Source organism: Anabrus simplex, chromosome 4 (genome assembly GCF_040414725.1).
Source record: "Anabrus simplex isolate iqAnaSimp1 chromosome 4, ASM4041472v1, whole genome shotgun sequence".
In the NCBI taxonomy this organism is placed as follows: Eukaryota; Metazoa; Arthropoda; class Insecta; order Orthoptera; family Tettigoniidae; genus Anabrus; species Anabrus simplex.
In genome coordinates, this window is record NC_090268.1 from 199,954,857 (window position 1) to 200,026,945 (window position 72,089).

A 72,089-nucleotide genomic window follows, 5' to 3' on the forward strand; every position below is an offset into this window, starting at 1 on the left:
TCCTGAAGCCGCAGTGAAGTGATGTGTACATCTACAGTGCAGTGATGTACCAAGAACTGCTTCTTACACATTACGCGTGCAGAATACGTCCTGAAGCCGCTGTAGTAAAGTGATGTGTACAGCTGCAGTGCAGTGATGTACCATGAATTGCGTCTTACACATTACGCGTGCAGAATACGTCCTGAAGCCGCAGTGAAGTGATGTGTACAGCTGCAGTGCAGTGATGTACCAAGAACTGCTTCTTACACATTACGCGTGCAGAATACGTCCTGAAGCCGCTGTAGTAAAGTGATGTGTACAGCTGCAGTGCAGTGATGTACCAAGAACTGCTTCTTACACATTACGCGTGCAGAATACGTCCTGAAGCCGCTGTAGTAAAGTGATGTGTACAGCTGCAGTGCAGTGATGTACCAAGAACTGCTTCTTACACATTACGCGTGCAGAATACGTCCTGAAGCCGCAGTGAAGTGATGTGTACAGCTGCAGTGCAGTGATGTACCAAGAACTGCTTCTTACACATTACGCGTGCAGAATACGTCCTGAAGCCGCTGTAGTAAAGTGATGTGTATCGCTGCAGTGCAGTGATGTACCGAGAACTGCGTCTTACACATTACGCGTGCAGAATACGTCCTGAAGCCGCAGTGAAGTGATGTGTACAGCTGCAGTGCAGTGATGTACCATGAACTGCTTCTTACACATTACGCGTGCAGAATACGTCCTGAAGCCGCTGTAGTAAAGTGATGTGTATCGCTGCAGTGCAGTGATGTACCATGAATTGCGTCTTACACATTACGCGTGCAGAATACGTCGTGAAGCCGCAGTAAAGTAATGTGTACTGCTGTAGTGCAGTGATGTACCAAGATACGCGTGCAGATTACGTCCTGAAGCCGCAGTGGAGTGATGTGTACAGCTCTAGTGCAGCAATTATTGCTTCCAACATATTGCGCATGCATATAGGGGGTGGTATAAGCCGAAGAGCAAACGATGCTACTACCTAGCTCACAAACACCGCACTCTACCTCAAGCGCCTCTTTCGGACATACCATTCGCTAAATTTTTTTTTTAAAAAAAAGTATTTTATGAACTGAGGAGATTCATCCCTACATTCCGTACGGTTATTTGGTACTTACCTCCCAAACAGTCTTATAAATTATTGAATATGTTAGCGAGAGTGTCAATTTTAAAGTAGTGGTAAAAAGGGACCTGTTTTCCCACAGTAATGAGAAGACCTTAAGCAATCTAATGGATGGAATCACACTCCTGCCTATAAAAAGGGCGCGATTATTGCCAAAATATATTGGTGAACTAGCATACAGGAATGTGCTTTGATAAGTGCCAGTACGTAAGGGCCTGCGTAAGTTCAGCCTTAATTTTCGGAAAAGAGAAAAATAGAATAGCGTATCTGCCTCCTACACGGAGAATGTGGGTTGGGTTCCCATCCAATGATTTTTATCCTCACCTTAATGCTGGATTGCGAAACTCAGCCCCGTGAGATCAACTGAGGACATCTGTGCTATGAGAGGCAGTGCACTCGGTCATGAAAACCAAACCGTACGGCTGAGGATAACGTCACCCCGATCACGTGGCACCCCGATACCTTCAGGCCATTCGGCTGGCCAGGAAGCGTCTTGGCAATCGAATCACCTTAGTGTTTTATACAAGGTGTACCTAAACAACGTAAAAACAAGTCAGGGAATGATTCCTGAGATCAAAACAAGCACATATGTAATACATTATTATTATTATTATTATTATTATTATTATTATTATTATTATACCGGAGGTAAACCTTCTCCGTGCATTTGAACTGAGCGCCTTCTAGAAGGCCATCGGTCATGTAAACCCTGAACTGTATTGGAGGAAGTTTTGTACTTTAATCTCCAGATGTCTCTGCTGTCTACTTATCTGCCTCCTCTGGTGAGAGGATGGACAATTAGTTTTTAAAGGGGTGTTGTATTTTCGATGTTTGTTAACCTGAATAGTTTGTAATTTTTATGTGTTGAAGTTGGCAGCACTGCATAGCCTCTTTCTTCCTGAAATTATTAGCCAATTAGAAAGTTTGGCATTTATTTTGTTGGCCAATCAAAATATGGGGTGTGTACAGGCCATCGGTCTAGAGTGTTCTGGAACTTTCCCCTCCGCTATAAAAGCTGGCTGGTTTTTTTGCCATGTTATCTTCTTCGTCGCTCCAATCTAGAGTGCATACGTAGTGGAGGCAGGCGTGAGTCTTGCCCGCCGTCGGAAGGTCCACCAGCTCAAGGTAATGGCAGACATCCTTTAAATACGCGATAGCCCCAGATAGCTGACTTGAGGGGAAGGTTTCAAAATTCATTCTTAATGTATATTTCTAAAGTATAATATCTTTTAAATGTAAATTTTCAAGCAAATCTAAGGACTTGATTCATATCCCTGCTGGGAAGATGTGACTTAGAGAATAAAGATTGTTCACCCTCTTTTAATTCCCATTCAACTTGGTATGGGGGTGACTATGATTTTCTAAAACTTTAAATCTTAACTCTATTTTTGGAAACTTAATATTTGTCACTATCCAGTTACTTCTGTAGCATAGGCTTAGCCTCTGTAACTTCGGGCCATAAGCCCATATAGGATCTTAAGTATTTCAAAGTGTATTTCAAAAGGAGTGCAAGGGTTTCGCCTCGTAGCATGTTGTTTATGGCCGATTTCTTAAACCTTTTCTTTTGACGACTAAGGCCACTTAGAACGGGCACTTATTGCCTCAGTTTAATTTCTATTGTGGATCTGACTGACTCATGGGCGCCCGCAGGATCTTTTCCAGGGGGGGGGGGCACATTAACAATTTTCTTGAATATAAAAACCAATATAACGTCAGCAACATTAAATTGTTTGCAGAAACTTCCAATTATAACATATGCTAGATGACTGTCAGTAATTTCAGTTTATGAAATAATCTGGTATGATATTAAACAATTGAACATCAACATCTTTAGAATTCCAGGGGGGGGGGCAAGTGCCCCCCCTTGCCCCCCTTGCCCCCCCCCCTTGCGGGCGCCCATGCGTGACTGTCCAGCTAAAATGACAGTGAACATTGTTGTCAAAGGGTTCCAGTGTAAAATTTGGATTAGAAACTTGTGTTTTTGAGAGACCGAAATGTTGAGCTCAGTTTCCTAGAGTGTAATTGAGTGGAACAAATTGCTTATTGAAATAGTGTAACTTTTCAGCTACAAAACTCATCTCTTCGAAATCTTACTGTCAACAATTTTCTATATAGTAGCTGATTGTTTTAGAATTTCAGATCACTATTGTTACAAGAGCTTACGAGTTCACCATTATTCTATTCAACTGTAATTTGTTTATCAAGTTTAAAGTCAGGAAAAAAAAAAGGGAAAGAAATAAAATTTCAAATTTTAGTGTTTCAAACTATGCTATCATCTTTGCTCTGTCCACTCATCCACCTTGGCAGCTTCTTACACCTCTGCAACCTACGATATCCCCGTAACTATTACTATTATTATTGCTATTCGCTTTACGTCGCACCGACACAGATAGGTCTTATAGCGACGATGGGACAGGGAAGGGCTAGGAGTGGGAAGGAAGCGGCCGTGGCCTTAAATAAGGTACAGCCCCAGCATTTACCTGGTGTGAAAATGGGAAACCACGGAAAACCATCTTCAGGGCTGTCGACAGTGGGGTTCGAACCTACTATCTCCCGAATACTGGATACTGGCCGCACTTAAGCGACTGCAGCTATCGAGCTCGGTATTATTATTATTATTATTATTATTATTATTATTATTATTATTATTATTATTATTATTATTATTATTAAATCGCTGGGGTCACCATTGAGGACCACATTAAGTCTTGTTATATTTGGTAGTGAACTTCGCCTTCTTTTGAACCCAGAATTCCCTCATTCTTTGTGAGCAGGCCTCTTTGCATTCCTCTGTCCAAAGGACACAGCAGTGTCTTCGTTTCTGTTGTTCGTCTCGGTTTATTCCATTCGCCACTTCCGGTTTGATCTGTAGCACTTTAAGGTCTTCTTTAGTGTTCCTAAAGCAAGGCATCGTGATTTTAGTTTTTGAATCAAATAAGTGAAAGATCTGTCTGGTCAACCAGTTTCCATTCATTCGTTTGAGATGAGCGTGAAATCGTATCCGTCTTTTGCGGATCATGTCTGTAATTCTATCTATTTTGTTATAGACCTCCTTGTTGGATCTTTGTATGCCATTCTTGTAGTTGGATCCCATGATTCCCCTAATGATTCTGACCTCCCTTTTATCGCATTAATCGAGAAGTCTTTTATTGTCGTTTAGGGATAGGGTTTTGAGCTGCATGCATAACTACTGGCTTCAGAACCGTTTCATAGTAACGTATCTTAGTGTTTTGTATTATTATTATTATTATTATTATTATTATTATTATTATTATTATTATTATTATTATTATTATTATTATTATTTCTTAATCCGCTTACTTTCCAGGGTTGGTTTTTCCCTCAGACTCAGCGATGGATCCCATCTTTACCGCCTCAAGGGCAGTGTCCTGGAGCGTGAGACTTTGGGTCGGTGGATACAACTGAGGAGAATGACCAGTAATCGCCCAAGCGGCCTCAGCTGCTATGCTGAACAGGAGCCTTGTTGGGGAATGGGAGTACTGGAAGAAGAAGAAGAAGAAAGAAAGAAAGAAAGAAAGAAAGAAAGAAAGAAAGAAAGAAGGAAGCGGCCGTAGCCTTAAGTTAGGTACCATCCCGGCATTTGCCTAGAGGAGAAGTGGAGAACCATCGAAAACCACTTCTAGGATGGCTGAGGTGGGAATCGAACCCCCCTCTACTCAGATGACCTGCTGAGGCTAACTGGACCCCGTTTCAGCCCTCGTACAACTTTTCAAATTTCGTGGCAGAGCCAGGAATCTAACCCGGGCCTCCGGGGGTGGCATTTAATCACACTACCCACTACACCGCAGAGGCGAACATTATTATTATTATTATTATTATTATTATTATTATTATTATTATTATTATTATTATTATTATTATTATTATTATGATTATTATTATTATTATTATTATTATTATTATTATTATTATTATTATTATTATTATTATTATTATTATTATTATTATTATTATTATTATTATTATTATAGCCGGCTACGGGTATTCAGTCAATAACAGTTACAGAGCATTGGAACAACCCTATTGGAAATGTGAGCTTTAATACAGTTTGATAAAGTAACACTTTTTTGGTTTATTCTTCTCCTGTACCAGTGCTCTATTTTCGTTTCGGCTCGTAAGGTGGCAGTCTTGCTCCATTAATCATCACATTTCTTGTGACATGTGACATGCGACTTCCTTCTGGCCGTAGCTCGACTTCTCAGTAAAGATGCCGTCAACCTAATTACCGCGCTACTCAAACGTGATTCGCGATTCCTCAAGAGAGCGAAAAGGTCTACGCCCTCTTATACAACAGCAAGAGGACGAAAACAGTCGGCCTACTGTTCAGAGGATAACTACTTCATTGGTAAAGGCAAACTACACATTCCTTTTATTTATTTATTTATTTATTTATTTATTTATTTATTTATTTATTTATTTATTTATTTATTTATTTATTTATTTATTTATTTATTTATTTATTTATTTATTTATTTATTTATTTATTTATTTATTTATTTTCTTAGTGGTTTAAGGTCGCACTAACACATCGAAGATTTTCGGTGACGGAAGGATAGGAAAGAGCTAGGATTGGGAATGTAGCGGTCATTGCTTTAAGCTACAGACCCAGCATTTGCCTGGTGTAAAAATCGGAAACCACGGAAAATAACCTTCAAGCTCCCACATCTCAGAGTGATACAAATACAGATTTAGATTTCGTTCGTAATTTTAATGTCGACTTTTCCGTATGTATGTTACTTCCCATATCAAAGAAACACTGCATATCGACTTTGCCTGTATGTGTACATTTGTTTAGATGTGCGAAATATAATATACGTACATCTTCCCTATATACTGTTATGTCTTTCAGCATTCAGTCTCCAAGACTCTGAGAATTTTCTAAATGCCAGCAAAATACCCTATTTGCAACTAGTTCTGTGGCCTTGTTTACACCTCTTATCTTTATATCGTTAGAAACTGTGTCTAACCATCATCGTCTTGGTTTCCCTCTACTTCTCTTACTCTCGATAACAGAGTCCCTTATTGTCTCAGGTAACCTATCCTCCTCCATTCGCCTCACATGGTCCCATCACCGAAGCCGTTTTATGCGTACAGCTTCATCCATCAAGTTCATTCCTAACTTATCCTTTATCTCCTCATTCCTCATTCCTCCTATTGTTCCCATCTGTTAATACCACCGACCATTCTCGCTGCTTTCATGTCTGTTACTTCTAACTTATGAATAAGAGATCGTGAGTCCACCCAACTTTCACTCCCGTGAAGCAAAGTCGGTGTGAAAACACCGATGTGAAGATTGTTTCGTCCGAGTGCTGACTTCCTTCTTACAGAATATTGTTGATCGCAACTGCGAACTCACTGCATTAGCTTTGTTGCTCGTTGATTCAATCTCACTTACTATGCTACCATCCTGGGAGTCAACCATTTTAGTCAAAACAAGTTCAAAATGTGCAGACAAAAGCGATTTTTAAATGTCTGGTCCTTGGCTGAAAGGTCAGGTTGCTGGCATTCAATTCAGGCTGACCTGTCTTTGATTCCCTGCTGAGTCCAGAAGTTCCATATAGTTAATTTTTCTGGGTCGGAAACTGGCTGTATGTGATCGCCCTAATACACCTCCACACTACCAGGGCATTCGGGCAGATCAGGGGCCGCTTGGTAGGCCAAGGTCCTTCAGGGCTGTTGCGCCATGGGGTTTGGTTTGGTTTAGTAGTCTTCATCAACATAAACAATATTTTAATCGATAGAGTCTCTCACGTTCGCCTCCGTGGTGTAGTGGTTAGTGTGATTAACTGCCACCCCTGGAGGCCCGGGTTCGATTCCCGCTAAATTTGAAACTTGGTACGAGAATTGCAACGGGGTCCGCTCAGCCTCGGAAGGTCAACTGAGTAGAGGAAGTTCGATTCCCACCTCACCCATCCTCGAAGTTGTTTTCCATTGTTTCCCACTTTTTCTCTTAAGGCTACGGCCGCTTCCTTCCCTCTTCCTTGCCTATCCCTTCCAATCTTCCCATCAACCCACAAGGCCCCTTTTCAGCATGGCAGGTAAGGCCACCTAGACGAGGTACTGGTCCTCTTCGATAGTTGTATCCGCCAAGTCTCACGTTCCAGGTCACTGCACTTGAGGCTGCAGAGGTGGGATTCCTCACTGCGTCCGAGGGAAAAACCAATCCTGAAGGGTAAATGGATTTAAAAAGGAGAAGAAGAGTGTCTCACGTTTAGCCATGAATACGTATAAGAATCAGTATTTCTGACGTCAACATATAATCCATCAGAATCCCACCGAATATTTAGTGCCACCTCAGATGATTGGGAAAAGCCAGAACACATCAAATATATATATTTTTTTTGCTAGGGGCTTTACGTCGCACCGACACAGATAGGTCTTATGGCGACGATGGGATAGGAAAGGCCTAGGAGTTGGAAGGAAGCGGCCGTGGCCTTAATTAATTAAGGTACAGCCCCAGCATTTGCCTGGTGTGAAAATGGGAAACCACGGAAAACCATCTTCAGGGCTGCCGATAGTGGGATTCGAACCTACTATCTCCCGGATGCAAGCTCACAGCCACGCGCCTCTACGCGCACGGCCAACTCGCCCGGTACATCAAATATGGGAACATTACATGTTCGAAAATGATTGTGAATTTCTGGCCAGGATTTAATTTTATTTGAGGGAATACAATGAATTACAACGTTTGTTTAAATCGAAAAGCATACAAATTACATAACGCCCAGGTGAAGTGCAATATATTGTGCACTAGAGATTCCATAAATTTATTTTATGAATGTTACGTGTTACTGGATGCGTATCTACGGCTATATATAATGTTTTATTTCAACAAGAGAGAGATATTTTAAAAACTGTTGGTGAAAACAGAATGACCTCATTGCAATACAAATGATGCTCCATCAGTGCCCATAGAGCACATTATGTATAGTAGCGACTGTAGTAAAAGAGATACCCATTGACATTCATAATTTTACCCATAATAGTTTTAGGTTTCAACGAGCATCAATTATATCCTTTGTATTGCAATGAATGGCTACATGAATACAGCAAAGTGTAATTTACATAGCGGAACATCAAGTATGTTGAAACACAGTTTTCGGAATGTTAAATCAACTCTTGAGTGTATGAAGTGGCTTAGAGAGAAGCGGGTTTGTATTCAAGTGAAGTACGTTCGGGGTAGCTCAGCAATTAGATATCAGCCACACCCATATTTAACCTCGTTTATAACTACGAGAAGTACTTAGAGGAGGCATGTATTTGCCTTCCATTGTATCCGCATTTATTGTGTTCTAATTTTGTGGATTCCTTTTGACGTCGTTTATTATTATTATTATTATTATTATTATTATTATTATTATTATTATTATTATTATTATTATTATTATTATTATTATTATTATTATATTCTTGATTACTGCGTTCCTCTGACCAAGTATAGTAAAAGAACTTATCCAATATGGTATAATAAGGAAATACTACAAATAATTCGAAATAAGGGGCATCATACGAAAAGAAGACATCGTAGTTAATATAGTATGACAGAGTTCAAGACAGAGAGAGAGCAATCCTAAAAAGGAAAATTAGAATAGCGAATTAAGAATACATTCAAGGTATAGAAAGTAGTATAGCTAGTATTAGCAAACACTTTAGGTACTTTTTAAAAGCAAAAGTTAAGATAAGGTAAGGTAAGGTAAGGGTGTGTTCTGCCCGATGGCAGGTCCGAACCTCCGCAGAGATGTGCCTGAGCCGGAGTTTTAAAGCAAAAGAGGACCAATAATCAAGATTGTCACAGTTATGTACTGAATGATAGCACCTTAACTTCTAAGACAGAAATAGCCGATGGACTTGCCTCGTACTTCAAAAGTACATACACAAAAAGTAACGCCGAAAACAATGAGCAATATATTCTAGACGAACTGTAATATAAGGAACTTGACATGTTAAGCAATTCAGAAGTATCTGTTGATGATGCTAAACGTGCCATAAAAAGATTAGTCTAAAAGGAGTGCTGGTCCAGATAATACACCCCAGTAGGTAGTGAAACGATGTGGAGACACTCTTGCATATCCGCTGTGTATAATTATTAACAAATCTCTGCAACAAAAAATATTTCCTGATTTGTGGAGGATAGCAAGAAGATGTCCATTTCACAAAGATGGCAATATTGAAAACATACATAATTATAGATCGTTATAGACCAATATCAATACATCAGTCTCTTGTTTTTTTTTTTTCTTTTTTGCTAGTGGCTTTACGTCGCACCCACACAGATAGGCCGACGATGGGATAGGAAAAGCCTAGTGGCCTTAATTAAGGTACAGCGCCAGCATTCGCCTGGTGTTAAAATGGGGAAATCACGGAAGACCATCTTCAGGGCTGCCGACAGTGGGATTCGAACCCACTATCTCCCGGATGCAAGCTCACAGCCGCGCACTGTCAGTCTTATGCGAAGTGTTTGAGGATATACTTTACTATAAAATCGTCCGACTCCATGGCTAAATGGTTAGCGTGCTGGCCTTTGGTCACAGGGGTCCGGGGTTCGATTCCCGGTAAGGTCGGGAATTTTATACATAATTGTTTAATTTCGCTGGCACGGAGAGTGGGTGTATGTGTCGTCTTCTTCATCATTTCATCCTCATGACGACGCGCGGGTCGTCTACGGGAGTCAAATGGAAAGACCTGCATCTGGCGAGCCGAACTTGTCCTCGGACACTCCGGCACTAAAAGCCATACGCCATTTCATTTCATTACTCTAATATCTAACCACATATTCATAAAGTCATCATAGAGCAACAGCAAGACTTTATGCAAGGGAGATCAACAAGTTCAAATTGAGTGAACTTTACAAATTATGTAGAGCAAGCAGGACAAGTGGATGTCATATACACGAACATGACAAAAGCATTCGATAGGATTGATCATCATAAACTTCTAAACAAGCTTCACAGTTTTGGTTTTAGCTCTGATCTAGTCGAATTCTGTAACTCCTACTTCAGGAATAGATTTCAATTTGTTAGTTTCAAAGGGTAACTTCAGGCAAAAACCAAGGTTCAAAATTAGGTCCATTGTTGTTCATTCTGTTTGTTAATGCTGTTGGTTCTGTATTGAAGAATTCTAAATTTCAGTTATATGCCGATGGCATGAAAATTTACACGCAGATTTCTTCAAACTAGGATAACGAAAAATTACAAGAAGACCTCACAGCAGTTGTTGAATGGAGAAAACACAATTCCTTTCAATTCAATGTTTAAAAATATTAATCAATGATTTTTACTAGGAAAAGACAGACAAAACCCATTTTTATGAACTAAGCAGCATAAGTGCAGATCTTTATTTGGAGAGTTACTGCTTTGAAACTGTACAACACATGGACACATGGATTTCACCATCAGACGCCTATTTTAGTGTTCTACATGGCTGGTTCTATGACATTTAGTCTTATCTCCATCTCCTTGATATAACCTCCAAAGGCAGGCATTTATACAAGTGGAGGCACATGCTTCCCCTAGTGTACCGTCACTGCAGTGTTCTACATAGGAGGCTTGCAGTGGTGTCTAAACGGCGCACTAGTCGGCAGCGTCTTGGAAAGGTGTAGCATTCCAACTAATGAGTCCACTGCTACATTGGGGCGAAATGCTGGTAATTTCACAACTGAAGTAGTATAATTGGACAGTTCTGCCGCCGCCACCGCCACCGGGCTCCCAGAGGCCACCTCCACCACCACCACAGCCAGAGGCCTCCCAGATGCCTCCTCCACCACCACCACAGCCAGAGGCCTCCCAGAGGCCTCCTCCACCACCCGCGGGAAATTTGAATTTGTAAACAAAGCCACGTGCTTTTTGACAGCTGTCATCGACAACAACGCATCGCTAACCTCAGTACTGCCATCTTGACGGGCCTAAACCTCAGTAGTGCCAACTTAACCTAACTAGCGCGAGATAAACAAAGCCACGTGCTTTTTGACAACCAAGTGCTTTTTGACAACCAAGTGCTTTTTGACAGACAACAACGCATCGCTAACCTCAGTACTGCCATCTTGACGGGCCTAAACCTCAGTAGTACCAACTTAACCTAACTAGCGTGTGGTAAACAAAGCCACGTGCTTTTTGACAGCCACGTGCTTTTTTGACAGCTGTCATCCGCCATCTTTAAACCACAGAGCACTGTGCTGCCCTCTTTATCGTAGTAGATGTAAATTCGTCACCTGTCATCGGCAGTGCTGCCATCTTGGCGGGCCTAAACCTTAGTGCTACCAACTTAACCTCACTAGCGTGAGATAAACAAATCCACGTGCAGCTGTCATCCGCCATCTTTAATCCATAGAGCACAGTGCTGCCCTCTTTAGCTACTTACCTTCGACGTGCAACTGTCATCCGCCATCTTTAATCTATAGAGCACAGTGCTGCCCTCTTTAGCTACTTACCTTTGAAATGTGGTGGCGGATAATTTGAAAAATGCTTTTTGACAGCAGCCATCTTTGAGCACCGTGCTGCCCTCTTTAGCTAGATACCTGTGGTAGTAGACAATTCTACGTGACAGCAGTCATCTTTGAGCACCGTGCTGCCCTCTATGTGGTGGCGGCAAATTCTACATGCTCTTGTTTGGAAACAAACTCACGCGCTTTTTTGACAGCCGTCATCCGCCATCTTTAATCAACAGAGCACAGTGCTGCCCTCTTTAGCTACATACCTTTGAAATGTGGTGGCGGCAAATTCCACGTGCTCTTGTTTGGAAACAAAGCCATGTGCTTTTTTGACAGCTGTCATCCGCCATCTTTAATCAACAGAGCACCGTGCTGCTATCATGCGGGTAATTTCATCAGCTGTCATCCGCCATCTTTAATCTACAGAACACCGTGCTGCCCTCTTTATGGCTACTACCTTAAGCACGTAGTAGCGGGCAATTTGAAAAGTTCTGTTAGCTATCATCCGCCATCTTTAATCAAGAGAGCACAGTGCTGCCCTCTTTAGCTAGATACCTTTGAAATGTGGCGGCGGCAAATTCTACATTCTCTTGTTTGGAAACAAACCTATGCGCTGTCATCCACCATCTTTAAACCACACAACACCGTGCTGCCCTCTTGGGTCAGCTGTCATCCGCCATCTTTAAACTATAGAGCACCGTGCCGCACTCTCGCGTCAGCTGTCATCCGCCCTGTAATTCTCTTTCTATATAATAATTTCGTGTGGCTATTTCTAGCTAAGTGCAGTCTAAAAATATAAATCCTAGAGTTGTTGTATCAGGAAGGGTAACTAGCTAAATCCTGGTCTTTCAGCGTCAGGAAGGGTAATCGGCCGTAAAACGGATTCTTGCGATTTAAACTCTTGCGTCAGGAGGGGGGCACTCGGCTGTAAAACATATTTTTAATCCCAAAGAGAATCGAACCCGAGACTGCCGGGTGAGAGGCATGCACACTAAACCAAACTGTAGGCTATAGGTTACATTTTTTGTTCCACAGTCTTTGAAGCTGTATCGGCGCAGTCATTCAGAGCGAGGTACGGAATGCATGTGTTGACTGAAATTGTACACGCATCTTCCGGCTGTAGTAACCTTGAACGAAGACACTGCGTGGTGATAAGCTACTTGTAACTCGCAGAACGTCTTCTTAGCTGAGTAGCATTCAACCCGTGTAAGCTCCTAACATAAAATATCATGATTGTACGGAGGGGTTAAAACACAGTGCCAGCATATAGCCCACTCCTATCGAAAGAGCCTGCACGGCGCCAGCATGTAGGCTACTCCTGTCGAAGGAGCCTGTACAAGGTTTAACACCCCTCTATCAACAGCCCTTACTTAATGCTGGCTTTTTTGCACGCCCTCGAAACTACATAAGAATATAATATACAATAGTAGGGAGAGGGTAAAACCCGGTACCGGCACATAGCCTACTCCTACCGAAGAAGCCTGCACACAGCTTAACGCCTCCATCCGACAAATGAATCACCCTCAGCACTCTTGTACTCACAATCATTTTCGAAGGAGTCTGCATAAGGTTTAACGTCCCCATCAACAGCCCTTACTTAATGCTAGCTTTTTTGCACACCCCGCCTCTTAGATCATACACCATAGATTTACGACCGGTTACCCTTCCTGACTAGGATTTTAAATCGCAGTATACGCGATAAAGTTGTTATAGCGGGTTTTATAACTAGATACCCGGTACCGACACATAGCCTACTCCTACCGAAGAAGCCTGCACAAGGCTTATTGCCTCCATCCGACAGATGAATCACCATCAACGTCTTGTACTCACAATCATTTTCGAAGGAGCCTGCACAAGGTTTAACGCCCCCTATCAACAGCCCTTACTTAATGCTGGCTTTTTTGCACACCCCGCCTCATAGATCATACACCATAGTTTTACGACCGGTTACCCTTCCTGACTAGGATTTTAAAACGCAGTATACACGATAAATTTGTTGTTAGCGGGTTTTATAACTAGATATCCCAGTGCCGGCACATAGCCTACTCCTACCGAAGAAGCCTGCACACAGCTTAACACCTCCATCCGACAAATGAATCACCCTCAACACTCTTGTACAGCAATCATTCCCGCTACTTCGGGAGATAGCAGGTTCGAACTCCTACTGCTGGAAGCCGTAAAAAATAGCAAATGCTAGGCGAGGGACCTGCGCGATCGTCATAACGTGTAATTACATGATCTAGCTAAATGTAGTTATAGCTCAATACCTTTAAGTGCCTACAGGTAAGGAATACCTCGGATGTAGCTTAGTACCCTCCCGTTTAAGTCCAGAAGTCGAGGATCGCGTGCTAACTTTCCAAGCCTCGATCCGCGGCAGAACTCTTAAATTCTGACACCTCGACATCAACAGCAGGTTCGATCCCGGCTTAAATATGTCAGCCTGCGGGACTCAGTGTAAGACCTTCAGAAGAGCTCTTGTTGCATAAACATTTAGTTCCGACTGTACTGCAGTTGTCAGCGATTTCACATCCGCTTGGTAACAAGCAGCATATTGACTCGCTGCAGTCTGCGTGAAGCGCTCACAGTTCTCTGTATGCTTTTATTACGTACACATCTCCCGTCTAAGTACTGTCTGCTGTGAATATTATTCTTCAGCCTTTATCTTAAGGTAAGCTAGAGCTGTTAGTTACTGTTTGCAAAGCAACTTCTACGCTAGGTAATAGACATCTACATTCATATATGTTTGTTCTTTTCTTTTTTTAGGTACCGTTCGAGTTTCAGGCTTGAAAGTACGCATTTATTCATCCGAGTAACAGTCTGCAGCACGTGCATTTTTAAGGTATGTTTTCGAACTTTGAGTTGTAAAGATAGCTAGGCTAGCTGATGCATCCTACACTACATTCATATATATTTGTTCTTTTCTTTTTAGATTCGACCAGAATATTATCATTCGAGTTTCAGGCTTGAATGTACGCATTTTATTTATCCGATTAACAGTCTGCAGCACATGCATTTTTAAGGTATGTTTTCGAACTTTGAGTTGTAAAGATAGCCAGGCTAACTGATGTACCCTTACTACATTCATATATGTTTGTTCTTTTCTTTTAGGTACGACCAGAATATTATCATTCGAGTTTCAGGCTTGAACGCACGCATTTTATTCATCCGAGTAACAGTTTGCAGCGCGAAGATTTTAAGGTATGTCTGAACTCTATTCGTTGAAATTTGGTTTCTTCCGAACATCTTAACTTTAAGCTAATCATAAATAGTTGTTCTCTTCAATCCTCATGCTATAGACGAGGTTAAATTTATAATTTCAAACACGCACATAGCTATGTCTGTCCTCAACAGGCTAAAACTTGGTTTCTTCTAAAACATCGTAACTTTAGTCTATTGATAAATAGTCGTTCTCTTCAATCCTCATGCTATAGACGAGATTAATTTTATAATTTCAAACACACACATAGCTATGTCTGACCTCAACAGGCTGAAACTTGGTTTCTTCTAAAACATCGTAACTTTAGTCTATTGATAAATAGTCGTTCTCTTCAATCCTCATGCTATAGACGAGGTTAATTTTATAATTTCAAACACACACATAGCTATGTCTGACCTCAACAGGCTGAAACTTGGTTTCTTCTAAAACATCGTAACTTTAGTCTATAGATAAATAGTTATTTTCTTTAATCTGCATGTCATAGACGAGGTTAATCTTATAATTTCAAACTCACAGCAATGTCCGACCTCTGTACGTTGAAACTTGGTTTCTTCCGAACATCTTAACTTTAAGCTAATCATAAATAGTTGTTCTCTTCAATCCTCATGCTATAGACGATGTTAATCTTATAATTTCAAACTCACAGCAATGTCCGACCTCTATACGTTGAAACTTGGTTTCTTCTAAAACATCGTAACTTGAGTCTATTGATAAATAGTCGTTCTCTTCAATCCTCATGCTATAGACGAGCTTAATTTTATAATTTCAAAACACACACATAGCTATGTCTGACCTCAACAGGCTGAAACTTGGTTTCTTCTAAAACATCGTAACTTTAGTCTATAAATAGTTATTTTCTTTAATCTGCATGTCATAGACGAGGTTAATCTTATAATTTCAAACTCACAGCAATGTCCGACCTCTATACGCTGAAACTTGGTTTCTTCTAAAACATCGTAACTTGAGTCTATTGATAAATAGTCGTTCTCTTCAATCCTCATGCTATAGACGAGGTTAATTTTATAATTTCAAACACACACATAGCTATGTCTGACCTCAACAGGCTGAAACTTGGTTTCTTCTAAAACATCGTAACTTTAGTCTATTGATAAATAGTTATTTTCTTTAATCTGCATGTCATAGAAGAGGATAATCTTATAATTTCAAACTCACAGCAATGTCCGAACTCTATACGTTGAAACTTGGTTTCTTCCGAACATCTTAACTTTAAGCTAATCATAAATAGTTGTTCTCTTCAATCCTCATGCTATAGACGAGGTTAATCTTATAATTTCAAACTCACAGCAATGTCCGACCTCTATACGTTGAAACTTGATTTCTTCCGAACATCGTAACTTTAGTCTATTGATAAATAGTTGTTCTCTTCAATCCTCATGCTATAGACGAGGTTAATCTTATAATTTCAAACTCACAGCTATGTCCGACCTCTATACGTTGAAACTTGGTTTCTTCCGAACATCGTAACTTTCACCTAATCTCTATTGGTTGTTCTCTTTTCAGATGTTCCCCTGTTCGCAGTGCGATGTAACTTTTACAAGACGAGATACCCTTACGCGTCATAAAAAATCGAAACATCGTGAGGCGTCTGATACGTTCACCTGCGAGCAGTGTGAGGCATCGTTTACGAGGGTAGATGCCCTTACGCGACATAAAAAAGTAAAACACCCTAGCATAACATCCGCTTTATGTGAAGTTTGTGGGGTGTATTTCGCTAATGTAGAGCAATACCAGGCTCACTTAGTAGAGGTACATCAAATATCTACTTGCCCTCAGGTAGTAGTAGGGAAAAAGCGTGCAGCTACCGATGTAGCTGTAGAAAGTACTAGTAGTAAAAAACCTAGGAAAAATGAACTTCAAACTATTCACTGCGAGCACTGTAACACCGATGTACCATCTTCGCATTTTCAGGGACACTTACGGAGTAATGCGCATAAAAATAATGCGTGTAGAAGTGGTAGTAACGCAAACATCGAGGAAATTAATACAGCATTTAAAAGTAGGATTGCTAGTTACCGAATTCGCACCAGTCAAAAGTTTCAGAGCACTTCAAACTTTTTAAATTGCGTTCAACCGGATGTACAACAGCTTCTTGCTAAATCTTTGTCCAATCATAGTTTATTTAAAGTTAATTTTGAACTTTTCGCCTTGTACATTAAAAGCACGGATGAATCCGAAATAACGGACATTAAATCATTTAATACGAAGAATTTTGTCATAAGTGAGTCGACTAATTTTGGTGATGTACTTAGGGATGTCTCTAACATTATTTCAACTAAGAGCGAGGAATTTCAGGAAAAGGAATCAGGGTGGGCTTTAGTTGAAATAATGTATCTAGAAGTTAACATCAATAAGTACAATCCTATGCGTGGATCTTCGCACATCGAGCTGCCGACATGGATTCAGCAAAGAAAAGCTGTTGTAAACATCCAAAACAATGACGAAGCACGTTTTGCATGGGCGGTGATGTCGGCTTTAAATCCTGCTAAATCGAATGTAGCGAATAGAACATCATCGTATCCACACTATTCAACGCAACTAAATTTCGATAGTATAGAATTTCCTGTGCAGATAAAGGATATTAAGCGCTTTGAGGAACTAAATAACATTAGCATTAATGTGTATGGTGTAGAGAAAAAGTCTGTAGTAGGTCCTCTGTATTATACATGTCATAAGAAGAGTACTCATGTTAACTTACTCTATATTGAAAACAGTGAGAATAGCCACTTTTGCTGGATTAAAAATCTGAGTAGACTTGTTGGTAGTCAGTTGTCAAAACATGATGGTAAAAAGTGGCTATGTGATGGATGCTTGCAGTATTTTAGAACTGAAGATCAGTTAACGAAGCATTCCAAGAATGACTGCAATCATGTACGTACAGAGATACCTACTACAGGCAATAATGTTTTAAAATTTACAAATTTTCACAAGCAGATGTGGGTACCGTTCGTGATTTATGCAGACTTTGAAGCCATCCTCACGCCATGCAACACATGTTCACCTAATCCTGACAACTCTTTCACTAATACTACGCACATGCATGTCCCGTATAGCTTCGCGTATTACATCAAGTGTAGTTATGATAGTACGCTTAACAAGTTAGAGCTGTATCGAGGACATGATGCTGCTAAAGTATTTTTAGAAAGACTTGAAAGTGATGCAGTTCGTCTTGGTCGTATTCTAAATAGTAATATTCCTATGAAGCCACTCACCGAAATTCAGTTAAATGATCATGAACGTGCTACAAAGTGTAGCATTTCTGATGGGGAATTTTCCGAAAATGACCCTAAAGTTTTTGATCATGATCATTTAACTGGTTTCTACAGATGTGCCGCTCATTATAGCTGTAATCTTAAGTATAGAGTTCCTAAATTTATCCCTGTAATTTTTCATAACTTATCTGGTTACGACTCTCATTTCATCATTTCACAATTTGGAGCTTCGGATGAAAAAGTAGATATAATCCCTCAGAATAAAGAGCGGTACATTGCGTTTGCAAAGTCTGTAAAAGTAGATGCTGAGCATTCTATAAAACTGAGATTCCTTGACTCGTTTCGCTTTATGGCGAGTAGCCTCGATAAACTTTCTAGTCATTTACAGCCTGAACAATTTACGGAAATTCGACGCGTTTTTCCTGAAGAAGCGCAGTTTAATTTACTTCGGCGTAAGGGTGTTTTTGTTATGAATATCTTGACTGCTTAGAACGCCTCGAAGAACGTGCCTTACCATCGAAACAATCCTTTTACAGCTCGCTGAATTCAGCAGATATTAGTGATGATGACTATTTACATGCACAACATATCTGGGAGCAGTTCCACATTCAACCGCTGGGTGAATACTCCGATTTATATTTAAAGACGGATGTACTTTTGTTAGCTGATGTTTTTGAAACTTTTCGCTGTGTTTGCAAGAAAACCTACAGCCTTGACCCATGTCAGTATTTTACTGCGCCTGGGTTAAGTTGGGACGCGATGTTAAAATACACGCAGGTGAATTTGGAACTGCTAACTGATATTGATATGGTGCACTTTATAAAATCATCTATTCGAGGCGGTCTAAGTCAGTGCAGCGGGCGGTATTCCAAGGCAAATAATAAGTACATGCCGAGTTTCGATTCTAGTCAGGAATCTCAGTATATCGTTTATCTCGATGCTAATAATCAGTATGGGTGGGCGATGAGTCAGCATCTACCGGTGAGTGGTTTCCGCTGGCTAACGCAGTGCGAAATTGATGCTTTAGAGCTGCACGCCCTAGGCGATGAAGCTGATAAAGGCTATTTCCTCGAAGTTGACTTACAGTATCCTAAAGAGTTACACACTTCTCATAATGACCTACCGTTCTGCCCTGAAAATATGAAGCCCCCGTACATCGCATCAACGACGAAAATGCTAATTGCTAATTTGTGTGATAAATCTAAGTATATCATTCATTACCGAAATTTAAAACAGTGTTTGCAGCATGGTTTGAAGTTATCCAAAATTCATCGCGTACTAGAATTTAATCAGTCACCTTGGCTAAAGCCATATATCGATCTGAACAATAATTTAAGAACGAATGCGGTTAACGAGTTTCAAAAAGATTTCTACAAGCTCATGAATAACAGTGTGTTTGGTAAGACTATGGAAAATGTTGACAAACGCGTTGATGTAAAATTGATTACAAACTGGGAGAATATTAAGAAAAGGTATGGTGCTAACTATTTAATAAGTAAACCAAATTTCCACAGCTGCACCATCATACATGAGAATTTAGTTATTATACAGATGAATCGTGTTAAGGTTAAGTATGACAAACCTACCTACGTCGGCTTCGCAGTACTTGAATTGGCTAAAACACTCATGTATGAATTCCATTACGATTATATGATGAAGAAGTACGCGCATAATGCGCAATTGCTCTACACAGATACCGATTCGTTTATTTATCAAATCAAAACTGATGACTATTACAATGATATAAAGCCAGACTTGGGTAGGTTTGATACAAGTAACTATCCTGTAAATAATCAATATCATCTACCGCTAGTGAACAAAAAGGTTCTAGGTAAAATGAAAGATGAATGTGCTGGAATATTATCGATTCATTTGTAGGTACTAAATCCAAGTCATATTTCATAAAACTCTTAAATGAGTTACAAATAAAGAGATTGAAGGGGATTAAAAAGAATGTCGTTCAGAATCAGCTAAGTTTTGAAAACTATAACAATTGCATTAAAAGTAATCCACCTATTTTGAATAAGCAAATGTCTGTCATTAGAAGCAAGAAGCACCAGTTGTACACTCATTTAATTAGTAAGGTAGCCCTTAATAATGTTGATTGCAAACGGTTTGTCATTCCAAATTCTACCAACACTCTAGCCTGGGGGCATAGTAGTATTGATCGGTACTACTTTACATAAAGCAGATGTGTGTGTGTGTAAACATTATGTTAGAGGTGTGTACTTACGTTACGCTGTCTTACATCACAATTCACTGTACATATTGTAGGGAGAGGTACGCTGAGAGCGTAGTACGGCAAGTTTAAACTTGTACATTCAATAATTGCATCGAGAAGTACGCAAACATCACTACGGTAAAACGATTCGAGATAAAACTTGTACATACAAGATGTAAATAAATAATGTAGAATTGGCATATTCTTTTATTTTAGATTAGGTATTACCTTCTCCTCCTACTCCTTCCTCTCGAAGAAGAATAAGAGCAAGAAAGAAGATGTTGATTAAATTCGTAAGTATGTTATCGTCTAGTTCGGTAAGTATGTCGAGAACAGAATTTTTTTCCTCAAAAGTGTTTGATTCTAGTCTTGCAATGCAGTGTTCTACAATATCGAACTATGAACAGCAGTATGTGTTCAAGTATAAACATGCCGGTACGCGATATGTGCAAGATTGCGTTCGATAAAGCTATGCCTTAGCAAAGTAAAGGAAGTTATAAGAGTTGCTATCTTACATAAGCTGTTCAAAATTTTTGTCTTACTTTTTCTCTTAGAACAAAGGTATACGCTAGATATGTTGTAAACACATCAACCGATGTTCTAATCATATGTTGTATCGAGTACCGTGTTCGATTATATTCTTAATCACTTCTGTTGTAATATCTTCTTAGAACAAAGGTATTCCTTGAATGACAGCTGACGCGAGAGTGCGGCACGGTGCTCTATAGTTTAAAGATGGCGGATGACAGCTGACGCAAGAGGGCAGCACGGTGTTCTGTGGTTTAAAGATGGTGGATGACAGCGCATAGGTTTGTTTCCAAACAAGAGAATGTAGAATTTGCCGCCGCCACATTTCAAAGGTATCTAGCTAAAGAGGGCAGCACTGTGCTCTCTTGATTAAAGATGGCGGATGATAGCTAACAGAACTTTTCAAATTGCCCGCTACTACGTGCTTAAGGTAGTAGCCATAAAGAGGGCAGCACGGTGTTCTGTAGATTAAAGATGGCGGATGACAACTGATGAAATTGCCCGCATGATAGCAGCACGGTGCTCTGTTGATTAAAGATGGCGGATGACAGCTGTCAAAAAAGCACATGGCTTTGTTTCCAAACAAGAGCACGTGGAATTTGCCGCCACCACATTTCAAAGGTATGTAGCTAAAGAGGGCAGCACTGTGCTCTGTTGATTAAAGATGGCGGATGATGGCTGTCAAAAAAGCGCGTGAGTTTGTTTCCAAACAAGAGCATGTAGAATTTGCCGCCACCACATAGAGGGCAGCACGGTGCTCAAAGATGACTGCTGTCACGTAGAATTGTCTACTACCACAGGTATCTAGCTAAAGAGGGCAGCACGGTGCTCAAAGATGGCTGCTGTCAAAAAGCATTTTTCAAATTATCCGCCACCACATTTCAAAGGTAAGTAGCTAAAGAGGGCAGCACTGTGCTCTATAGATTAAAGATGGCGGATGACAGCTGCACGTCGAAGGTAAGTAGCTAAAGAGGGCAGCACTGTGCTCTATGGATTAAAGATGGCGGATGACAGCTGCACGTGGATTTGTTTATCTCACGCTAGTGAGGTTAAGTTGGTAGCACTAAGGTTTAGGCCCGCCAAGATGGCAGCACTGCCGATGACAGGTGACGAATTTACATCTACTACGATAAAGAGGGCAGCACAGTGCTCTGTGGTTTAAAGATGGCGGATGACAGCTGTCAAAAAGCACGTGGCTGTCAAAAAGCACGTGGCTTTGTTTACCACACGCTAGTTAGGTTAAGTTGGTACTACTGAGGTTTAGGCCCGTCAAGATGGCAGTACTGAGGTTAGCGATGAGTTGTTGTCTGTCAAAAAGCACGTGGCTTTGTTTATCTCGCGCTAGTTAGGTTAAGTTGGCACTACTGAGGTTTAGGCCCGTCAAGATGGCAGTACTGAGGTTAGCGATGCGTTGTTGTCGATGACAGCTGTCAAAAAGCACGTGGCTTTGTTTACAAATTCAAATTTCCCGCGGGTGGTGGAGGAGGCCTTTGGGAGGCCTCTGGCTGTGGTGGTGGTGGTGGAGGAGGCATCTGGGAGGCCTCTGGCTGTGGTGGTGGTGGAGGTGGCCTCTGGGAGCCCGGTGGCGGTGGCGGCGGCAGAACTGTCCAATTATACTACTAACTGAAAAAAAAATTAAGAGCTTAAATGTTTTTAACATTTGCATTCGATGAAATTAAATTATGGTTGTTTTTTGGAACCTTATTTTTTATAACAGAAGTTGTTTATAATGAAGGGACGTTTCACATATTGTCCACGGAGTTTACAGAAAATGAACAGTATATGAGAAAATGGATGAAAACTGTTCTTGTTTTCCTACAAGAACCCCGTCGATTTAGAGACGTTTAAATCATATGCATATCAAAATCCTTCCCCGGAATGACTATACGCTAAATATGAAGTTTGGTCTAGATCTATCCAGGCGTTTCGCCGTGATGGTGGAACAAACAGACAAACAGACACGAAAAATAAAAACGACTGATACGGTCATGAGTTGACCTAAAACGGATAAATATCTGAAAACTTGGCAAAACAAACGAAATTACAGACAGCGGACCCCCTACAGCTTTATTTATATAGATATTATTATTATTATTATTATTATTATTATTATTATTATTATTATTATTATTATTATTATTATTATTATTATTATTATTATTATTATTATTATCATTATTATTATTAACTGAACGAGTGGCTACGCAGTTTGAATCATGTGCGGGCCAGCTTACATCCGGGAGATGATGGGTACGAACCCCACTGTAGGCAGCCCTTAAGGTGGTTTTCCGTGATTATTCATTTTCACACCTTAATTAAGGCCACGGTCGCTCTTCCTTCCCACTCCTAGGCCTTTCCTATCCCATAGTCGCCATAAGACCTACATGTGTCGGTGCGAAGTAAAACTATTTATAAATGTGTATTATTATTATTATTATTATTATTATTATTATTATTATTATTATTATTATTATTATTTGCACATCGTTGTGCCCAACTAAGGAGCGCGATTGAACTTATTTAGCAGATCAATTTGCTTTCTTCTCTTCTTAGAAGCTTTTCTTCATCTCGCTGTGTTTTTTCTTCCGTTCTTCCGTCCAGGCAGTGGTGATTCTCATCTTGGGTTCTCCAGCAAAATTATCTTTGTTCACCAACGTTCTAAAACTAGGCCTGTCCCATATAATTTCACCTGTTATGCTGATTATTTGAAGGTATTTTTCAATTTCGATTATCCAATTATTTTTAACTTTTAATGAGGAGGCATAATTAAATATTTTTGTAAGACTTTCATTATCCATTCTTTGAATATGGCTATAAAATGCCGTTCATCTTTCTCTAATAGTGTCTGATATTTTCTTAGAATGCTGATATAATTCAGGAGGCGTCTTTTCATCCACACTCCTTCCATCCATACTGGAGCAAAGAATTTCCTAAGGATTTTCCTTTTTTTTCCTTAATATTTAATTAGTGAACTGCCTCCAATCCTCCAATGATCAAGGTTTCTGATGCGTATAACGCTCCAGGCTTAACTACAGTGTTATAGTGTTTTAATTTAGCGTTCCGAGGTAGTGATTATTTATTGTGCCTATTCCATGCGATTCTATAGGATTTCTGTAATTAAGAAATTATCTCTCTGCTTCAGGTTTAATCCGGATGGTTGGATGATTTCCGCTAAGTATTTGTAATGATTTACGGAGGTATTTTGCCCAACTGAGTTACCAAACGTTGTTTGTATAAGTATCGAAGAAATCCTTCCATGCATCGGGTTTCCTTATATGAGATTTGGAGTCCAGTTTTATATGATTAATTTCCAGCAAACGAAAGTTGTTTATAACGAAGGGACTTTTCACACATTGTCCACGGATTTTAAGGAAAATCAATAGTATATAAGAAAATGGATGAAAACTTTCTTGCTTTCCTACAAAACCCCCGTCGATTCAGAGATTTTTGAATAATGCTAGAGTGCATACGATCTGTCTCAAACCCACGACAGAGACGATCGTCGAAGTACGAACAGACAAAGAAGAGGCAGAAGGTGTGATTGATAAACAAGAAATTCTGCCAGGGGTGTACATATCAAGCTGTATAACGAAGGCTTGTAATCATAAGGCTTTAGTGAGTATGTTAAATATGAGAGAGACTGAAGTTAAATTTGAGAGCCCGTTGTTTAGTATTCAAGAATTGGAGCCCGTTGAATCCTCTGAAAGGGTACAGTCGATCGAAACCTTCCCCGGGATGAGTATACTCTAAATATCAAGTTTGGTCGAGATCTATCCAGCCGTTTCGCCGTGATGGTGGAACAAACAGATAGACAGACACGAAAAATAAAAACCACTTACACGGTCATGAGTCGCCTCCTCCGACAGACAGGGGATACCGTGGGTGTATTATTTGTCTTCGTCCCCCACCCACAGGGGGTAACATATCATTTGACTAGCCTGAACGGTCGCCCAGGTGAACATCTCTGACCTACACAAATGTTATCGTAACAGATATGTTTAAAAAACATATCACTTGATGATGATGTTTGCTGTTTAAAGGGGCCTAGCAGCTAGGTCATCGGCCCCCAAATATACGAGGTGAACGAAATGAAAATGAAAACTTGAAAATCTATCCACTGACCAGAATCTAAAATAAATGGTGATGAGAAAACGATCGTGAAACAAAACCAATTCAGTGGATCCAATTCACAATGCCTTAAATTACTGGAATGGTACTTATCTAAAAGGGTCCAAACTCCAGGTTACCGGTACTAATCACTGGTAAAATAAATGAAATGGCGTATGGCTTTTAGTGCCAGATGCAGGTCTTTTGATTTGACACCCGTAGGTGACCTGCGCATCGTGATGAGGATGAAATGATGATGAAGACGACACATACACCCAGCCCCCGTGCCAGGGAAATTAACCAATTAAGGTTAAAATTCCCGACCCCGCCGGGAATCGAACCCGGGACCCCTGTGGCGAAAGGCCAGCACGCTAACCATTTAGCCATGGGGCCGGACTAATCACTGGTAAGGAAAGACCATGGGGTTTCTCCTGTAGTGACATTTATCACAGGTAACGCAGACCCATTCTGAACACAGTGAAACCGACCGGTGGAATGTACACGATGGTACTCATCACAAGCAATGCCCAGACCCGTATTGTTCCTCACTGCTCCTATATAACGTAGACGCATGTTTTCCCTCGCAAGGTGGTACTAGTCGCAAGTAACGTCGACCCATGGTGTTCCGCACATAATGGTACTAATCACAAATAATCTCATGGTTCTAACGTCATCATCCCTTGGCCGCTCTTAGTCGCCTCTTACGACAGGCAGGAGGTACCGCGGGTGTATTCTTTGTCTGCATCCCCCACCCACAAGGGGTAACATATCATTTTTCACAGCTGTGAGTCCAGTCTTACCTTTGCAGGATGGATGCACATGAGATTTACAAAGGTTTGCGATGCGAAAGAATGATGGATGAATGAACACAGATCTCCCGCGGTGCCATCTCTTGTAGTTGCTCAAAGGTCAAGAACTACTTGTATTCCGTGAACCAGTAAATGGCCGTACATGAACCTAGTGGCTGATGTGGTCTCCTGGTCTGATGTCAATTCACAGCCTGTTTCCATTCATTCGACCGGGTCAGGAATGGAATGAATGAAGCCACCATCTAGCGGCGAGGATAGGAATTGTGCCGGCTGCCGAAGCCTGTCGCACTCCTCTGGGGCAATGATTAATGACTGACAGATGAAATGAAATGACATAGGAGAGTGTTGCTGGAATGAAAGATGATAGGGAAAACCGGAGTACCCGGAGAAAAACCTGTCTCACGTTCGCTTTGTCGAGCACAAATCTCACATGGAGTGACCAGGATTTGAACCACGGAACCCAGCGGTGAGAGGCCAGCGCGCTGCCACCTGAGCTACGCAAACCGGCGGCAATATACTGTACAAAGTACTTAGTTTTGCAAGAAGATCGACCTTTTCGTTGCGCTGCATTTCTGCATGGCTTTTAATCCATATCATGGATGTAACGATAGGTTCCATTCTGTAAATAACTGGTACACCACGCACTTTGCTGACTTAGACCTATATACCTATCCTGTTCATCGTAACTCTGAGCTTACATTCGGGAGATAGAGGTTTCGATTCCCACCGTCGGCAGCCCTGAAGACTACTTTCCGTGGTTTTCCATTTTCACACCAGACAAATGTTATGGCAGTATCTTAATTAAAACCACGGCTGCTACCGTTTCCCATTCCTCCATTGCCGAAAAACTTCAATGTGTTAGTGCGACGATCAACAGTTAGCAAAAAAATTAAGTCATTTAATTATTTTATTTCTAGGTCATTTTTTCGCTTTTTATATCTTTTATAATTTTGTGAGTTTTTTATTGCCGATTGCTAAGTATTTGCTATCACTTATGTCATCATCCAATCAGTTTCTCTGTCTACGTACAGGCAACTAAACATGAATGTTAATCTTGAAAACTTTGGAGTACTATTTCAGATCAGACCTCTTTTCTGACTACATGGTGTCAAAACAATTACGATTTCCAAATCTTATAATAACAACACTGAGAAATCCGTGGCAATGTGTCCACCTTGTCAAAACTATAAAAAACTATTTAATCCTTACTAATTATTAAGGATTAAATAGTTGTTTATAATATTGACAATGCGGGCACATTATGAGAAATTTCTCAGTGTTGTTATCTGATAAAAGTCAATACGGACCAAAATAAATCATAATGGTTAAAATAATAAACCTAACAATCTTCCCACATTTTGTTGTTCCTGATGAAAACAGAGATTTAAAAAACTGAATCACTGTAATGCAAAAATTACAAAAAGTATCAATTAAGTATGTTTTTGCATAACTAGAAATGAATCCACAGCCTGTTTCCAGTCATTCGACTAGGTCAGGATTGGAATGAATGAAGCCCACTCTAGCGGCGAGGATAGGAATTGCGCCGGCTGCCGAAGCCTGTTCCACTCCCCTGGGGAAATGGTTAATGATTGACAGATGAAATGAAATGTATTGGAGAGTGTTGCTGGATTGAAAGATGACAGGGAAAACCGGAGTACCCTGAGAAAAACCTCTCCCTCCTCCGCTTTGTCCAGCACAAATCTCACATGGATTGAATCACGGAACCCAGCGGTGAGAGGCCGACGCGCTGCCGCCTGAGCCACGGAGGCTTACTGCATACATGTAAATGTATAGAGATTGGTCGTACACAACGTGAACCTGTGTGTATGAGCGTTAGAGGGTTGGCCATACTGATAAATAATTGGGAAAAAGTAATTAGATATCTGGCGCCGCTGCTGAAGTTAGCCAATCAGATCACTTCGCGAGCGAATTCAAATGGACTTTGCGAGGCGGTGTTGCTTGACCGGCTTGAGAGCGCCAATAGAAGAAATAAAATTCTCCAGGGGAGGAACTTGAACAAGGACGACCCTGCTGACAGGCTCGGCCCACAACAAACACGCTGCGGTGACATTGGCTGAAACCTTAGTGTCTGATGCTCATTTCTGGGCATGGCTCTCAAGCCCAACCAAGCCACGTATATATATATATATATATATATATTTCTATAAGCAGTTCGTGCTTTCAGGTCATTTTCTGTTAGGTCCGGCTCCATGGCTAAATGGTTAGCGTGCTGGCCTTTGGTCACAGGGGTCCCGGGTTCGATTCCCGGCAGGGTCGGGAATTTTAACAATCATTGGTTAATTTCGCTGGCACGGGGGCTGGGTGTATGTGTTGTCTTCATCATCATTTCATCCTCATCACGACGCGCAGGTCGCCTACGGGTGTCAAATCGAAAGACCTGCACCTGGTGAGCTGAACTTGTCCTCGAATACTCCCGGCACTAAAAGCCATACGCCATTTCATTTTTTTCTGTTAGTTCTTATGACATTATGTGAGAATTTTAAGGTCGTTTTATACTCCACTTTTAATCATGTTTAGGTCAACAAAACCTGGGACCTGGTAATGACAAACAGATTTCTCAACGAAGGAGCGAGGGTTTTTTTCTTTGGAAATGTTAAATAAAGGAACTTTTTCTCTAAAAAGAATGATTTCCGGATAGCATTTCAATTTTACTGCAGGAGCGCTGTATCTCTTCGCTCGATGTAATATAACGGGCTACGGACAAGGGAACAAACGGAACTGTTTGTACTGTGTGTGCGCGCGAGCTTGTCTCCATAGCAACCTCCTGTTGACTCGTCACAATGAACTGAGCCTCATTCCGGGACGTGTGTGTGTCTTCCAGCTACCAACATAACGTATTGCTTATCTTGCCTTGAGTGCCATTAAAATGACGCTCAGGAATTGTCTGCAGAACCAACCAGTGTCAAGCATTGCAAATGTGTAGAACTTCTGAGTTGATTGGGAGCATCATGACAAATAGCCCAGAGTAATTAGCGAGTGTGAAGTCAATGTGAGGGCGTTGTCAGGGTGAGTTTCGCGAAATGTATCGTTTTCCTACTCCCTATCCTTTAACCTGTGGGTCGACGGTATCTCCTGCCTGTCGTAAGAGGCGACTAAAAGGGGACCCACGGGCTCTTAACTTAGGAGAGTGGTTGGCGACCACGGGACCCTTACCTGAGTCCTGGCATTGCTTCCACCTCAGGCTCCTTACTTTTATTTATCATATAAGAACTCTCTTGGTCCACTCTTGTTTTCCGACTCCGACAGTATTACGTATGGAGGCCTAGGGAGTATCATTTTCACGCTCTTCGTGGTCCTTGTCTTTCTTTGGACGATACCTTCATTTTGGAAGTGTCGGATCCCTTTCATGTTTTCCTTCTGATAAGTGATAATAAAAGATGGTTGCGCAATTGTACTTCTTCTTAAAACAATATGATCGCTGACATCGTAAAGAGTGTTGCTATTTATTTGGGAGTTCTTTCATTCCTCGACGCGTTCAAGGAACGTTTTTGTTCGTTATCCTGGCAGGCTCTGTGGTGTAGTGGTTAGTGTGATTAGCAACCACCCCTGGAGGCTCGGGTTCGATTCCCAGTTCTTCCATAAAAAATGGAACAAAGAATGGAACGGGGTTTCCTCAGCATCGGGAAATCAACTGAGTAGGGGGCGGAGGGTTTCGATTCCCACCTCAGCCATATCCTCCAAGTTGTTCTCCGTGGTTTTCCACTTCTCCAAGCAAATGCTGGGATGGAACCTAACTTAAGTGCACCTCCGCTTCTTTAGCTTTTCCTTGCCTATCCCTTCCAATCTTCCCACCCTCTACAAGGCAACTGTTCAGTATAGCAGGTGAGGCCGCCTGGGCGAGATTCTGATCCTCCTCCCCAGTTTCATCCCCGACCAAATGTCTCGCGCTCCAGGACATTGCCCTTGAGGTGGTAGTTTGAGGTCTCTCACTGAGTCCGGGGGAAAAACCTACCCTGGAGAGTAAACAGATTAAATAAGACATAAAATATCCTAGCAGTAAACACCGCTTGAAATGTTTATTTAATGTGGAAACATCCTGTAGAACACAGTGATATACTAAACCATGAAGATTTTCATCACCCACAGAATTTGACGCACCAGTCGGGGCTTTACATTTATTCATTCATAATATGCTAACTATGGCTAGTTTAACAGTCAGTTCTCATTCAGACTTAATCCTGGATTAGGCCGGTCCAATGCAATGTAGCGTAAGCGATCATTGCTATTACAGTTATGTGAAACCCAGCTGCTGTGTTCACACGCTTCTCAACCCATACTCGTGGCGTGGACTAATATAAAACGCTTTAGTAATGACCCCCTTGTGGTATATTCGCAGTTCCATGTTCCACAACAAACGGTCATAACTACATTATCATCACCCTTACTAGGCTGAAGATTCTGTATAATTGCCTATTTTATCTGCCAGCCGAAGTATACGATCTTCTAGTTCTTCTATACCATTAGGCATTGATTTCCACTAATTTTAACTTTCGAGAAAATCGCTGAAAACTTTCAAATGTTGATGTCATAAAATACTTCAGACTAAATTTATGACCAATATTAGATATTCGCCCACAGCGCTAAAAACAGAGTACGGGAAAATCAACAAGGTCAATAAATTTAAATGCCTGAAGCAAACTATACTACCAACTCAGCAAAGAAGAAGAATCCCTCTAGGAAAATCAAACACTACAACACAGTAATCAAACCAGATAGTCTGTATGCAATGGAATTCATGTTCTCTATGAAAACTGGTGAAATACAAGAGATGATGCTGATGATGATGATGCTCGTTGTTTAGAGGGGTTTAACATCTAGGTCATCGGCCCCTATGGTACGAAATGAGACGAAATGCGAGTACAATTTAAAAGTACAAAATTCATCCACTGACCCGAATTCAAAACGTGATGATGAGGAATGAATTGATGAATATGAATTTAAAACAAGCAGTGGATAAGACGCGCAATGCCTCACATTCCCAGAAAAAAAATGTTACTGGCCAACGGACTGCTTCCAAAGCCCAATCCTGAATCGATGATGCTTGTCTGAATGGGTCAATATCTATGTCTACGATCCCGCATAATGGCACGTATCGGTAGTAAAGGAGAACCATGATATTTCTCAAGCTGCGGTACTAATCAAAGGTAGCGTAAACTCACGGTGTTCCAAACATTAAGGTACTACTCACAAGTATTGTACGTCGTAAAGGTAACGCGGACCTATGGTGTTTTTCACACAATGGCGTCATTCATAGCCAACGTAAACCGATGAGGTTCCTCACCTAGGTGTACTAATCACGGGCGCCGGCATTCCCGTGGTGTTCCTCACATAGTGGGTACTAATCACTAGCAACGCAGACCCACGGTGTCACTCATATAGTGGTACAACTCACAGGCAACGCCCAGACCCGTTGTGTTGCTCACATGGGTACGACTCACGGGTACTGGAAACCCACACTGAACCCGCTTGAGTGCTACGAATCACAAAACTATTCAGTACCTAACAGAGTGGTACTACTCGCAAGTAAAAGCGACCCATGGTGTTCCGCGCGTGATGGTACTAATCAAAAGTAGTTTCATAGTTCTAATACAATCATCCCTTGGTCGCCCCTTTTAGTCGCCTCTCACGACAGGCAGGGGATACCGTGGGTGTATTATTCCTCTGCCTCCCCCAACCACAGGGGGTGTGTGTTTGGTCCGCGAAAGGTATTTTATTTCCCTCAAGTCCGCCGGCAAGCCGGTTAGGACCCCCCTATCCGCCACCTGGGACGCGCCACGTGGGAGTATCACCTCTCCCTCTGCTACGCCTGCGTAGCAGGTTCGTAGAAAATACAAGAGAGAGAGAGAGAGAAAGGAAAGGAAAATATTGAAAAAGGAGGAAGGAGAGTTTAGACATAGGAGGAACAATGATCTATTCTGTAACCGTATAGATATAATTAATCGGCAACTGACTGAGGGAAATGAGGCATCTTTCTAGCCTTCTTTGTCCGTATGGAAGTTAGCTTGCGTTGGATTGCGCAACAGCTCCGACTTGGTGGCGGCTACTCAAGTAATTCATAGTTTGAAATATCCCCGGCGAGACAACGATAGCTAAGGCAAGAACAAGGAGGGAAGACACATTTTAATAACCCCGCCCACTAAATATGGCCGAAATACGGTAATGCCAACTTGCTAACTTGGTTTGGGACTGGATATTTCAAGATAATTGCATTACTTGTTAAGAGAGACATCGGCATGGCATATGTGACCATATTAGACCTCTGCCAAAATTATAAAGGGTTGTAAAAGTGCAGCATTAGTCACTGTGCGTCGCAAGAAGATGAGGTAAGCGTTAGAAGCGTACCCACACCATCTGTGAACCCAGACTCCGGACGGGAAATCCCCGAAGAAGCGTTTTATTTGATTGAAGATATCTGCTAAATTACCGATCGAATTGCTGTCCGCATATAATCAGAAGTCATAGAATTATGAGCCACACGTTTTGACTGCATCACCGATGTCGGAAGGCCCGTAGAACACGAGATATGGAAATTGTAGTGGGGACAGTCTGCTATCCATTGTACGAGCTGGGGTGAGTTTATTTAAGAGACCGCCCTGTGGAGGACAGGAAGGACTTGCCGTGAAGTGTTAAGAGGAGATAGACGGTCCGGTCGTGTCGCGGCTCAGCAAATCTATTTTATTCGTACGGGAGTGAATAATCGAATCCTATCGTTACGCTGTCGTAGAGACAATTTCGAGTCAAATATATATGTAATTTTCACGCTGAGTACGAACACGTATGTAAAAATCCCGGTGAGGTGGAAATAATGTGAATATTCGAGCGGGCAAAAGACGATTATATCGCCGTAAGACCACGGAGACTGTATTGGTTCTGAATAAACAGTATTGGTGACAATTGAAATTAGATTCCATCATAAGTCACTTTGATAAACAGTGTCGGTGAAAATTTAAGGAGATTCCACTATAACTTGATTTCATAAACAGTGTCGAACGAAGACGTAGTTAATTGAACGTCCTTTGTATTAGCCAGTCCCAGTGGATCCGATCTCGAGACCATGAAGGTGCTGACGGTGATCGCAAGAGTAGACTTCGAACCAGTGATCCGTGCCAGCATCATGCAGGCGTAAACATTCACCGGGGGCCTCTTCGAGGCTCGAGCCATGGGCATCCCAACATGACGACACTGATTTTAAATATTATGTCGTATGGTAAATACGGGCTTTAATTTCTTGTAAATATGTAAATTACGTAGAATAGGACTGTAAAAATAACATGGATTTGTTTTGAAACTAGGAAGCAGCTCTTGAGTTGGTCTTAGTATTTTATTCTTAAGATAATTTAGATGGGGATGGAAACTTTGGAATAGGATATATATACAGTAAATGATAATTATGTCGGCTAGCTGAACACGAGACTCGACACAGGGGTGTCCGGTCTCTATCTGATTTGTTACAGAGGAGAGGGGAGTAAAATAATTATAATGGAATGTTTTAATTTTGCTCAAGAGTTTATTAGTAAAATAAAATCAGAATTCAACATCGCCTCAGCACAGTAGTTACAACGAGTATTTCTCCTGGGAATGAGCTGGTCCTGGTACACTGCGGGATCGCAATGTTCGTTCATAGTGGCAACATCTTCCGAGAAGGTCTCGAATACCTCGAATTTCTAGAAGGTCTTGAATATGTAGAAGATCTAGATGATCTAGGAGCACTCGTAGTATTGGGTGTAACACTGCACTAGGATTCGAAATGGACTCGTAAAGTACTGGATCTGCACAAACAACGTTATTGTTAATGGCGATTTTAAACAAATCACAAGTGACGATAAACTGTCCTCGCAGTTTGATTGCACTGGATAATTGCGATGTGATACCACTGAACTTGACGTACACAGTCATTACTACTGGATTGAGTTAAGTAATAAATTAAATTGAACTCATAACTGAATCTGTGATGTATCAGCCACAGAAAATAAATAAGTCACTTTATCAAAGTTAAATATGAGAACTTCGGCTGAATAATAAGATATTCCACTTTCAAATTTACACAGTTCAAGTTCGAATTAAGTCTTGAAATAAGATGAAACTAAAGAATTTATTTCGTGAATTTAGTCCCGTTCACGATTAAATAATGGCGAAAAAGAAAACACTGTCCTTTCTAGAACCGTCCTGGGTTCAACACAAGTCCTATCTGGATAATTAAGAAATGTTAACTGCACCAGTTTATTTAACCACAGTTCTAACACTATGTTCTATCAAGAATCTGGTCACTTGGAAAATAAATCCTAAGTTGATAGCACTGTTAAATTCAACTAATCGTGTCAGTAACTTGTAACATAAACGTATAATTTGACGAAATGTTCTAACACCTCGGTAGAGTAACACTGTCACAAAATTCAATCACCTGTACAGTTTGAAATACTGAATTACGTTTCGCTATTAGCACAGTTTTATCACTTGTTAAGGTTAAATACAAAATTATGTACAATTTTGACGTTTCAATAACGACAAAGTTTTATCACTTTTAGCATTCAATGTTAAATCACTTTGTAAAGTTTAAACACTGTCATTCAAATCCTATCATCTCTTGTAATTCAAACATCAAATTACGTTTAAGTATTTGGTAGCGTAATATCGTACTTGTGAGGAAATATAAGTTCGGGTCACACGGTTCCTGTAAATAGTTAAATACCTTAACTGTTCACGTCTCAACTCATACGCAATTGCAATTACCACACGCAAATGATACTGTAATTCTTCTAAGTCTTGTAGATGCGTTGTAGAATCAGAGTTCAATAGTGCGCGGACTTGAACTTTAATCGGAGAGTCGAACTGACGACTTACATCACGGCGGCAGAATGACCAACAGCCGATCGACCAGCCTCGACTGTGTCACAAAGTAGACTGGCTTTACAGTCGAAATTCCTGCCTTTTTACAAAGGATCCCCGAGAAATTGTGACTGTTTTATTTCTTCTAATATCCCCCTTAATTCTTAACATATATCTTTCAAACTTGGGAGTCATAATCATTAAACAAATTGGGCTACACGACGACGTAATTCATTTCCAAACACTTTAAAAGTTTTGAGATATAGATGCACTCATTTTAAAAATCACCCCCCCTTTTCACCCTCCCATTAATTGGATTTTCCAAAAACAAAAAATTACGTGTTTATTTTTAAAGAGATCAAAAGTACCAATTTTCAGGTCTGTAATGTCTTCAGTTTCTGAGATATACGTACCGGTATCCTGATTAAAGGTATTCAACCCCTTTTTCACCCTTTTTTATTCCTCCTATTGGAATTTTCTTAAAACAAAAAATATGTGTTTCCTTATTTTTAAAGAAGAATCTAAATACCAATTTTTACATCTGTAAACTTTTAAAGTTTTGAGACATAGATACACTCATTTTAAAATTTCACCCCCACTCCCCCGTTTCACCCCCTTATCGACGGAATATCCAAAAATCCTCTCTTAGCGAGCATTTCTTTTCTTTATGTCCAGTAGTTTTGGCTCGGCGATGATGAATCTGTCAGTCAGTCAGTCAGTCAGTCAGGACAAGTTATTTTATATATATATAGATATATAACGTACATCGAGAGAACCGCATGCGCATGAATTAAAGATTGGGTATCCAGAAGGTTTAAAGTGCTTTAGATAAGAAGGGTAAACAAAATCTTTAATGATTTCAAACAGTATTTCTTCTTTCTTGATATTGGGATATTCATTTTATATCCGTAATGCATGACGGTAGGATCATCTATATGCCTTTGCTGATGTGTTATTCGTTGGAATAGCAATGCACTCCGGTTTCAAAGTAATTTTGCATGATCGCAATATAGAGAAAAGGCTGTATAAATTTGTGTGATGTGCGACATGTCTGGGGCTCGACTAGATGTCCTCCCAATTTAGACAGGATTTTTCTTTCGTTATGAAGATTATATTTTTATAGACTGAAAATAGGGCCACGTTAATACCCATTTGAATGTTTGTTAGAGTGTAAGTTAGAAGAAAACAGTGTGTTTACTTTTGTGCAATACAAGTACTAAGAATTCATGATTAAATTCTGTGGAAGTGCTAGGATGAATAACGGTTTGACGTGACATAAGAGAAGCATAGGTGCATAGTACGTATAAATGAATGGAACTTTGGAATGTGATGTGTTTCATTGTGGTTGAAATGTGATTTACCACGAGATTTCCCGGGCCGACAGAATGCCTCGGTTTTAAGAGGATTTAAATAGAAGGTCACTACCCTGGCAAGATGAGGCAGGACCATGTGGTGAGAGATTTATGCTCGAAGGAAGGAGCGCCCCGACCGTGTTTTGCTTAAGGGAGAACTCTGCAAAGTAAATATGTCAAGCCTGGCTACAGATAGTAAAAATGCCAGTAGCTCACGAAATAATTTCGCATATGTATAAGCCCAATTGTTTTATGTTCATTTCGGTACGAGGATATGAGTTACTGGAACACCAGTTTAGAATGTTTGTTCTTTTTTATCATCATCACAGATAGGGATTTTCATTGACCCAACCTCGGTGGCGAGCAGGAGTTCTTCGGTTCGACTACCAAGGCAAACACAGGATTTTTCGCTACACAAAATTATTCCCATAAAATACAGCTATTCACATTATTTTTTATTTTTGTGGTTTTCCATTGTTCTGTATTGTGTGTAGATATTTTATTGAACGTTGCTTGATATGGTTATTTTATGTCGTGTATGCGTGTGCCAGATTTCGAGAGCGGGTTCTGCCCCGTTGTTTGGTCCTCTTGTTCAATACGATGTGAGTTCGAGTCCGGACCCAACATCTGTGTATTTTGTTTTGTTTATTGTGTCGTGTCCATAAGTATTAATTTTATTTTGGTGTCAATTAGGATTTAATTTAGTTCATTAGGCGACCACTCACAGTTGTCTCCGAAATTCGGGAGTGTTGTATTTTCTTCCGAGAGAAGAAATAGATTAATGGAAAAGACCGTCGCATTTACAAACAAGTACATGTATTAGAGTATATTTCAAATTAGTGTTCAAAGAATCGGTGTGCTTATCGGATGGCCCAAAAATATAAAGAATGATCAAATCGACGATTAAATTTTAAATGTTGAACGGAGTAATATCTCCTTATATTGTTTGTTCAGTTCATCCGACATGATAGTTGTCTTTGGAATATTCAGGGTTACATTTGATAAACTATGTTTTAAGAAGAGGAATTAAATGTGTTAAAAAGATTCTCTGCTATTATCATTTGCCGTAGTTAATGCATCCTAGTTTCCTCCGTTCGATTATGCCTGTAAGTTAGTTTTAGAATTTTTTTGGTGTTATAATGCCGCGAACGCTCTGCAGCCCTGGGATCCCAGTTCATGTGTTAGAGGAACGGAGGAATGTGCGGTCGATCCTCGTACGGTCTGAAGGGCATTTTTTCACCCATCAGTTTGGATTCATTTATGTTTCGGTTTTTCCAGATGAGGTGGCATGTGACTCTTGACCAAAAAGGTCCCATATGGCTGTAGCGCAATGTGTGTCATTTGTCGGCGCGGTGGTGTGGTTCCAATACAAGTACTAAGAAAATGAATGGATGTCAGACACGACCAGAAAGAGGAAAATTAAAATCTTTGGCCACATAATGAGATAATACTAACAGCAGATTGACAAAACGAGTGTTTAACCATGTTACTGTTTATGATTCACATGTTCACAATAGTCGGTATTGACGACGTACAATATACAAAAATTCCCTTGAAAAAGGAAATAAAAACTCCCTTTTGTGCAGGCTGCTTTACGTCGCATCGACACAGATAGGTCTTATGGCGACGATGGGATAGGAAAAGGCTAGGAGTGGGAAGGAAGCGTCCGTGGCTTTAATTAAGGCACAGCCCCAGCATTTGCCTGGTGTGAAAATGGGAAACCACGCAAAACCATCTGTAGGGCTGCCGACAGTGAGATTCGAACCCACTATCTCCCGAATACTGGATACTGGCCGCCCTTAAGCGACTGCAGCTATCGAGCTCGGAAAAAAAATCCTCTTAGTCAATACACTTCAATATAGACTATACTGAAATACATTTAAAAGGTCATGATTTAAAAAAACTTTGGTACATGTTACGGCCAAATATTTAGGCCTTCTTCAGCCACATATAAAAGAATGGGTAGAAAAACGTACGACGTAAAGTTAAAAATAATTAAAATTGACAAAAGTATCATATAAATTGTCCATCTTGATGAAAATGGATATCAGGCATTTTCAAAGAACATATGTCTAGGTTCTTCACGATTCAATTCTTGAATGTTGGAAACAATTTTCTTGTTACGTAAATCTAACAATGTTAAAACTAAGGACAACCACTGAGGATTAATACCTGTTTCTTTTTTATGTCAACATTTCCGGCCAATTTTCCGTGTTGACTTCAAAAAGGAAACCCTGTTTGTACACAATTATTCTTCCACCAAGTGTGTTGCTTTACTTATTAATCTACCCCACCCCTCTGTAGACTGCTCTAATAATAATAATAATAATAATAATAATAATAATAATAATAATAATAATAATAATAGAAGTTAGATACCCAGCCAATAATAATAATAATAATAATAATAATAATAATAATAATAGTAATGGAAGGTAGATACCCAGCCTAAAATACTTCAAGTCAGTCCCAATTAAGGGTTGTAGGTTTCCGGCGAGGCCTTGTTGCTGCCGAGAAGAGGGAACAGATGTCTGCGACCTACAACCCACGTTTCTCGTCAAGTGAAGACCTAAACGAGATGCAGATGTGAACAACGTTATGCACTCCGTTCCGTTAGCCTCTGGGGTCACGGGAACTGGCGGCCAGATTAGCGCATTCATTCTTTATGCTGACATGCTCTTTGTGCAGGTCACCTACGGTGTATTAGTAAAGAAACATCTCAGCTGCCTGTGCTGAATTCGATTTGTCGCCCTAACACGCTTCGTTACCGTTAATGGCTAATATTTTATGTAGTTCTGCGAAAGTATGCATGAAGTAGTTCTATAAACGTAAGCTAATGGGAATTTTAGACACAGATGTTGTGCTGAATGTGAATTAGTGCTACTTAAAGCCTCTTCAAGATTGTAATTATATATATATATATATATATAAACTCAAAAGTAAGTTTGTTGGTTTGTTCGTTACACAAATCCACACGCCTTCACTGATCAGTACCAAAATTTGCACCAAGGCTCATGAGTAGGGCCCGCATTTTTTATGTCATATCAAAGTAAGTAATATGTCATAAAATGTAGCAGAGTTCAGTGAAATATGTAATTAAAAATGTAATATTCAGAAAATATGCCATAGTATTAATGCACTAAATTTACAAAATATGTTCGTATATTCATTTTATTATGAGACAATAAGATTGTTTTAAATACCTCCATATTTTATGACAAAGTCATCGTTGTTGCTTTAGATTATGTATATCTACTGCTTTCTAAGCCTGACAGTATTAAATAATCAAATTAAAGCCATAATCAAAATACGGTACCTACTTCAAATATTTAAAAATAATGTTATGCACAGTAAATCGCGGAGCTTAAACAATGTATTATAGTAGCCAATTTCCTGTTGCGCTCATGCCGTGAAAAGGAAACAAATGTTACTAAATAAAGTTGATATAGAATATATATTAAATCACTATTAAGTAACACTTGCCTGCTGCCATTTCCTGATGGATACAGTACTTTTGTATCCATCTCTTGGCACAGGCCAGAGTAAAGTGTAGCTTTCACCGAAGTCCCAGTCTCATCCATGGCTGTGACAATATGGAAGCTGCTGGGGTATGGGTGGTGCTGAGTATTGACATTCAGAGCACGACTAGTGCATCTGAGTGTTATGAAAGGTGTTGCTCATAGCGTCAGTCGTGCTGCAATAGCACTTTCTGACCCAGTGAGGAAAGCAATGGCAAACAACCTCATTCCTCGTCTTGCCTAGTACGCCTCACTTTGGTGCTGCCATTGGTTTTTGCGGTTTCCTTATAACCGCATAACTTTTGGTGGTGCTATTTGAGGATCCAACCAGCCTCTGGGCTGATGACCTAACAGACAGACAGACATTAAGTAACACAAATAGTACGGCAATTTTTATCGTGTTGCGCAGTGTGTCCCCACGTACTTTTCCTTGTTTTCCATTGTGATGTTTGGCGCAGATCCGATAAACTTCTCTTGTAGACTGAGAAAGACCATTCAACATCGCAGGAAGTCACCAGTGTATATTTTAAAACATAAAACTACCTAGATGAAATATCTTCCGGGGGCTCTCCTTATTCGTCTATAATGATCCTGCAAACAGCTAGAAAGCTTCAATAACCTACATTTCCTTTATTTTTCTAGTTGCTTTACGTCGCACCGACACAGCTAGGTCTTATGGCGACGATGGGACAGGAAAGGGCTAGGAGTGGGAAGGAAGGGGCCGTGGCCTTAATTAAGGTACAGCCACAAGATTTGCCTGGTGTGAAAATGGGGAAACCATGGAAAACCATCTTCAGGGCTGCCGACAGTGGGGTTCGAACCTACTAATCCCCGAATACTGGATACTGGCCGCACTTAAGTGACCTAGATTTCCTTTCAAGACTGCATGGAGTTTGATAGAAAGTGACCAAAAAAAGGCACCTAGCCATCCCAGATTCTGAGAAAGGATTACTTCTGATATATGCAGTTGGGGCACTCAAACTTACTGTACTGTATTTCACGAAGGGTTAGAAATCCTAATTTTAAAGGACTTTTAAAGCCAACTTTACCAATTGAAATATATTCTGTATGAGATTATATTCGCCAATTACTTTACTATAGTTTGAAAATTAAACGAACAGACACATTTTAAAAAAATAATAACTTATATACTGTATATATACCGTAGTTCAAAAATACATTTTTCACATATGTAAAACTATGTAACGTAACCATGAATATGAAAAAATATGCTAAATGCAATTTTTTTTTTTTTTTTTGCTAGTTGCTTTACGTCGCACCGACACAGATAGGTCTTATGGCGACGATGGGACAGGAAAGGGCTAGGAATGGGAAGGAAGCGGCCGTGGCCTTAATTAAGGTACAGCCCCAGCATTTGCCTGGTGTGAAAATGGGAAACCAAAGAAAACCATCTTCAGGGCTGCCAACAGTGGGGTTCGAAGCCACTATCTCCTGAATGCAAGCTCGCAGCTGCGCGATTTTAACCGCAGGGCCACTTGCTCGGTACGCACTCGGAAGGGTCGTAGAGATCTCCAAAGATTAGTACAATAAAATTGGTCATAAGTGTTACCATGTTTTCGTGGACCAGAGAGGTGAAAGAAGGTGCTGGTTTGAATGAGTCTATCTACGACAGTCAAAAGATTCATTTAAAAGTTTTAATAATTAAGGTTTTATCTTCAGATATTCAGTTTTAACAAACAAAAAGATTTCAGGTACAGAGCAAGTTCGTACAAAATAGAAAAAAAAGAAAAACCTAGAAAAGGTCAGTTACAATTTGAGCTCCCTATTTACAGAGTCCCTACATCACTAATGTTGTGTTTAGACAGACAGTCAAGGAGACGAATATCCCAATTTACTTTGCAGGATATTTAAAACACAATTTTCAAGAGCACTTTGCTCCAACGGTTAAAGGTTACGGCCTTCCAAAGCCACAACTCAATGTTTACAGAAATATCCTTTACCTTACAAGAAAAGAGCCTCTATGCTCGATAATTATACCAAGGAGACTACCCTCCCAAACTCTTACTGCCTACACAAAGGCAATGCCGTATCAGTTTTCTTTTACATGGAAGAAATAATACAGGAGTATCGAGTACCCATTCTACTGGGCCTTTAAGGAAAGCAACAGTTCAATTACTGGCCCCAAAATCAAAATATATGGAGACGGACACCTGCGCTCCTTGAAATCAAAGATTAAAACCCTACTTGGACTCGTGGCCCGACGATGCAGAGGCTAATCCCACACTACTGAGGTGACTAGATGGACAAGTTGAGTAACAATTTACAATAGCGAAAACAGTTACAGAATCGTTGGCACCTCAATGTTAATTGAAGGGGAATTCGAGAGGGTAATACACTCTCTATCCCCAGTTTTCAGTTAAGTACTCTTGACTTGCTTGAACTTTTACATGAGAAAGAAGAAAAGTTTACATTTCGGGAAAGTGACTGTTACATTGTTAAAGATTGGAAACCTTCCCCTCGAGTCAGCTTGCGGAGATAACTACTGAGATAGAAAAATGGCCTCCGCCTCCTCTCTTATCACACACACTCAGTAACATGATGATCAATAGGATAAGTTAACTCGAAAAGGCGTCAGCTTTTATACCCGAGAGGAAGGTTCGAGAAAGCTCTGGACTAAAACCAGACACACCCTCTCATTTTATTGGTAGATAAAATAGGTACAAGATAAATATAATTGGCTGAAAAATAAATACACAATTTTCTGATTGGCCAGAATCCAACGTTGGCGGGATGAGTGAGAAGTGTTGAAAACCTTGAAGTATCAAAAACAAAGAAAGTCAATTCAGTTCAGAAAAACTTATAAGTACAAAATTTCTTTAAATTTCTAGTTGTTCCACTTTGCACCAGAGTGCATGACATCAGTTTTTTTAACAGACATCTACGGAGAAAAGTCCCAACTTCTTGAAATAGCTGTTGCAACTATGTGTTAGATAGCGTTCTTCGAGGTGCTTCATTTAAATTCACGTGGTTGAGGTGTACCTGCCGGTACAATAAGGTTGGGTGGAAGGTTTTATGTGTTGACATTTTTAATTCCAAACCTCTCAAGGAATAGACTGAACACGCAGATAGCATGGAACTTAGATTCTAAGGAATAATAGACCTGACATACGTAAAGCATTGAACTTAGAATAACAAGGAATATGGTAAAACCTCATACAGAGGTACAGGATTAAACTCTTCGTTGGTACTCTCCTACACTTTTCTCTATGTTACAATCTAGCAATTTATTTTCTGGAAAATTAACCTCACTTCCATAAATGAGTATCAAAAGATTACTCATGGATGCGTGGCGGATTTTGCTCTGTCATACAACATAGCAATTTACTGTCTGGAATGAGTATTGAGAGATTGCTTTCAGACGTATTTTCTTGACTGTTTATTCCAACCAACACAGACTTCGTATTAGTCGTAGATTGTATTATTGTACTTGCTTCAATCGTATGTACCGTAGTTTTCCATTCCTACACGTGATATAATATTAAGTTCTATTATCACGATAGTTCATTGTATTATTTCTTCTTCTTCTTCTTCTTCTTTATCTGTTTACCCTCTAGGGTTGGTTTTTCGCTCGGACTCAGCGAGGGATCCCACCTCTACCGCCTCAAGGGCAGTGTCCTGGAGCTTCAGACTCTGGGTCGGGATACAACTGGGGAGGATGACCAGTTCCTCGCCCAGGCGACCTCACCTCCTATGCTGAACAAGGGCCTAATCGAGGATGGGAAGATTGGAGGGGATAGACAAGGAAAAGGGAAGGAAGCGATCGTGGCCTGAAGGTAAGTACCATCCCGGCATTTGCCCGGAGGAGAAGTGGGAAACCACGGAAAACCACTTCCAGCATGGCTGAGAGGGAAATCGAACGCACCTCTACTCAGTTGACCTCCAGAGACTGAGTGGACCCCCCTCGTACCACTTTTCAAATTTCGTGGCAGAGCCGGGAATCGAACCCGGACCTCCGGGGGTGGCAGCTAATCACACTAACCACTACACCACAGAAGCAGACGAGTATTATTTCATTACCTCGAAACGCTGCAAGTACCTCCCTGGTGGTATTAACCTCTAGCAACCTTATGTATCATATACCATATGTTACGTCACGCATTTTTTTTCTTTTTCTGGTTCAGACAATAAGAGTAACTTGTGGTGAACTTAAGTGTAACTTGTGGTGAACTTTTGTATCATACATGATACATTCTTCATTTAATGTTTGTAATCATTGTGTCTTATATTGCAAGGTATACGTGGCTGCACGGTGTAAATGACAAAACTTGGTATAGACCCAGACGTATCATGTATGATACAATCAAAAATAATCGTACACCTCTTCTCCAAAATATTCCCAAAACACTGTTTTTACAGGAATGCCGTATTTTGGCCCTTATGATCAAACTGAACAGAAAAGAAATGAAGTTAATGCCAAAATCGCCCCCCCAACAGAATTACCAACACCTCATGACCAAACGTTTGCCCCCGCCTAAAATATTATTTTAGCAGATTTGTCACAAAAACGTTTTTAAAATGTCTAAACTTGGCCTTCGGTTTTTAGAGGTTAAGGAACAGCATGACATGTTGCGGTGAATTTTCATATTTGCATACTATCTCTCTATCTACAATTCCAATATTCTCGTCATTGGTGGAGTTCCGCTCCTCTCCAGGGTCAACTGTTGAGGTCAATTAACTCCAACATCAAGCAGTCGCAGAGTACATGCCCACATGTATTAAAAATCACAACCAGCTTATAAATTATTCACACCATTACCCGAGTACAAATGAGATGCGGCTACATTTTAGCCCTCGCACAAGTGAGGTGGTTAAAATTCATCTCCTTCCTCATTACGGTACCACACACATGAATACTGCGCTAATAGGACCCTTCCTGTCGTATTTACGAAACTTGAAACGGCCGCACAAATTATTATAATTGTAGCTGGTCATTAAATGAATGGAACTCTGACAGTGCATTATACACCACGATGTGTTAAAAATTCCGACGAAGATTCGGGAATGTTTGGAATGTGACATTTACGAACGAACTGTTGTGTTGTTAAAAATAGGGATATTTCCCTATGCGAAGGGACTTTGTCTCTCTTCCGCACAATATTTATTTATTTATTTATTTATTTATTTATTTATTTATTTATTTCCGTTTGGGCCTGCTATGGACCACGTGGTTCTTATCTCTAGCAGCTTTCTTCTTTGACCAGTACTCCTTCATTCTTGCACTGTGAATGTCTTTTCGCTCCTGAGTCCATTTCACACCTCCTCCCGGACGTACTGTTTTTTCTGTTAGTGACTGGAGAGAGTTTGATGTTCTGATCAACGTTCTGTACCTATTCCTGTCATAAATTTCACTGGGAGCAATGTCCAATTCTTGAAGGTCTTTTGATGATGATGATGATGCTTGTTGTTTAAAGGGGCCTAACATCGAGGTCATCTGCCCCTAATGGTACGAAATGAAACTACAAGGTAAAAGTTCAAAATCATCCACTGACAAAAATATAAAATGTCATGAAGAATGAATGAATGAACATGAATTTAAAACAATCAGTGGATCCTTCTCAAAAAACTATCATAGTTAATAGTATTACTGACCAAGAGACCACTTCCCTAGCACAATCCTGAATCGAGGATGCTTGGTGTCTAAATGGGTCCAAAATACAGGTCAAAGACCCCTCAGAATGATACTTATCGCTCGTAATGTAGAACCATGGTATCTGTCCTGTTGCGGTACTAATCAAAAGTAGCAGAGACTTGCGGTATTCCACACATTATTGTACTACTCAGAGGTTATGAAATTCGACGTATTATACAGACCTATGTTTTTCTCACTTCGCGGCGCCATTTACAGGCAACGCAAACCTATGGTGTTCATCACATAAGAGTACTAACCACAGGGACCTTCCCCTATCCCGTGGTTTTCCTCATATAGTGGGTACTAATCACAGGCAAGGCAGAACCATGGTAGCTATCATCCCATGGTCCTGCTCATATGGTGGTACTAATCACAGGTACTGCAAAAGCCGACCGCACGGTGCTCCTGTGTGCTACCAATCATAAACCTATTTCGTACCTAATATAGTGGTACTATGCACAAGTAAAAGCGACCCTTGGTGTTCTCCGCGTGGTGGTACTAATCACATGTAGTTTCATGGTTCTAATGCAATCATCCCTTGGTCGCCCCTTTTAGTCGCATCTCACGACAGGCAGGGGATACCGTGGGTGTATTATTCGTCTGCCTCCCCCACCCACAGGGTGTGTGTGTTTGGTCCGCGAGAGGTATTTTATTTCCCTCAAGTCCGCCGGCAAGCCGGTTAGGACCCCCCTATCCGCCACCTGGGACGCGCCACGTGGAAGTATCACCTCTCCCCCTGCTACGCCTGCGTAGCAGGTTCGTGGTGAAGGTCTTTTCTGACGAGTCTTGCCCACTTGGCATTAGTCGCTTTCCCTCTAGAGATGGTGTGGAAGATTCTGGAGGTGAGCCTCTGATTGTCCTTTCTCATGACATGACCGTAGAAGTTCAATCTCCTCTTCCTCATAGATGTTGTAATGCTCTCCAATTGTTGGTACAGTTCATTGTTGTGCCTGATTCTGTACTTGCCTTCTTCCTTAATAGGGCCCATGATTTTTCTCAGGATCTTCCTTTCCTTCAGCTCCAATTTTCTAAGTTGCCCTTTTCTTACCATGTTTAGGCATTCGGTCTAACTACAGTAGTGTAATGCCTGATTTTGAGATTAAGGAAGAGGGATTTGGATTTGTACATGCTCTTACATAGGTGGTAGGCATTTTCCAATTTGATGCATCAGCTGTTCATGGCCTGATCTTCATTCACGTTTGGGGTTATCCCTTCTCCTAGGTATTTGAAGGAGTTAGTCCTTTTTACTGTTTTGTCCCCCAGTGGGATTGATTTGGGTGCATCTTTGATGTTTTATTTATTTATTTGTTTGAACATTCATCATCATCATCATCTGTTTACCCTCCAGGGTCGGCTTTTCCCTCAGACACAGCGAGGGATCCCACCTCTACCGCCTCAAGGGCAGTGTCCTGGAGCTTCAGACTCTTGGTCGGGGATACAACTGGGGAGAATGACCAGTACCTCGCCCAGGCGGCCTCACCTGCTATGCTGAACAGGGGCCTTGTGGAGGGATGGGAAGATTGGAAGGATAGGCAAGGAAGAGGGAAGGAAGCGGCCGTGGCCTTATGTTAGGTACCATCCCGGCATTCGCCTGGAGGAGAAGTGGGAAACCACGGAAAACCACTTCCAGGATGGCTGAGGTGGGAATCGAACCCACCTCTACTCAATTGACCTCCCGAGGCTGAGTGGACCCCGTTCCAGCCCTCATACCACTTTTCAAATTTCGTGGCAGAGCCGGGAATCGAACCCGGGCCTCCGGGGGTGGCAGCTAATCACGCTAACCACTACACCACAGAGGCGGACTTGTTTGAACATTACAGGATTTTACATGCCAGTTACAGTAGTGTAAATTTTACACAGAATTATATTTGTGTAACTAATTCTAAATTAAGATCTAGATAACTGCTATGAGAAATATGAAAGTGAAACATGGATGCCAACTATCTCAGAAAGAAGGAGACCAGAAGCTTTTGCAATGAGGTGTTACAGAAGAATATTAAAGTGAGATGGGTAGATCGAATCACGAATGAAGAGATACTAAATTGAATTGGTGAGAGAAGAACGATTTGGCGAAATTTGACGAGAAGAAAAGATAGAAGTCACCCTCTGTGGTGTAGTGGTTAGTGTGATTAGCTGCCACCCCCGGAGGCCCAGGTTCGATTCCCGGCTCTGCCACGAAATTTGAAAAGTGGTAGGAGGGCTGGAACTCGGTCAACTCAGTCTCGCGAGGTCAAATGAGTAGAGGTGGGTTTGATTCCCACCTCAGTCATCCTGGAAGTGGTTTTCCGTGGTTTCCCACATCTCCTCCAGGCAAATGCCAGGATGGTACCTAACTTAAGGCCACGGCTGCTTCCTTCCCTCTTCCTTGTCTATCCCTTCCAATCTTCCCATACCCCCACAAGGCCCCTGTTCAGCATAGCAAGTGAGACCGCCTGGGAGAGGTACTGGTCATTCTTCCCAGTTGTATCCCCCTTGACACGGTAGAGGTGGGATCCCTCGCTGAGTCCGAGGGAAAAACCAACCCTGAAGGGTAAACAGATTAAGAAGAAGAAAAGATAGAATGATAGGAGACATCTTAAGACAACCAGGACTTGTTCAGTTAGGTTTGAGGGAAGTGTAGGTGGTAAAAATGGCAGGGATAGACCGAGACATGAAAATGACACAAAAATTAGAGTAGATGTAGGATGTAGTAGTTATGTAGAACCGGGCGAGTCGGCCGTGCGGTTAGGGACGCGCAACTCTGATCTCGCATCCGGGAGATAGTGGGTTCGAATTCGAATCCCACTGTCGGCAGCCCTGAAGATGGTTTTCCGTGTTTTCCAGTTTTCACACCAGGCAAATGCTCGGGTTGTACCTCAATTAAGGCCACGGGAGCTTCCTTCCCATTCCTAGGCCTTTCCTGTCCCATCGACGCCGTAAGACCTGTCTGTCTCAGTGCGACGTAAAGCAACTTGTAAAAAAAAATTCTTTCTTCTGTCCATTTACTGACTGACTTCTTGGCTTTCTTTGGAAATATAGCATCAGATAACGCTTTCCTAAATTCTTTTCAATGTGCTGTTTGTTCTTTTTTAATGTTGAGTAGTTCAAAATCTTCTGCGGCTTCTTTGAAAATCGCTGTCTTTTTGTGTTGAGTAGTTCAAAATCTTCTGCGGCTTCTTTGAAAATCGCTGTCTTTTTGTGTTGAGTAGTTCAAAATCTTCTGCGGCTTCTTTGAAAATCGCTGTTTTTTTGTGTTGAGTAGTTCAAAATCTTCTGCGGCTTCTTTGAAAATCGCTGTCTTTTTGTGTTGAGTAGTTCAAAATCTTCTGCGGCTTCTTTGAAAATCGCTGTTTTTTTATGTTGAGTAGTTCAAGATCTTCTGCGGCTTCTCTGTTTTTTAATGTTGAGTAGTTCAAAATCTTCTGCGGCTTCTTTGAAAATCGCTGTTTTTTTAATGTTGAGTAGTTCAAAATCTTCTGCGGCTTCTTTGAAAATCGCTGTCTTTTAATGTTGAGTAGTTCAAAATCTTCTGCGGCTTCTTTGAAAATAGCGGTTTTTAAATCTTGAGTAGTTCAAAATCTTCTGCGGCTTCTTTGAAAATCGTTGTCTTTTTGTGTTGAGTAGTTCAAAATCTTCTGCGGCTTCTTTGAAAATCGCTGTTTTTTTGTGTTGAGTAGTTCAAAACCTTCTGCAGCTTCTTTGAAAATCGATATTTTTTAATGTTGAGTAGTTCAAAATCTTCTGCGGCTTCTTTGAAAATCGCCGTCTTTTAATGTTGAGTAGTTCGAAATCTTCTGCGGCTTCTTTGAAAATCGGTGTTTCTTAATGTTGAGTAGTTCAAAATCTTCTGCGGCTTCTTTGAAAATAGCGGTTTTTTAATCTTGAGTAGTTCAAAATCTTCTGCGGCTTCTTTGAAAATCGTTGTCTTTTTGTGTTGAGTAGTTCAAAATATTCTGCGGCTTCTTTGAAAATCGCTGTTTTTTTTTGTGTTGAGTAGTTCAAAATCTTTTGCGGCTTCTTTGAAAATCGATATTTTTTAATGTTGAGTAGTTCAAAATCTTCTGCGGCTTCTTTGAAAATCGGTGTTTCTTAATGTTGAGTAGTTCAAAATCTTCTGCGGCTTCTTTGAAAATCGGTATTTTTTAATGTTGAGTAGTTAGAAATCTCCTGCGGCTTCTTTGAAAATCGGTGTTTCTTAATGTTGAGTAGTTCAAAATCTTCTGCGGCTTCTTTGAAAATCGATATTTTTTAATGTTGAGTAGTTAGAAATCTCCTGCGGCTTCTTTGAAAATCGCTGTTTTTTGTGTTGAGTAGTTCAAAATCTTCTGCGGCTTCTTTGAAAAACATTTTTTTTAAACATTGAAAACATCACTTAGTAGCAATGTAGGAGTTCCCATCCTACGAAGAACGTGAAAATTAAGTAATTTCCTCAATTGTGCCGAATGTTGTGGGATTAAAGGGACGGAAAGGTTTCAGATTGTGGGTCAAAGGTAGCTCTAACAAACAAGAAATACAAATTTGGGAAATCGCTTCTGGCCTAAATGCAGTTTCGGAAAACAGCCTAAAATCGCTTGTTTCTTTACTCGTTTTTTGTTTATTCAAATAATAGCCAAGTTAACTTATTTACATGGTTCTTTCTGTAAGGTGTTCCCCGGTTGAATACCCTCGGTTTTTTTTTTTTTTTTGATATTTTGAAAAATGTACGCACTGAATGTAATTATATGGGCTTAGGTTCAACTCTGCATTAACTCAGGTTAGCGCTTGTAGTAGTAGAAAAGGGCAAAGTGCTGATCTAATGGACCGGATAACGATGATTAAGAAAAGGATTGTGTATTTTAGGAATGAATAAACAATATATTCTCATACTTTATTATATTTTATTTACCTAAAATTCGTAGCTCATATCTCTAGGATGTTTTCAACATTGAGTTACTTGGCTGAAGGGATAGAAGTGTGGATTTTTATTTGCATAGTGTTCAAAAATGTGTTTTGTTCATCTGTCTTAGTCCATTCTGTGCAAGTGTCCAAAATAATTTTAATCTTCTCTTTCTGAAAGCATGACCTATTTCTTTTGATGTTTTGTATAAATCTTCTTCTAGTATCAATATTTATATGCCATCCTTTCAAACAGGTCCCATAATTTTCCTTAGTATTCCCTTTCTTGTTTTCCTTATAGGCCTACATGTATCTGAGAAGGTATTCCAACACTCTGTTGCACATAACGCTGCTGTAAGAATTACAGTTTTGTAGTGTTTAAGTTTAGCATCCTTTTATTTATTATTATTATTATTATTATTATTATTATTATTATTATTATTATTATTATTCGTTCGTAATCTGTTTTCCCTCGGACTCAGCGAGGGATCCGACCTCTACCGCCTCAAGGACAGTGTCCTGGAGCTTCAGACTCTGGGTCGGGGATACAACTGGGGGGATGGCCAGTACCTCACCCAGGCGGCCTCACCTGCTATGCTGAACATGGGCCTTGTCGAGGGATGGGAAGTTTGGAAAGGATAGACAAGGAAGAGGGAAGGAAGCGGCCGTGGCCTTAAGTTAGGTACCATCCCGGCATTTTCCTGGAGGAGAAGTGGGAAACCACGGAAAACCACTTCCAGGATGGGTGAGGAGGGAATCGAATCCCCCTCTACTTAGTTGGCCTCTCGAGGCTGAGTGGACCCCGTTCCAGCCCTCGTACCACTTTTCAAATTTCGTGGCAGAGCCGGGAATCGAACCCGGACCTCTGGGGGTGGCAGCTAATCACACTAACCACTACACCACAGAGGCGGACATTATTATTTATTACACCTGCAATATCGATCTCTAGCAACTATGACTTCATTCAGATTATATATATAGTCTTCAGTTCTTTAAAATGAAGCATGTGGTTGAGAGTCATTTCCTCGGGCTGTTATGTGAAGATTGATTGTGCGCAGGGTGACGCGTGCCAGGCGCAGGAAGGGAGGAACAGTAGGGAGGCTGCCAAAACACACGCCGCTATGCGATGGCGTTATGCGATTGAATAGTGACGGGAGGTAGAATTCGCAGTCTTGCTTATTTATTTGTTTTACCCCACACCGACATAGATAGGTCTTACGGCGACGATGAGATAGGAAAGGGACATGAGTGAGAAGGGTGTGACCGTGACTTTAATTGTGGTTGTCCCGTATTAATACATAGATTTTATCTCACGCAATCACGCTGAAAGGAAATACAAGTACTAAGAGACTGTTTTGACTTTTAGTATCAGATGGCGGCTCAGAACCGTCGACCGTGACTTGATGCAATGTCTACATGCTGTATTCAGGATGATTAATAAGTGTCTGCACCGAGTGTTAGGTAACAATAGCTCGCATCAGAAGAAACCGCAATAAATCTCTCCCTGTTTGGCTCTACAGGATGGAAGGTTCAACAACACCAATATCTCATCCAGCAACCTCCAATTCAAATGAAGTCTCAGGGACCAAAAAGACCTAACATTCGTTTCTTTCTTCAATGTGAAGCTCCATTGCAGAAATCTTAACTGCACAAGGTTGGCCTCAACAACAACCAAATCAATAATAATAATAATAATAATAATAATAATAATAATAATAATAATAATAATAATAATAATAATAATAATAATAATAATAATAATAATAATGGCAAATATCTTTCATTATCGCAGGTATCTTGATTTTTTTAATCCTTTAAGTGTCACTCGATGTTGCGGATTCCCCTACCTAAAGTACGAGGTCATTTTACTTCAAAGCGCCTCCTCTTTATGTTTTCTAATCTTTAGAAATATTTGATATTTCTACATGTTCATTTTTATTTTGAATTTAATGTTCATTTCATAAATAAATGAAAACTTTTCAATATTTTTAAAATTATCAAAGCTTTCTTTCTCTTTCTTAATCCATTTACCATCCAGGGTTGATTTTCCCGAGGACTCAGCGAGGGATCCCACCTCTACCGCATCAAGCGCAGTGTCCTGGAGCGCGAGACACTGGGTCGGTGATACAACTGGTGAGGAGGACCAGTACCTTGCCCAGGCGGCCTCGCCTGCTATGCTGAGCAGAAGCCTTGTGGGGAATAAGAAGACTGGAAGGGATGGAGAAGGAAGAGGGAAGGAAGCGGCCGTGGCCTTATGTTAGGTACCATCCCGGCATTTTTCAGGAGGAGAAGTGGGAAACCACGGACACCACTTCAAGGATGACTGAGTGAACGCCGTTCGAGTCCTCGTACCACATTTCAAATTTTCGCGGCAATGCCGGGAACGGGACACGGGCCTCCAAGGATGGTAGCTGATCACACTAACCACTACATCACAGAAGTGGAATTCAAACCTTTCTAAAAAAAAACACATATGTTCTAAATTTGAAGGTCGTTTTATTTTTATATCGCTTCTTTATGAATTAATAATAATAATAATAATAATAATAATAATAATAATAATAATAATAATAATAATAATAATAATAATAATAATAATAATATGTTAGTTGTTTTACGTCCCACTAACTACTTTTTATAGTATTCATAGATGCCGAGGTGCCGTAATTTTGTCCATCAGGGCCTCTTTTAAGTGCCAGTAAATCTACCGACTCGAGGCTGCTGTATTTGAGCACCTCCAAATACCATTGGACTGAGCCAGGATCGAACCTGCCAAGTTGCGTTCAGAAGGCCAGCGCTCTTCCGCAAGAGCTAGCCAGCCCGTCTTTTCTTTAAGTATATTTTCATCAGAGTCTCTCAAATAACTGAGTTTTCCAGCCTACATTGTTCACTAGTGGACACCATTGCTTGTATACGTTCGTCATGGAGAAGAAAATAACCCATATGGTCAAAGAAGGTAGCCTGAACCTGCCAGTTAGTCATGAAACAGTTACAATAATCTCTGTTGTAGAGAGCAGTATTAAGGAAATTAATGATACGAATAGGTCTACTCGGCATTCTAAAAGCCTGTCTGGATCCTTCAGGAGCATCACCAAAGGCTATCGTACGTATTTCGCTAAAATCAAATCAGACGAGCCAAGTGCCTTATCCCAGCCAGGCGGCTAGCAATTTGACATTGCTCCCAGCTAATAAAACCTCCCTGATTCCTCCTTTTCTATTCAAGAGCACGTGAACCACCCATCCAAGTTGTGAGCATGCTCAGTGTTAGGACTCCGCGAGTTTACCCGATTAAAATTAAAATGTAACGTTTGGACATTCTTATAATCGAGGGATTCACAGGAATATAATTGAACAACCATATAAATGACGGTTTGAAACAGGTTGTCTTCTGACAAAATCAGAGATAAGTCTCCCTTTTTCATATATATAACCAGTCCTAAACTAATTCACTAAGGACTTTATAGCCGAGTAATACTGTCACTGTCTTTTCATCAAAACGACCGCCAGTCGAATCCCGGCCAAGGCATGTGGGATATTTCAAATAAATTTCACGTCCACGTCATCAGATTCTACCTCAAACTGGAGGTACCTTAGATACTACCATGATATCAAGTGGCACGTGCTAATTCATTCACTGTTATCCTTGGGTTGTTGACATAAACAAGCCTTAGAGCTGGAGGTCACTCGAAAATTTGTGTAACGAAACAGTGCCATGATACCTTGAGAACCATGGATTTGTATCTCATGGCCATCCATCAATACTTCGCATCACAACCTGCACGGTTGCTAGGCGACGACGCGTCGCATATTTCATTGAAAGACATGAAAAACTGTAAATAACAAGAAGGATGGCGATGACCTACAACAGGACATTTGTCGTGTTTTACTATGGTGGGGTGATGTGGATAATATGGCTCCTAATGTAAATCTGTAACATTTACCACGAAAAAGAAATTACGACTGCGTTTTACTATATAAATATACTAAATTAGAAATAGTTTCGATAATAAGAGTCTTAGGAGTAATATTTGATGAAAAAAATAACTTTCAACGCCCATGTCACAAAAATAACGAACTATGCCAATCGTATGCTCGGGTTTATAATAAGGAGCTATCTGTAATTTGGGATCCGCGTTCAAAGGAACACATACCTGCTATTGAAGTTATTCAAAATAGTTTTTACGGTATCTGTATTATTAAAAAGTAAGACATCTTGCCCTTTTGATACCTCAACGCAATATTTAAGAAGTAATTTTAACCTCACATCGCTGCGTTCGTTAAAAACGTTAAACAAAATTGTAAACAATAAATGTTATTCCGTAGGACTGTTGAATTTATACACTTTCATGTTCAACAAGTTAGAGCTCGCAAGAACACAATATTTTACCTTCAAACATCCAGGACGTCCCATCAATTTCGATTCACTATTTATTAAAATGTTACGTTTTTACAACACATTTTCCGCAGGAATATATTTATTATCAGAATCGCACATTATCATTAATAAATTAAATAATTAAAGGCCTGTGTTTCAAATTTATAAATTTAGATGTTATACTCTTTCCCTAAAATAATCGGTGTTCCTTAAAGTATGTATTATCGAAGTCACTTATTACTTCAGTTATACCTTTGTTTTAATTCCTATATTTTCATAGTATGGAAAATCCTTTATGTACTTTAGATCGTTATTTTCTCTGTATATCTATTTTCTTATTCTTTTTATTCCTCTTTCTTGTCTTGTTTTCATGGTTTTTATTTTGCATTAGATATATTATAAGTATTGGTGTGTTAAGGGAGTACTATATTTGGCCTACTGCCTGTATACTTTCAAGGAGACAAAAAGTAAATAAATAAATTCATTATGATTATTTGATTTTCCCAAAGAGAAATTTATTTTTCTACTAATTCTCTTTCTACGTCAGTATGCAGGTAAGCCAGTACGATCTTCTTCTTTCAAAGAAACGTGTTCCGAACGAAATTTTGAAATAATCTTGCAGTTAGGCATCCTCATCATAAACAGCACACATCTTCCTATCTTGGTTTGCATAGCAAGTTAGCTCTCATGATAGTAAACCAGTATAAGGTACATAAAATGATCCTTTAAACTGTCCCTGTTGACAAACACTAAACAAGCCAGAGTGTAATAAATACTTGCTTTATCATAGTCATAAACCCTTGGTTGTGGTGATCTCAGCAACCTCTCTGCCTTAGGTGTACAGCGGGTGTGCAGCTTCATCAGGCGAATGTTCCTGGTTGGGCGGAACTAACTTATTTCTCCCTGTAATTATTATTAGAATACTCCCTCCGCGCGAGGTATCGACCTCTGGAGGGTCCAAGTAAAGTATAGCTTATTTTAGGATTCAAGAATCACATGCGTTGCATGAAACACTTGTTGCCTGTCCCTTGTTGTAGAGTTCAGACGATAGATGGAACGAATAAACATTCCTCCGGAACAAGTGCGGGAAAATGTGAATCACCGCAAGGCCGCAGCTTCATGCGTGCTGTGGGACCACTTACTGAAAATTGTGAGTATGGTGCTGCGCATGATCGCGTCTCTAAGTGAGATTACAGCGTTAAAAGAAACAACCACTTAAAACACAGAATGAGTGGTCAGTGAGGTGAAATCAATATTTACCGTTGAGAATTACTACGAGATGGAACGGCTCAATCAGCTTTATTTGTGGTCATGGACATCCCAGCTGCCTCAGTAGATCAGAGGTAGAAGATTCTACTCGCAATACCAAGTTTCTAAATTCGATCCCGCACAAACTATGGTTTCCACACACAAAAATAATCAAAAAATTCTTATAATATTTCAAGCATGTGAAATTTTTGCCGATGTGCATTATGTAATTATAGGACACACAGTAATAACAATCAAAATATTAACGATAATAGTAATAATGACTGAATCGCTAAGAAATTTTAAAACGTAGAATTATTAAAATTATCATAAAGAACTTCAAATTAAATGTACACTACTACTACTACTACTACTGCTACTAAAATTGTCACTAAATAATTAATAATAATTAAGTATAAAGGCTGAAATGGATATAAGAAAGTATCACGACTAAGCAGACGGAAAAGAGGACCACCTACAAGGAAGGGAAGAAAGTAACAAGGAATCCTCCTTCATCATCTCCTAAGCGTACTGTAGATTCGCAGAGACTTGCATAATGAACGCTGAAAGTCACAACACTCTATTATGAAGATGTATAATAATAATAATAATAATAATAATAATAATAATAATAATAATAATAATAATAATAATAATAATAATAATAATAATAACAATAATAATAATAATGAGGAGGAGGAGGAGGCTGGCGTTTCTTGGACATCTATACAAAATGAACGCAAACAGACTTACCAAACAGATATTTAATTACTTCTGGAGAAAAATGACCACTACAGCATGGATTAAGGAAACGAAGAAGGATATGGAAAAGTTAAGCATCCTGGAAGACCAGCTGTTAGAAAGGAATACGTTTAGGAACACACTGAAGAATTTGGAAGGTGTTCAAGTCGCAGGAAGAACTAGGAAGACCGAAAGAGCCTGGACAGATGAAAAACGGAAGCAGGCCAGCGAACGCATGAAGGAGTATTGGACACAGAGAAAACTCCGCACGAAGAGAAAGAAATGAAGTTGTAGCGTGATCCTTAGTGGTCCATTCGCTTGTAAATAATAATAATAATAATAATAATAATAATAATAATAACACCAAAAGAGAACTCTCGTTTCCAGCCATCCAGGACAGGTGTCGTAGATGCTACTGAGATGCATCCTTGCCCCCACACCTTTGGAAACGCTGAACGGCTATAATAACTCACCATCGAATAGGGCCAAGACAATGCCTTCGTGGTCTCCGGCTGGTTGAGAAACTTGACACCCACTACCATCTTTCTATAGTTTAATAATAATAATAATAATAATAATAATAATAATAATAATAATAATAATAATAATAATAATAATAATATGGAACTCAAAACTTGAACATCAAGGGATAATCCCTATCTGTCTAGGGATAAAATTCAGCTGCCTGGTTTTCGCTGACCAACCATCCAGGTTTTAACCTCTTGGAAAGAATCGCCAAGCAAACAGGACTGAGGATCTCAGCCGAAAAGACCAAATGCATGCAAATTCATGACGAACATCAAAGATGGGCCAAAATTCCTGGAAACAGAGATAGGACGGATAGAAAGGCTCAAGAAGTTCAAGTACCTTGACGAGACCGTACAGGAGAATGGACTAGGCAAAGCTGCAGCGGAAGATCGGATCTCAGAAATGGAGAGAGCATATGGCTTGACAAAAAACGTCTAATATAAGAAGTGCTTATCCTCGAACGCCAAAATAAAACATTACAACACCGTGGTCAAAATAAAATGCCTCTATGCCAGTGAATGCCTGTCTATGAACTAAAAGCTGGAGAAGCTAGTGGTCTTGGAAAGAAGAATTCTTAGAAAAATCATGAGCGCTGTCCAGGCTGAAAGCGGATGGAAACTTCGCAACAACAAAGAAGCTTGCCAGAAGGTGGAGAGAATCTCGGAGACCATGCAGAGGAGCAGGCTGGCATTTCTAGGACATTTGTACAGAATGAACGGAAATAGACTTGTGAAGCAGATATTTGATTACTTCTGGAAAAAGAAGACCACTGCAGCATGGATTAGGGCAGGGGTTCCCAACCTGGGGGGCGCGCCCCCTAGGGGGGCGTGGGGCTTTATTAGGGGGGGCGTGAATTGATTTTAACCCGAATATTACAATTTTGTGTAATAAACATTTTTTGAATCTCTTTAAGTGATTGTCGAGCCAAGTCAATCGTTCAAAAGCACTGGTAATTGCCAACTGTTGGCACAAACCTCTGCGGAGCCGCGAAGTTGGAGGTGAAATAAGGAATTTGCTGTGTTGTGAGGAGCAAAATGTAGCCTGAGAGCAGGTGCGGGAACAAGAGCACTCAACGCACGTTTAATTGCACATTTTGTGGACCTACTTGCGTGAAAGTAAACTATGACCATAGGCGACATGTTTAAACTCATCAACGATGTAGTAGTTTTCCAGTATTATTGTTACCCATGAAGGAGGTAATCGTATAAATGTCGGTATTATATCAAATTGACCTAGTAGTGGGAACAACAGGAGATAAGGCAAAAATAGTAGGCTTAATTATAATAAATTTATTTAATATAACATGTTAGGCTTTCACGGCTAGCGTGAAATTCTATGTAGGCCTACTGGTATTTTGGGCTACAACTAATTAATGTTTAAACACAGCAATCAACGAAACAGTGACATTTTCTCACCAAAGATCTTAACTGGCAATAAGTTACTACAGTCAGGAGTCGACATTAACTCTGAAGAACAAAGAAAATCGGAGTTTCAGAAGCAACAAATGTATTGGAAGTTTCTCCTTCCCTCGCACCCTACGACATATAGACTCGTTTTGTGGGTAGCTCGTCCTTGAATGCTCTGTTCCCACCCCTACACATTCTTATTCTTCCCTTGCAGTCAAATTGGCGGGAGCTACATAGTACAACTGTCCCATCAGAGATGGCGCAGTAATGGCTATTAAAACACATCACCGATAGACCATCAGTGCCCAGGCCCTTCGACTGCTAATTCTGTGCCTCGTATACTTTCGCAGTGGACGTGTCTGTCAAGTTGTTTATCGTGAGTGTTGTGTATGCTTCGCTGTAACAGTGCGACTGTGTGAATTGTGTTATATAATATAGTGACTTAAAAAAATTGAAAACGATGTCCAAAAAGAGACTGCGCAATGATGACTACATTAAATATGGCTTCACAGTCGTTGAACGGAATGGAATACAACAGCCTCAATGCGTAATCTGCCACTGCGTTCTGAGTAACGATGCGATGAGGCCCGTATGTTTGGAGAGACATTTAAACACGAATCATTCAGGCTTAAAAGACAAACCCACAGAATATTTTGCAACTAAACTCAACTCACTAAAACGTATGAAATTAGATTCATCGGGTACTTTTAACCAAGGAAATGAGAAAGCAGTGGAAGCATCATATGAACTAGCTCTTTTGATTGCCGAAGACAAAAAACACACACAATTGGGGAAACATTAGTAAAGGCGTGTGTGTTATTAGCTGCAAATATAGTTTTGGGTGAAGGGAGTCGGCAGAAATTGTCTAAAATTTCTATTTCCGATAACACAGTGAAGTGCAGACTTCAAGAACTGTCAGAAGACATTAAAATGCAAATTTTGGAGAAGGTGAAAGCATCTCCAGTGTTTTAAATTCAGTGTGATGAAACAACCGATGTGGCCCATTGCTGTCAACTGATTGTATATTGTCGATTTGTTGACAGTGGAATTTTAAGAGAAGAAATGTTATTCTCCCAATGTTTGAAAACAACTTCGAAAGCTTGTGATGTGTTTTCTGCCATCGATATTTTTTTCCAAGAACATGGACTTTCCTGGGAAAATGTAGTGAGTTTATGTACGAATGGTGCACCTGCTATGATCGGGTCACGTTCTGGGTTTCTCAAATTGGCCAAAGATAAAAACCCAAACATCATGGGAACCGACTGTATAATTCAGACGCAGGCTTTGGTGGCCAAAACCTTGCTCCAAGATTTTAATAACACTCTAAGAGTCACTATAAGAATTGTGAACTCTGTGAAGACAAGTTCTTTACAGACAAGATTGTTTGAAGCCCTTTGTGTTGACCTTCAAGCCGATCACAAAACTCTCCTTTTCCACACAGAGGTTCGCTGGCTATCAAAAGGGAGCATGTTGGCTCGGCTGTTCGAATTAAAGTCTGAAGTTGAAATGTTTCTTCATGGTGAAGGTAAGAACGATGTGTATGAAGTGTTTACTGATGCCAATTTTATTGTCTCATTGGCATATCCTAGCGATCTTTTTGAAGCTTTGAACAGTTTGAACTTAAAACTCCAAGGCAAAAAATCCAATATTATGCTTGCTTATGATGCCATCAGGGCTTTTCTGGAGAAAATAAAGTTATGGAAACGCCGGCTTCAGTTGAACAACTTCTCATTCTTTCACCGCCTTAATGAAATTTTGCCGGAAAATGAACGTAATCGTAATAAACTTAAGGGGCAAATTCAGTCACATTTGGATTCCCTGGCACAAGAATTCAATTCCTACTTTCCTGATATCTCGTCAGATGAATGGTCCTGGATGTTAAACAAGAAATCCGTTTGCCATTGACATTGAAGCACTGCCAGTACAACTTCAAGAAGAAGACATTGATTTGAAGTGTGATTCAAAGCTAAAAGATGATTACAAAATATTAGGACTGGGCGACTTTTGGGTAAACTGTCTTGCAGTGTATCCTGAAATAGCCAAAGTAGCATTGCATGTCATTGTCCCATTTTCAACGACATATTTATGCGAGTCAGGATTTTCAACGCTGAGTGTCATAACAACAAAGCAGCGATGTCGGCTTGATGTTGCAAGTGATCCCCGCTGTGCTCTCTCAAATATCAAACCAAACTACCGAATCTTACCAAGAGAAAACAGTGCCAACCCTCTCACTGACATTTGTTGACTAATTGAAGGATTTATTGTAAAAGTGTGTTCTTTGTATTGTGCTGAAATATAGTATGTCATAGATATAAAGCACGTACTTCATACCATTTTTTCATAAATCATTGAATAATTGAATAATTCATTATGTAGCGTCATTAGTTTAGGTCTATATCCTCCACGTCAGTATATTGGAGAGGTTATAGAAGCGACGGGGGGGGCGGGGGGAAGGGGCGCGATGACCACCCGTATCTGAAAAGGGGGGCGTCAGCTGGCAAAGGTTGGGAACCACTGGATTAGGGTAACGTGGAAACACGTGGAAAGGTTTAACATTTCGGAGATCAAAATGTTATACAAAAATAAATTTAGGAACACGGTGGAAAAATTTGGAATGGTTTCAAGCTGAAGAAAGAAGTAAGAACAGAAGAGCCTGGACAGAAGAAAGGCGAGAGCAGATCAGGAGTAATGGACACAGGGGGAACTCCACACGAAGAGAAAGAAATTAGGTTGTAGCGTAATCCGAACTGGATAATTCGCTAGTAAAAGAAATATTAAAAATACAATAATAATAATAATAATAATAATAATAATATATCGAATAAAGAAGAACTACCAAAATATTGGACTAGAGCTATAATACACAAAAAAGGAGAAAATCAAATCCAGACAACTATAGAGGAATTTCCCTTTTGGGTTGCACATATAAAGTTATGTCAAAAATTCTATACAATCGTTGTAAAGATAAACTTGAACTAGAACTAGAAAAATACCAAGGAAGATTTTGGTCCTTTAGAAGCTGTCCGGAACAGATATTCACCTTAAACTTACCAACGGATGTCTACAAAAGGAGGCAAAAGCAACACGTCATAACCATTGTAGACTTCAAACAATCTTATTATTGTACGCACAGATCTTCAGTGATGAATTTACTAAGCAATTTCGTACTTCATCCCAAATGAATGAAAATCATAAACCCAAACAAACACCAAATCCACAGTAAAATTCAGAGGATAAATATCTGAGCCGTTTACGATTGAAACAGGGTTAAGAATGGGAGATGGTTTATCGCCATTACTTTTCAACTGTGCTCTAGAATATGTGATGAGGAAATGGTGCAAGGAAAACCCTAATAACACAAAAACTGGAACTAAGAAAGTTCAAATAAACTTAAATTGCTTGGGATTTTTAGACGACTTAGCGTTACTAGCTAATTACATTAAAGAAGCCAGAAATAAAATAACAAGTCTACAAAATATAGCACAAAAAATAGGACTCAACATATCATTTGCAAAGACTGAGATAATGGTAGCAGATCCTCTAGTAATAAACAGTAAATAACAAGAAAATAAAAGTAGTAAAACAGTTTAAATACCTAGGAGAAATTACAACATATAACTTGGATGAGAAACCTGCATGGCAAGAAAGAACTGATAAAATTACAAAAAAATGTACATCGATCAAAACAAAATTAAAACATTACAAGACGGTGGTTCAACTGGAGGTAATATGAGGAAGCGAAACTCTTTTTTAAAGTCAGTCAGAGAAACAGAATTTATAACATACGAAAAGTAGAGAGAAGAATAGCAAGGACGTACATAAAAGAAAAACATCAAGAAGATAGCGGTGGATAGTGCCAAATGTATTGGTATACAGAGAACTGGAGCCCATCGCAGATACTATACGGGAAGAAGAGGATCATTCTTCTGGTCAGAGTATGAGGACACCAGAAACCCGATTACCAAGAAAAATTATAGAGAAACTCTGGAATCTGAAGCAGAAAGTAAAATGGATTAAGGAAATCAGAGAGGATATGGAAGAACTAGAAATAACTCTTGATGATTTGAAAAACCAAACAGAAAATTAAAGAAAACTTAAAAACATAAAAATAAGATTTAAACCAAAAATAGACAAACAGCATGCTACGAAATGGGTACTTATAGATGAGGAACAACAGAAAAGATCAGAACGAATGAAAAGCTACTGGAAAATTCAGAAAGAAAACCTATCAACGAAGATGACCAGAAAATGATTGACTGGTGTAGTCCAATGAGGTCGTAAAAGAAGAAGAAGAATCTCAAATGAAGACATAAAGGGTAATTAGGAATTGACTCGATGGATGAAGTGGTGCGCATGTCAGGGTTATGTGAGGCGAATGGAGGAGTATAAGTTACGTAGGAACCAAGCTTGATAGCTGCAGTCTCTTAAATGCGGCCAGTATCCAGTATTCGGGAGATAGTAGGTTCGAACCCCACTGTAGGCAGCCCTGAAAATGGTTTTCCGTGGTTTCCCATTTTCACACCAGGCAAATGCTGGGGCTGTACCTTAATTAAGGCCACGGCCGCTTCCTTCCCACTCCTAGCCCTTCCCTGTCCCATCGTCGCCATAAGACCTATCTGAGTCGGTGCGACGTAAAGCAATCAACATAACAGTTACGTAGGATAATAATGGACACTCAGATTACTCCGAGTTAGCCTTCCTTGGAAATAGCCCTCATCCTAAACTTGAACATCGATTTGGGATGTTTTCCCTGCGAGCGAAGCTAGGAAATATTCAACACACTCAACTAATGGAAGCTTTGCCCTTGTATCGTGAATAACTCAAATTATTACTTCTTTGAACTAGCAGATGACAACTGCGAGAAATAACAAGACAATCATGAGTATCCATTACTTAGCGTGATCCTTTATCCCCCGGGTTGTGTGTGAAGTGACTCGCTTTTTTATGGTCATCTCGCGTGCAGGTTAATTAATAACGTATCGTAACTAATGCATCATTACGGAAATAATTCTTGAAACACTTGCACCAGTAATATCAGCCTTATAATTAATCGCTACATTTCCTCATATATATTTAGTCATAGAAAGTGGTCTGATTGCAGTCGTAAATAAATGGGAGCTTTCCCCTGTTGGGCTCAACTCGCATACCAGCCATGTTGTCGGTCAAAGCGCTGTCTCTGTATCGTTTCTAACAGTGAATCTCCTCCATTCTTTTTGTTCACGGCACATAACTGTATCATTTGTAGCGAGTCCGTACAACACACACGTTTGAGTTGGCTACTCGGTCTTATGCATGGCAGTCAATCACTTGCTTGCAGATTTGCAGTCGTAAAGTCATTTTGTTCCTGTTGTCGCAGGTTTTCAGGTCCTCAAGTAAGAAACCTCGCCATTTCTCCCCGATTACTATAGAAACCAACGATTTATACACTGTCGAGGAAAAAAAATTAGAACACCCTTTGAGAGGTTTCCAATTCACTGAAGATTTTTTGTAAAAACAATACATATCCCTTTGTTTACTGACCGGACTTTAAAGTCCCACCATTTAAAATTCACTGCATAAATTGGGCATTACCTGGAAACCTGGCGGGACTCCACAGTCCTCTTCAGAAATAGTTTCAGAATCTGGCGAGAAATGGCAGCTTTCTGTCTTGCATGTGTGGCACTACACAGTAATGCTGAAGCCATTACGGTGAATGTTGGAGTACCAAAATAAATTGATTTGTAAAAGCATTTCTACTGCTCAAATGGTAAGCTAATATTTTTCTTCCCCAAATGAATACCTAAAGTGGCAAATTCTTCTGTATGAACTCATTCATTGTGTAGCATTGTGGAATTCTGGTGATAAAAAATACTAGGGACTTCAAAGTCCCGTCAGGTATCAGAGATAACGAAGAGTGGTTGAGGTTATATTTGGAAGTTGCTAACTGCATTAGTATCCATGAGTTATTGGACAGCCAATTCGTGGTAAATAGCATCAGTCCCAATGGCACCTGTAAATGATGAAATGAAATGGCGTATGGCTTTTAGTGCCGGGAGTGTCCGAGGACAAGTCCGGCTCGCCAGATACAGGTCTTTTGATTTGACGCCTGTAGGTGACCTGGACGTCCTAATGAGGATGAAATGATGATGAAGACGATACATACACCCATCTTTCGTGTCAGCGAAATTAACAAATTATGGTTAAAATCCCCGACCCTGCCGGGAATCGAACCCGGAACCCCTGTCACCAAAGGCCAGCACGCTAACCATTTAGCCATGGATCCGGACAATTCTAATGATGAACACCCAGCCCCAAGCCAGAGGAAATGGAAGTTAAAGTCTCCATCCTGGTAGAAAATTGAAACCGGGACCCATTAGACCAGGGCCTCTCAGGGTACATGCACCAGTGCATTGAACTGTGCACGGTGCAAAAGACGACTTCGCTTGGGTGACCAGACTGCAGACCTCCACTCCTCGATTTGGAGCAATAGCGCTGTCTCTCTCTTACCCCAAGCCTGTCTCACTCGCTCTGCCTGTCTCCCTCTTCCTCACTTGCTCCGTAGCGCTCCAAATCCGAGCCGAGTTGAGCCGAGCTTAGCCGAGTAGCCCAGAGACGAAGCGGTGGTCCGAGCCTAGCCGAGTGGGACCGATGCACTGTGCACAGGAACTCTGCGCCTCAATTTGCACGCGTGAGATTTTGGGCGTTAGACCAACGACCAGCGTGCTAATCATTTAGCCATGGACAACACGGTTAAATGAAATTTACTCATTTTTAGGCTTACAATTTATTTTTGGCTACCATCGTTGTGAAATAGTTTATTATTCATATTTACCTTGAAAATATTCTCGTCAATCCTGTCGGGACGTTCAGCTCCCAAGTTAGATTTTGACCCAAAACTACCAATATTTCACATATTTATGGCTTCGTAAATATTTGTATATCTAAATCTACATATCAGTAAACCGTATTTAACTTTTTGTCCAAAAATCTTAAAAATTACGCATTTAGTTAACAAAGGGTTAAGGAGTACATGAAAAGATTATATTTCTAAGGTAACAGGTATGGGCCTATGATGAAACGCCCAAATTAGTACGCGGTGTAGCCTCCACGGTCATACAGGTGGGGAATACTGTCTTGGAATACCCGACCTGTTCACGTAGTTTTGTAAGAGTTGTGGGTTGACGAGTAGCACGAGTTACTTGTTGTCCCATCATTTCACACACACGTACGGAGATCGTGCTGGCCAGGGAAGTTGCCGCTCATCATACAGAGCACGTTGGCTTTCACAGGCAGTGTGTGGGCGAGCATTATCCTATTGGAACAGCACATCACCTTCATGTTGCAAGATGATGATGATGATGATGATGCTTGTTGTTTTAAGAGGCCTAACATCGAAGGTCATCGGCCCCTAATGTAACATGATGGACGACATGATACATGATATTTAAAATGTTAAAACGTATCCACTAACCAGAGTTAAAAATATGGTGATGAAAAAATGAGTATGAGATTAAAACAGCAGTGGATCTAATTCGCAATGCCTTATTTCTAATAAAATAAGAGAAAATACAGAGAGAAAAGGAATAAGGCATTGCCTGGTGGTGCATATATAGATACTTCATTTACATTAGACGTTAAAATAACACATTAAAATACGCAACACAAACTAAAATGAAGTCAATAGGTTAAAAGCGCAATTGAAACAAATACACGAAGACAAAGGACATCACTAGACACGGTAAAACAGTCCACTATTCCTCATAAAGCGGACGACGAGGTCTGCCGACTGCTCGTCATCTCTCAAGATAAGGGAGATGGTACCCGGAAGGTTAAGACTACGGCGAAGATCGACCAGGTCCATACACTCCGTAAGGATGTGTACCACGGTAAGATGGTCGCCGCAGGCACACACCGGAGGGGGTTCTCCTTTCAAAAGATGCGAGTGAGTTATGATACCGTGGCCGATCCGAAGGCGACATAATACCACGGCTTCCCTTCGCGAAGCCCGAAGGGAAGTCCTCCATACCTTCGTTGTTCCTTTTATCGCTCTCAGCTTATTGGGAAGTGGAATGGCCTGCCACTCCATCTCCCAATGAGACATGACCAGATGTCTCAGCTGAGAGCGAATATCACTTGCTGGAACCTTGAAAGGCAACGGGGGCAGTGTAACTGCCTCCTTGGCAGCCCGATCTGCTAACTCGTTTCCCTCGATGCCCATGTGGCTTGGGAGCCACAGAAAAGTAATTCTGGTGCCGGCATCCGAACACCCGGCCAGCAGGTCCTGGATCCGCTGCACCAGAGGGTGCCGAGGGAAACAGGTATCAATAGACTGGAGTGAACTCAAGGAGTCAGTACACACAAGAAAGTGACGGCGTTCATTGTACAGTGCGTACCGCAAAGCTCTACAGAGAGCATAGAGCTCTGCTGTGTACACACTACAGGTTTCCGGGAGAGCGAAAAGAAACCTATCATTGTCGACAACGAACGCACAGCCCACCCTCGTGTCCGTCCTTGAACCATCCGTGTAGACGAAGACTGAGCCTGGATAGCGGCCAACGACAGACAAGAAGAGCCTCCGATAAATCGAAGGGTCCGTGTTCTCCTTCGGGCCAGTGTGTAGGTCCAGAATTATTTCAGGTCGCCGTACTACCCACGGAGGTACCCCACTTGGTTGTCTGACAAGGCAAGGAACTGAAGGTACGTCAAACAACCTGCAACTGCTATTTAAACGTATTCCAACCGGCCGCGTTGCTTGGGGACGAGCGGCGTACAGCAAACGGTTGCCATTGTTGAAAACGCTAGAATAGCTTGGATGTAGTGGCATCTGTCACAAATTAGCAGCATAGGTAAGAAGCAGTTGCTGTCGCCTCAGGTGTAAAGGCGGCACACCAGACTCAGCGAGCAGGCTAGCTATGGGGCTCGTACGAAAGGCTCCCGTCGCCAACCGAACCCCGCTGTGGTGAATGCTGTTTAGCTTCGCAAGAACGCTTGGTCTTGCTGAGCCATATGCTGCACTGCCGTAGTCTAGGCGAAATAAAATATGTGCCCTATAGAATCGTAGGAGCACCGCGCGGTCAGCCCCTCAAGAAGTGTTGCTAAGAAACTTCAGGATATTAAGCTTCTTAGCACATTGCACTTTCAACTGCCACACATGTGGCTCCCACGATAATTTATTATCGAAAAGGAGCCCAAGGAATCGGTATGTGTCAACTACAGGTATAGCTACATTTCCTAAATAAAGTTCAGGAGGAGGGTGAAGAGAACGTTGGCGACAAAAGTGGACAACACAGGCCTTTGTGGTGGAAAAACGAAAGCCACGCTCTAAGGTCCACTGCTCTACCCTCCTAATAGCTTGCTGTAACTGTCGCTCTGCGACTGCCATACTGCACGAGCTATAGTGCAGAGCAAAATCATCCACATATAGGGACGGTATTACGGCTGGACCAGCAGCAGCGACAATACCGTTTATGGCAATCGCGAACAGAGTGACACTAAGAACCGATCCCTGTGGGACTCCATTTTCTTGAACGTGGTATTGCGAATATGTCCTCCCTACTCGGACACGGAATAGACGGAGGGACAAAAAATTCGCAATAAATACCGGCAAGTTACCTCAGAATTTCCATTGATGCAGGACTGAAAGGATGCCATATCGCCAGGTGGTGTCGTAGGCCTTCTCCAAGTCAAAGAAGACAGCTACCAAGTGCTGTTTGCGGAGAAACGCATCCTGGATAGAGCTCTCCAGGCGTACCAAGTGGTCTGTGGTGGATCGAGCGGCTCGAAATCCACACTGGTACTCGGACAAGAGTCCTTGTTTCTCCAGACACCACACGAGTCTGCGATTTACCATCCTCTCAAATAGCTTACACAGGCAATTTGTAAGACAAATCGGTCTGTAACTTCCTGCATACTTAGGATCTTTGTCAGGCTTGAGGACAGAGATGATTATGCCCTCTCGCCACTGAGACGGAAAATCACCCTCTGTCCAGATTCGGTTGAACACACGAAGGAGATATAGTAAACTATCATCACTAAGGTGTTTCAACATCTGGTTATGGATGTTGTCCGGTCCAGGAGACGTGTCCTTGCAAAGCGCTAAGGCGCTGCGGAGTTCCCACTCCGTAAAGGGCACGTTGTAGTCCTCTGAAGCTTGGGTGGCAAAACTAAGGTGATGACGTTCTGCCTCCCGCTTCAGAGGGAGGAAATCAGGATAGTAATTCCCGGAGCCAGAGACATCCGCGAAAAGACCAGCGAGATGGTTAGCAATCGCGAGGGGATCAGTGGCGACACTGCCTGCAATGGAAATTCCCGGTACAGCAGATGATCCTTGAATACCCGAAATTCGTCGAAGTTTCGTCCACACTTGAGATGATGGAGTATGTGACGTCATGGACGACACATATCTCTCCCATGAAGCCTTCTTACTTTGTCGAATAAGAACTCGCGCCTTAGCGCGGAGTTTCTTAAATGTTACCAAGTTGGCCACAGTAGGCTGTCGACGGTAACGTTTATGAGCGCGACGGCGTTCTTTGATGGCTGCTGCTATTTCATCGTTCCACCAAGGAACGAGTTTTCGGTGAGGAGCCCCCGAGAAAAACGGAATGGACTCCTCAGCAGCAGCAAGAATAACTTGGGTGACGTAAGTTATTTCCTCGCCGACGGTCCGCCTGACATCATCGTTAAAGACAGCTAGTGATGTGTACTTTGGCCAATCAGCATGTTTAAGAATCCATCGAGGGGGAGCCTCGACGGGTTTATGTTTCAACAAAGTAAGAATGATGGGAAAATGGTCACTGTCACAGAGATCATCGTGTGCATTCCACCGAAACAGTGGAACCAACGTTCGGCTGCATAGACTAACGTCTATGCGAGAGTATGTGCCGTAACGTACACTAAAGTGAGTTGGTTCCCCTGTGTTCAAAATACATAAATCCAGATCTGTTAGAAGTGTTTCCAGCTCTCTTCCTCGGGGGCAAGGCGTCTCAGAGCCCCATATGGGGTGATGGGCGTTAAAAACGCCCAATAAGAGGAAGGGTGGTGGAAGCTGATCTATAAGATCAGCGACATCATTGATGTTCAGATGCTGGCCTGGTGGAAGATAAACATTACACACTGTTGCTATGACAGGCAGTGAGACGCGAACAGCTACTGCCTCAAAGAGGGGTTCTTAATGGAACCTCTTCGCTGTAGCTATCAGAACGTACAAAAATGCCAACGCCTCCGGAAGCCCTGTGAGCATAGTATCGTTCTGTCGAGTATAGTTTGAAATTCCTCAAGACCGTGTGATGACCAGGTCGGAAATTGGTCTCCTGAATACAGACTATACTCGCTGCGTACTCACTAATAAGCTGACGTAACTCAGCAAGATGCCTGTCATAACCGTTACAATTCCACTGTAACAGTGCCATAGTGTGGACTATAAAAGGAGTGTTAGGTTATGAGCGACAAAATGCTCGTAAGCCTAAACACTATCTAGTTCTACATCCGTAGATGTAGAGGACAGCGCGACATCCATCCCGTCATCAAAAGATGGCAGGGGTGCCGCCCAGAACTTCGACGCTTTTCGGGAGCGAGGGGGTCCCCTACGAGGAGAGCGCGCAGGTTTGAGAGCAGGAGTGCCTCCTGGCGCAGACTCATACCCCTCAGATGAGGGGCATGACTTCTCCTTCGCAGGGGAAGTCCAAGAGCGCTCAGCACCGACGCTCTTCTTCCCCTTTTTCTTTTCTAGTTTAGACGGGCTGGGAGATGGTTTCCCAGCCCTGGTCGACGATGCCGCCTCCGCTGGCTGGGGCACGACTTTCGTCGACCTCCTAAGGGGGGGAGACTTAGTCTTCCCCCCTTGCTGTGCCGGCTGGGAACTGCCAGCCGGCACAGACTTCTGGTTGGTCGAAGGTGGGGTGTTCCCCCTCTTCGAGCTTTGACTATTTGCGACGTTGCTGGGAGCAGCAACAGTCGCCTTGGGCGCAGCGGTCTGGACAGGTGTCGAGGTTGTGAATGACGAACCTGGAAGATTCTGAGCTATCAAGCTATAGTCGAGTGTACGGGCAGGTGTATTCGTAGAATTAAACTTACGGCGCGCTTCCTGGTAGGAAAGACCATCCAGGGTCTTGATCTCCTGGATCTTCTTCTCACTCAGGTATGTCGGACAATTCCGATCCCGAGGAGAATGAAAACCGGAGCAGTTAGTGCACTTGTATGGAGTTGTGCACTCCTCCGTGCCGTGAGCTACTCGTCCACATGTACCACATACAGCCTGATTCGAACAGCGAGATACCATATGTCCGAATCGCTGGCATTGATAGCATCGCATAGGAGGCGGGATGTACGGCCTCACATCGCAACGATAAGTTGTTACCTTCACTTTCTCTGGTAACACTGACAACTTGAAAGAGACAATGAAGGCACCAGTGGCAACGTCTTCACAGTTGACCTTGCGCGTAATGCGCCGGACGTGTGTCACGCCACGGTTCTTCATGTCTTCCATCAACTCGTCGTCAGTATTCAAAATAAGGTCGCGGTGAAAGATGACTCCGCGAACCAGGTTCAAGGACTTATGCTCCTCCACTTTGACGGGGATTTCGCCAAAGTGCTCGCACTTAAGCAACTGATCAGCTTGCAGTGCTGTACGAGTCTTTAGAAGCAAACTACCGCTGCGCATTTTCTTAAGTTCCTCCAGTTCGCCATAGACGCCTTCGATGTGTCTACTAAACAGGATCGACTTCACCAGCTTAAAATCGTGCCCATCGGTTCTGGTAGCGACCAGAAACCTAGGGAAGCTAGATCCCATTCTTTCACGCTGCGCATGTTCCCAGGGAGTTGAACCTCTCAGGGAAGCAAAAGTTAAAGACTTAGGTGGGCGACCACCTTGAGAGAGCCGACTTCGTTTAGAAGCCATGCCCGATAGCTTCCTCCCCGAATGCCACCCACTCCGATCAGGGGTCTCTGTAGCCGAACCAAGCAGCCAAGGCAATACCCACCTGGTCATAGCAGGTACTGCCCGGGGTCCGATGTTGGACGATGCCTAATACGGGATGACTGAGGCAATGAGCACTAAGACTCCCTTCCTCCAGTCACCCGCAATAGCATGTACCCCATAGCGTGTACAGAGCACTAAATATAGAAAAAATAAATAAAAATAATAAATAATAATATGTCCTTCTGGCATTCGGCTGTGCGGGGACCTGCGTTGTCAGGCGGATACTACTGCCCGGGTACATGACACTCCCACCCGCCGCGTCCTGGGTGGTTGCTGGCACGGGCTTTCGAGCGTAGTCGCACACATAGGAGCTCCATCGCCGAGCAGCACGCACATCAAAATTTCGAATGGTCTACATCTGACCCTCGGAAAAATAATAAAAAATAAAGAGGGGACCATGGCCACATGACCCTTTAAGTCGGCTTGTACGACAGGCAGGGATTACCTATGGATGTATTCAGCCTCTCCCATCCACAGGAGGTCCATCACATTATACCAAACCGCAATCCATGTCCGCGCCAAGGTCGCCCTTTTTTGTCGCCTCTTACGACAGGCAGGGGATACCGCGGATGTATTCTACATGTGCGTCCCCCACCCGCAGGGGGTAGTGTGTTTGGTCCGCGAGAAGTATTTTATTTCCCTCAAGTCCGCCGGCAAGCCGGTTAGGACTCCCCTATCCGCCACCTGGGACGCGCCACGTGGGAGTATCACCTCTCCCCCTGCTACGCAGGCGTAGCAGTTTCGTGGCCTGTTGCAAGAACGGCAACAGAACGGCTCTAACAACGTTCTGCACGTACCGAGCGTTCGTCAGCGTTCCCTCCACAAACATCAAAGGTGAAAGGCCTGGGGTGGGCCAGTGTGTCTTGGACGAATATACTGTAGGAGACAGCGCTCACCACGTCAACGTCGAACGCACGAACG